The 71,837-nt window shown below is 44.2% G+C and overlaps 1 protein-coding gene and 1 long non-coding RNA gene across 6 annotated transcripts; one reads left to right on the forward strand and one right to left on the reverse strand.

The window, feature by feature from the left end:
- Nucleotides 1–8,051: 8,051 nt before the first annotated feature.
- On the reverse strand, nucleotides 8,052–39,643 carry ATP1A1 (ATPase Na+/K+ transporting subunit alpha 1). 5 transcript variants are annotated; one of them, XR_014053630.1, is made up of 23 exons: nucleotides 39,360–39,643; nucleotides 28,701–28,805; nucleotides 28,054–28,113; nucleotides 25,813–26,016; nucleotides 25,061–25,174; nucleotides 24,555–24,689; nucleotides 24,326–24,443; nucleotides 23,600–23,868; nucleotides 22,869–23,067; nucleotides 22,500–22,609; nucleotides 20,462–20,596; nucleotides 19,607–19,799; nucleotides 17,228–17,403; nucleotides 16,099–16,235; nucleotides 14,726–14,876; nucleotides 13,954–14,122; nucleotides 13,685–13,839; nucleotides 13,157–13,305; nucleotides 11,891–12,069; nucleotides 11,643–11,773; nucleotides 11,052–11,153; nucleotides 8,834–8,925; nucleotides 8,052–8,416 (listed from the first exon to the last, which is right to left on the reverse strand). XR_014053630.1 is itself a non-coding variant. In XM_081490275.1 (23 exons), the coding sequence occupies exons 1-23, from the start codon at nucleotides 39,369–39,371 to the stop codon at nucleotides 8,388–8,390; spliced, it is 3,066 nt and encodes a 1,021-aa protein (XP_081346401.1). In that variant the 5' UTR covers nucleotides 39,372–39,643; the 3' UTR covers nucleotides 8,052–8,387. The 5 variants fall into 5 exon arrangements, 4 of the variants coding, with proteins under 4 accessions (XP_081346401.1, XP_081346402.1, XP_081346405.1 ...); XM_081490275.1 differs by having other exon boundaries at nucleotides 11,891–12,036; nucleotides 13,182–13,305; XM_081490276.1 differs by having other exon boundaries at nucleotides 11,891–12,036; nucleotides 13,182–13,305; nucleotides 23,600–23,913.
- Nucleotides 39,644–39,887: 244 nt separating this feature from the next.
- LOC145506214 (uncharacterized) lies at nucleotides 39,888–49,921 on the forward strand. The gene is made up of 3 exons (XR_014053632.1): nucleotides 39,888–39,992; nucleotides 47,477–47,646; nucleotides 49,247–49,921. It is a non-coding gene; the product is annotated as an uncharacterized LOC145506214 (long non-coding RNA).
- Nucleotides 49,922–71,837: the final 21,916 nt, after the last annotated feature.

The raw sequence follows: 71,837 nt of genomic DNA on the forward strand, positions 1-71,837 counted from the left end.
TCTTCTAGTGCTTTGATGTTTTTCTTAGTTCAGTTACCGTATTCTTCAGCTCTGTGACTTCTATTTGGTCCTTTCATATATCTCTTATATACTCTTATTGAAGTTCTCTGTGTGCTCATCCATTTTTCTCCCAATTTGGGTGTTATGATCATCATTTTTAATACCTAAGATCAATAATTTATCTTTATTTCCTTAAGGACCTTTTCAGGGATTTTGTCTTGTTCTTTCATTTGGAGCATATTCCCCTATTTCATTTCCCTTGATTCTCTTTTGATTTGTATGCATTAGATAAAACAGCCACCTCTCCTGGTCATGAAACAGTGACATTATGTAAGAGATGAACTTTATTGTTCAACCTTTCCCTAGCTCTTGGTTGTGTCTCAAACCTTTGTGATTGTCTTAGCAGTCTATTTTTAGTAGTTAGGGCAATGCCAATGACCGTTCAAATTGCTGTACAATTGTGCTCATTTCACATGCTAGCAAAGTAATGCTCGAAATCCTTCAAGCTAGGTTTCAGCAGTACATGAACCATGAACTTCCAGATGTACAAACTGGATTTAGAAATGGCAGGGGAGCCAGAGATCGGATACCAACATCTGTTGGATCATAGAGAAAGCAAGGGAATTCCAGAAAAACATCTACTTCTGCTTCATTGACTACTCTAAAGCCTTTGAGTGTGTGGATCACAACAAACTGCGGAAAATTCTTAGAGATGGGAATACCAGACCACCTTACCTGTCTCCTGAGAAAACCTGTATGCAGGTCAAGAAGTAACTGTTAGAACTAGACATGGAACAACAGACTGGTTCCAAATCGGGAAAGGAGTACATTGAAGCTGTATATTGTCACCCTGCTTATTTAACTTATATGCAGAGTACATCATGCAAAATGCTGGGCTGGATGAATCACATGCTGGAATAAAGGTTGCCAGGAACAATATCAATAACCTCAGATATGCAGATGATACCATTCTAATGGCAGAAAGTGAAGAGGAATTAAAGAGACACTTGATAAGGGTGAAAGAAGAGAGTGAAATATCTGGCTAAAACTCAGCATTCAACAAAGATCATGGCATCTGGTCCCATCACTTCATGGCAAATAGATGGGAAAAAAGTGGAAATAGTAACAGGCTTTATTTTCTTGGGCTCCAAGATCACTAAGGATGGTGACTGTAGCCATGAAATTAAAAGACACTGCCTTCTTGGAAGAAAAGCTATGACAAACCTAGACAGTGTATTAAAAAGCAGAGACATCACTTTGTCGACATAAGTCCATATAGTTAAAGCAATGGTTTTTCCAGTAGTCATGTACAGATGTGAGAGTTGGACCATAAAGATGGTTGAGCACTGAAGAAATGATGTTTTTGAACTGTGGTGCTGGAGAAGACCCTTGAGTCCCTTGGACACAAGGAGATCAAACCAGTCAATCTTAGAGGAAATTAACCCTGAATATTCATTGAAAGGACTGATGCTGAAGCTGAAGCTCCAATCCTTTGGCCACTTGATGCAAAGAGCCGACTCATTGGAAAAAAATCCTGATACTGGGTAAGACCAAAGGTAGAAGAAGAAGGGGACGACAGAGGATAAGATGGTTGGGTGGCATCACCGACTCAATGGATGTGGATTTGAGCATACTCTGGGAGATGGTGAAGGATAGGGAAGCCTGGCATGCTGCAGTCCAGGGGATGGCAAAGAATCAGACACAACTGAGCACCTGAACAATAATCACCACCACCCCATAGTTAAGGATGTGCCAAGACCTGTCAGTGTCTCAGAGGAAAAGATCTCAGCACCTAGATTCAGACTGACTAAGACCCAGACCCTCAGGCAAGATTTTAAAGTATGCAAATAATATACAGTCCAATGGGACTGCAAACATAAGTCCTACAGGCTGTTAGAGCCAGGTAATGTGAATATGTCCTCTGGGTAGCTGTTGCAAAAAAAATGGGGTTGCTAGATGATGAAAGTTCCTTTTTGGAAACTTCAAGTTCCAGTTGCAGTTACCTGGAATGAGGCAGAAGGAGCACACAGAGATGGCTTCCGTAATCCCTTGAGTGCACCTTAGTAGGTGCCTAGATGTGCACCAGACCAGAAGGCTACCCCTCAGCCTAGAGCTTCAGGACAAGAAAGTAGGCCTTTTGCTTAGGAAGACTAGGGATGTATTTCAATCTGCGGTTTGTGCTTTGCCCTGGGGTGGGATGGTCTATCCGTCACAGGCCTGTGGGACTCAGGGATGCAAGCCCTCCCGGCCACGAGAGCCAGGCAATCAGTGTCTCCTGGATGCCAGACCGAAAACCTGGGGCATGTGCAAAAACTCTCCTCCAGGAGATGCTGATGCTCTAGAGTGCAGAGGGAGAGTACAAAGATAGCACCCGCATTCCGAGGTCTCTGGAAAGGTTTCCGTAGAACCTTAGATGTGTGTCTGATTGGAATCCTCAGGTCTCACCTATGAGGATAGCCTATAGGCCTCTTTCATAGAAAGACCGGGCTCCTTGGAAACCATTGCTACATGCTGTATGCCTTGCGGGGGGCGGGGGGGGGGGCGGTTGGCTGTTTAAAAATTCTTTCTCCTTTGGTTACAGTTTTGTGGGATCCTTGAGCATAAGCCTCACTGGGCACCAGAGCCGGGTGATCTCAAGGTGTCCCTTGAGTGGCAGCCACACAAATCAGGGTGTCAGAAGGGGGTACAAACTCCTTCCTGGGAGGTCCTGACAAGCTGGGGGCAATGCAGAGGGGGAGTGCTTGATGGTGTCTGACAGTAGACTTCATCCCTGGAAAGAACCCTGCAGGCCCTAGATGTGTGTTGAATTGGTGTCTGCCCCTAGACTGATGCTATAAGATAAGCGAGTAAGCCTGTTTCATGTAAGGTCTGGGCGCCTTTCAATTGGCTCCCTTTGCATTGGTGTCTGGGATGAGGCCAAACACGGGAGCCCTTTAAGAGCTGTTCCTCCATTCACTACAGCCTATAAGTCTTGTGGCCATGAGGCCCATTGGTTTTCAAACCTAAAAGTCTGCAGGGGGTCATGTCTCTCAGGTGCAGGTCTTAAAGTAGGGGTGGGGGGGGAGTGCCTTTGCTCCCCTGGAAGAAACTCTGGTTTTAAATTCCCCCCTGATTGTGGGTCATTGCACAGTGGGTAAAGTCTTCCAAGTGCTTTGCCTGATGTGGAGGAGTTGCTCAGCTAGTTTTTCAGAGGTTTTCGTTTTCAGAGGAAAATGTTCCATGTGTAGCTGTAGGTTCGGCACGTCCGTGGGAGGAGGTGAATTCAGGATCTTCCTACATTGTCATCTTGTGCCGGAACCCTCCCTTCTCTTTAAATAGAGAGTGTTGGCCACTGTGCTAAGTGCCAACTTCTCTTTTTAAGGCGCTGAACTGAGCACCAGGGATAAAACAGAAAAGAACAGACCAGCTCCCAGACCTCATGGGGCTTATAGGTTCGCAGGCAAAAATAGATGTTGGATTCATTATTACATAATTGAGTAATACATAGTGAGAACAGTGAGTTCTATGAAGAAGCAGAGTACTAATCAACTACCTAAAAGGAGATCCTAACCTAATCGGGCGGAGAAGGCAATGGCACCCCACTCCAGTACTCTTGCCTGGAAAATCCCACGGACGGAGGAGCCATCCATGGGGCTGCAGTCCATGGGGTCGTGAAGAGTCGGACACGACTGAGCGGCTTCCCTTTCGCTTTTCACTCTCATGCATTGGAGAAGGCAATGCACCCCACTCCAGTACTCTTGCCTGGAAAATCCCACGGACGGAGGAGCCTGGTAGCTGCAGTCCATGGGGTCGCCAAGAGTCAGACACGACTGAGCGGCTTCCCTTTCGCTTTTCACTCTCATGCATTGGAGAAGGAAATGGCAACCCACTCCAGTGTTCTTGCCTAGAGAATCCCAGGGACGGGGGTGCCTGGTGGGCTGCCGTCTATGGGGTCGCACAGAGGCGGACATGACTGAAGCGACTTAGCAGCAGCAGTAGCAGCAGCAACCTAATCGGGGAGTGGGAAGGGTTTCTCGTGAGATTATTTGAGGCCCAGGGATTTGAAAGCTCTGGAACTGAGGCAGGCCTCTCTTGGCGTCTCCGTGTACATCTCCTCTTCTCTATCTTCTTGTGTCACTTGCCATAGTCTCCCAGTCCATTTCTTGCCATCCTAATTCCATCCATGACTCATTTTTAATAACCCCTAATTTCCAGCCTCAGAGTCTTGAGAGATGGGGAGAGGCCCTAACTCATAGATTTCTGGCAAGCCTGGGCATGGATTTCCTTTGGGAACTGTCAGTTCTGATCCGAAAACAGACCCAAGATGAGGGTGAAATGTTAAAAATATGGCTGTTTGGGGCAGCAGGAAAAACATCTGGTAACAAGCACGTGTTCAAAAAGCACTGATTGTGTCAGATGTTAAGGAGGGTGTGGCCTGGTTCACTGCTCTAGGGAACTCTAGCTCCCTGGTGAGGGAATAAACCAATAAACAGACGTCTGGGGGCTACAGCAAGATGTGCACGAGGGAGGGGCCGCTGAACCTTTCCTTTCCGAGGGAGCAAAGGCCTGAAAGGCACCTGGAAAGGTGAGTTGATTAGCCAGGAGGACGCAGGTTGATCCAAGGTTACATTGGAAGGAGGATGCCAAGGGGAACTGCAGACTGACAGAAGCGGTGTAGAGCCCATTCGGACTGCCCAGGAATTTGGATGGCTGAGCAGAGATGGGTTTATGTGCTGAGGTCAAGGGTGAAGACAGGCCTGGTGAGAGGCAGCCAAGTGGAGCTTGGAAGATGGTGTAGAGCAATAGTTCTCAGATTTTGACATGCATCAGAATCACCTGTAAGGCTTATAAAACAGACTGCTGTTCTCTTCCCTCTCTCTCCCCACCAGTTTCTGATTCAATAGTTTGAATTAGAATGCACTTTTCTAATAAGCTCCCAGGTGATGCTGGTCTATAGATGCCCCTTTTTGAGAGCCACTGAATTAGAGGAAGGCAGAAAGTGGAGACCAGCTAGGACATCCAGATGTGACAGCAGAGAAGAGGATTTACAGCACCAGCCACTGTGCTAATCTCTTTATGTGTAATCTCACATAATCCTTTTAACAACTCTGAAACACCACCCTTATTCTAGACTAAATGAAGCGCAAAGAGACTAAATTCCATGCCTGTGGTGAGTGAGTGACAGGACCAGTGTCCAGGCTGTAGAGACACAAAGCCCCTGCTCTCAGGCACAGCACGGGAACCAGCAGTGGGTGGTGACTGGTGGGGTGGCAGGGCCACAGCAAGATCAAGGAGAGAAGCCTCAGGTGACTTCCAGGGTTCTGCAGTGGCCACAGGGTGACATGTCTTTGCCCAGAGCACGTTCATTGTGAGGGACCGCACTCAGATTCAGGTTTGTCACTGGGGTTTAGACTCCACAGTGTGCTGTGCTCTTTCTGAACAGACGTCCAGGAGACAAATGGATTTATGGGTCTGGGGCTCAGGCTTCCCTGGTGGCTCAGATGGTAAAGAATCGGCCTATGATGTGGAATACCTGAGTATGACCCCTGGGTCGGGAAGATCCCCCGGAGAAGGAAATGGCAACCTCCAGTATTCTTGCCTGGAGGATTCCACAGACAGAGGAGCCTGGCAGGCTACAGTCCATGGGATCGCAAAGAGTCAGACACGACTGAGCGACTAACACACACAGGAATATAGGTGGAAAAGGGGATGGGGACCTCCCCGAGGAAACTAGCAACAGAGGGGCAGGTGGAGATGAGGGCAGAAAGGTAAGGAGAGGGCAGAGGTGATGTCAGAAAGACAAGGCGGTTGGTTTCAGGAGGCGTGTGGTGGCGTCATAGATGCTGCAGAGGCCAAGGAAGTACCCAGTGGATTTGACACTCAAGAGGTCAGTGGCAGCCTCAACCACAATTCTGGTGGACCAGAGTTAATGGGAGGCAGTGGAAGGAAGCAGGGGGGGATGACGGCAGATGAGCCAGTATAGGGAAGAAGTGATGGGTACTCTCCTTAGAAGCCTGTCCATGAAAGGAAGATGAGAGCTAAAGAGATAAGGAACCAGTGAATGACACCAAAAAATGACTGGCAAGAGCTCAGATATTGATGTGGCCAAAAGGGCATGTGGTCAGAAGTGTCAAGAGGGCATCACAGAGGGTGGTCAAGAGGGCATTACCCCAGGGATGTTTGGGAGGCATTGCAGGGGAGCGTGGCTGGGGGTCAGGAGGGCTCAGCTGCAGATTTGTAGGGGTAGACAGTAGCTGACGTCAGTGTTCAGGAGCTGTTTCTGTTGTTCTGGAGCAAATCGTAGCTTTTACTGACAGGGCTAGAGTTAGTGGGAGAGTGTGGGGTAGGATGAGGCCTGGGCTGCCTATAGGAGGCTTGGAAAGATCTGGCCCTTTAGGAGGCCTGGCTTTGATGCCAGCTTTGCCCACCCCAGTATCTGAGGTCTCTAGATCAATGTTTGGCTATAAAACTTTTTATGCAAGGGACTGTCAAACAGAGCAAGGGCAGAGATATTCTGGTGGAAAGAGGGCAGGAGGTTCTGGCCAGCCCTTGTGTTGCTCTGCCCCTGCCTCCCCATGTTCCTGGAAGTCCAGGCCTGCATAGAGCACAAGGAGCCCTGGCCAGAAAGCTCTCCGCGGTCACCTCCAAGTCTACAGTCTCAGGCTGCTTCAGATGCCTGTAAGTCAGAGAATACCCATGACCTTCGTCAGGGTATACTCATGACCTTCATCAGGGTTATGTTCACTGGTCAGCTGTCCAAGGGTGCCAGGAAACAGATGTATGGGGATTAGAGACAGCAAGCCTCTGGAAGTCTCTGCCGGTCTAAGCATGTGGGCAGCCTCATTCCTGCCCTCAGAGCTGTAGATTCTCAGGGAGGACACGGTGATCACTCGTCTGCCAGCCCTGAGCCTGAGATCTGTTAGTTCTTAGCTTTATCCTAAGTTTCCTTATGTTGGGCTTAACAAGTGCCTCTTAACAATGATTGCTCACAGGTATAGAGATGATCCTAGAGAAAGAAGGGAAGAACTGATGTGTTGGACTAGGAAGGCACAGATCACCCTGCCCTCCCAGTTCCCCAGTGGGAGAGGTTGGGGATGATGCCCGGTTGGTACATGCGAGTCACTTATTCCCCTCCCATCTGCATAGCTTGGAAGTGAGTAGCACAAGAGGCAGGAGCAATGAATCAAGCTTTTCAGAGAAAAACCACAAACTTGAACCCAAACTATCATCACCTAGCAGATAATGATCACTGGTGCCAGAGGTAAGGGCTCTGCCGTTATTGTGTCTGCTTGAAGCAAGGAGGGCCTTGAAGTACAACTAGTAAACAGCACTCAGGATGGATTATTGAGTGATGGGACTTGAAGGGGACTTTTACACTAACTTTATGAAAGCAGAAGGTATACTTGAACTTAACCCTGCAGTAAACAAATCTTTCCACCTTTTTTAAGTATCTTCTGGCACAGAACCACTCTCTGAAATGGAGCTATTCGATGCTAAATTAGGAACGAGTTATGTGGCAGGGAAGCACTTGGTGATGTGCACATGTATTTCGATCAGCTGTGCAGAGGTAGCTTCCTACTTCTTAGATCTTGGTACAGAGACACTTGAGGCTGGAGTGGTCCTGTTGATTGGAGACCACAGCTGCGGCTGCGCCCAGGATGGGAGGGAGGGGGGCCTTCTCTGAGGGTCTGAAAATCTTTCTCCTGACAGGTATGTTCATCAAGAAACAGATGTGGAGGCAGCAGTAGGGGGTTTCAGCCATACCCCCTGCAGTAGCCCATGGGGAAACCCAATTCGGGTGAGCTTGTCTCCTCAGACTACAAAAGCATGGGCAGGAAGTTTCCCTCAACCTGTGGTTCTTAAACTTGAATGTGAATCAGCATCACCTGGAGACTTATTAAACAGATTGCTGGTTAGCTTCTTGTTCCATGGCCGTGGCTTCGCTGTGCTAACAAGTCTCCAGGTGATGTTGATGAGGCTGCCAGCCAGGGACGCATTCACTGGGAAGCACCGCTCCAGGCCAATCTTGCATGGACATCTGGACCACAAAACTGATGAGGGCGTGAGGTGGATTCCATTATAATAGCCATCTTTATTTGTAAAAATCCAGATATAAAATGTATTCTTTCAGTCTTTCCGAGTTTTCCATTTTACAAAAACAAAAAGGCACATAAAAACCTTCCCCACGGTCGTTTCCACAGACGGATGTTTCTCGGGCAGCCCTCCCCCCACCCCCACCCCCCCCATAGAGCTACATGCTTCATTCCGGGACGTCTCGCTTCCCCACATGCTTCGGTGCTTTCCTACCAGGGTGGAATTCCAAATTCCAAGACTGAAGTACACAAAGAGGGGGTGGGTGGTGGGTGCAGAGTTTGTGGCATGATGCTCCACGGCGTGCAGGAGGGGGTCTAGTAGTAGGTCTCCTTCTCCACCCAACCTGCGAGCAGCAGAGAGAGAGACAGCGAGTGACTGTGAGCCTCAGGGGAACAAAGTCTACAGGGAGTGGAGGGAGTGAGGGGTGTTTACCCAAATTCAGTGTGGGACCCTCCCAATTTAATACGGGGCCCTCAACTGTATGTGTTTTTAAGAGTAATGTTTTAATTGGAAAGATAGTTTAGACTTCTGACCAAGTTTCTACCACATCCTATGCAGGCTGTATTTGGTCAATTCTGAAACCTCAGTTGAGATCTCCATTCTGAGGATGGGCTGTGACTGGAGTTAGTTAGCGTCCTGTGGACTTAGCCAATCAGGCTGATTGTGGAGGAGCCCAGACACTTCGAAAGAAAACAGAGCAAAAGCCAGAACTCGGCACCCCTCCCCAGCCCCAATCCTAACTAAAAATGTCTGTACTTACCGCCAGGGCGTCGCCTGATGATGAGCTTTCGGACTTCGTCATACACGAAGATGAGAAGAGAGTAGGGGAAGGCACAGAACCACCACGTAGGTCTGGAAGTAGAATCGGGTGACAATTTACATGTGGACACCACTCAAAGGAAGGAAGAAACTGCACATCTACAAAGGGACAGTGAGACAAATCAGCCCCAAAGGAAAAGCCAAGCACAGTCCTGGGTAACTGCTGAGCATTCACACAGAACTCATGATAAAAACACCGCGCTTCTGCGTGCTCAGAGCCTAGAGGTACAGAAGAAAGCAGACTGCCATCTTCAGCTGGGTTTCCATGAGACCGGTTGGTACTGTAGGTTAGCTTAGATTTTTTTTGTTGACAATTCCAGAGCCAACAGGATATTTCCTTTCTTCCTTTTCTAAAGTATTTAAGAAACTCAAGTACATTTGTCCCATTGACCTGGCATTTGAAGATAAAAGAACTGCCAGTGTGGGTCATGACTGGTTTAATCATCCCCTGAATCTGGTCTCTTGACAGTCGAGTTTAGGAGTCAGGAGTGTGTTGAGTCCCAGACCTGGGGAGTAAGCAGCTGAGTCCAGCAGAGATCTGAGGCCTTTGGGGACCCAGGGGCTGCTGCCACAGTCCCCAGCCTGGAGACAGGCACCCTGGGCAGCCTCTAGGGGCGGTTGACACTTTGACTCCCAACTTCCCAGGGCAACCACAGAAGGAAGGCTGTCCCAGGGCAGAGCTCTGGCATCTCCCCCTCTTCCTGTCTGGTGTGTCCTCCACAGCTGCTAAACGATGACTTCGCTTGGCTTGGGGACCTTTGTTAACTAAGCCACCTTCCACATTGGGTAGAACCCACTGGGAACAAGTTCTCTCTTAAGTCACAGCAAAGATGCTCAGAGGCATCCGTTTGTTGTGAGATTTTTCATTTTGGCCTTTTTAGAGAGCTCTGATCCTTTTAGCTTCCTCTTAAACAATAGCCCAAGATGATAGAATTCAGCTTGGGCAAGGCTTGCCCCTGTCGTGTGCAAACTCTGTGCAGGGGGCTGGGAATACAAAGCTAAAAAAAGACACTGTGGTCCTTGCTTTGAAGATTATAATCTATGGGGTGCACAAGTGACAACAATGGCAAAGGAGAGGTGCAGCTGCATGGGCCCAGGGAGCCGAGAGCACAAGGGGACAAGCCCCAAGGGAAGCAACCTGAAAGAATGATCAGGGCTGATGGAGTGGGAAGGGAACAGCCTCCCAAATATGAAGGCAGAGGAGGAATGCTCAATTCACCCAAAGTAAGCCTGGATGGGTACAAGGCTAGGAAGACTGTCTGGCACAGTAATGAGACCCTGGATGCCAGTCTACCCTTACACCACCGACAGGAAGACAGGGAAACCAACAAGGTCTGGTTACTTCTGGGATGAGAACAGGGAGAAGTGGTGAGGGCAACAGGCTACTTGAGACAGAGTCCAGATGGGTTTGAACAAGGATGGGGAGACTGATGTTTAGATCAAAAGTCCCACTTGCTGTGGCTTAGCATATTCTAATGAGGCTGCAGCTGCCTAACCTGAACCAGTTGGCAGATACCACAAACACACTCAGTCCTTCAAAACACTCTTGGGAGTTTGTGGCAAATTCTGTATGTGAAAATTCCATCTATCAAAGGTGTTGTCATTCACCATGTTCAAGGCCAGTCAGGTTCTGACCAAAGAGAAGTGGTTGGCTTCCTCTGAATCTCTACCTATGCACGATCTCCTGACACTCCCAGTACTCGACTATGCACGATCTCCTGACACTCCCAGTACTCGACTATAAAGACCTCAGATTTGTGGCTCCACCATCCTCCTTTGAGAGCAGAGGAATCCGAGTCCCCAGAGATGAGGGGCTTGCAATGTGATGCACATCACTCACTGGGAGAACAAATCAAGATTTGGATTTGTGACCCCAAACTTCACAGCTGAGGATGCCCCTAGCTGGCCTCAACACCAACTGGGCTGTGGCGCTCAGCTCAGTTGGCTGGTGAGCAAGCCCAAGGCCCAGAGCCTGGGTGGCCCTAGTAATGCCAATTCTGGTTTGCATCACTGAGTCAGCCTTTGTTTCCCAGTCCAGAGGAATTCTTGTACCTATCACCTAACAGCTCTGAAAAGAACAGCTACTAACATGTGCCATGGGAGGAACAAGCCATGCTGGTTATTTCCAACTTTTTGGACCTAAGAGAGGAGGGACTTACTTGAGGGGATACATCCTCAGGGCAACACCCATTCCAGGGCAGTAGGAAAGGAAAGCAGCAAGGGCTGTCTCTTCGAAGAGGCCAAATATTAAGATCTTGTTCCTAAAAACAAGGAGGGGAGAGAGGTAAAAAAATTGCAAATAAAAGTCTATCTTCTAACACTGTTTTTTAATTTTTTTTTCAATGTGGACCATTTTTAAAGCCTTTATTGAATTTGTTACAATATGGCTTCTGCTTCATGTTTTGGTCTTTTTTGCCCATAAGGCATGTAGCTCCCTGACCAGGGTTTGAACCCACATCCCCTGAACTGGAAGGCGAAATCTTAATCACTGGAGTGCCAGGGGAATCCCTACTATGTTTTACATGGCAGGTTGATGTCTTCATAGGTCTTTATGTATTTGTACTCAGGAACCTGAGGTCAGATGAAAAAACCTAGAAAATGACATTTTGCTTCATGAATTAGCTCCCCAAACAAGATTCTAGAACTTCTGTCCAATGTGTCAGGTGCTGGGCTTTTTACTTAGCACAGGGTTTAAACATCCATCACCAGACCTGTCTTTGAGTTGAGACCCCTGACTGTGGCCTACTCACTTCATCCCCTGCTGGAAGACGGAATTCCTCCTGGTCTTGCAGATGACCAAGTCAGCCCACTGCACCACCACGATACTGACAAAGAAGGCTGTGTGGCAGGTGAACTCCACGATCTTCCTCTGTTCATAGGTCTGGAATGTACAAGGGAGACAATGATCTCGGCCCACGTGTCCAGAGGCCGTGAGGCCCTGTCGTCTGGTGCTAGTGGAGCTCTGTCTGGCACTGGTAGGCAGGGAGCCCTCACTCACCCACTGCTGCCCATAGCTGTCCTCCACGTCATTGATCCAACGGTCATCCCAGGTCACTCGGATGCCCAGCAGGTGATTTGGGAGGAAGCCGTTCTCAGCCATGATCACAAAATAAGTGAAGAAGCCTCCCAGGGCCTGGATCATACCTGAGAAGTTGAAAAGAACTTGAATGCCAGGGCCTGGTACAAGGCATCTGAGGACACACTCCTCGCCCACACCTGTTCCGCTTTGAGTCACTTTTTAGAGCTTAAAAGGGACCTGGCCCTTGCTCTTAAAACACCCACCTCTATTCCTTGGTCATCTGCTTCTATCAGGACATGACCCTTAGGGGTAAAAATCCACATCCCCATTTTTTAATTCCTGAAAAAAAATTACAACTCCTGTCCCATCTCTCAAAATTTTTACACGTGGCCTTTTTGCCATCCACTGTGGCAACCATGAATGTGGCACTTTCTAACCTGATCCTCCACTTCCCCCACTTCCAGGATCCTTCTCTCTGGGATCCAATCCAACTATACTGCCCTCAACTCTTTGGGGTGGGATTTCATCCTATACTCTGGACCATTTTCCTACTTCAAAATTAGGCCTTTCTAGCCATCAGCCAATTACTTTGTTGTCAGAAATGGTTAAATCAATCTTTGCCATATTTCCATAACGTACTTGATTTGTCTCATTTTTATCCAAGTGTTCACAGTGATGTAATTAGTCTAGAAGAATAAGTTGCTGCTGGTGGCTTTACCAAGTTCTGCTAAAAGCAGAGTGTTTAGGATAAAAGGGCATTTGCACTGTCCACCATCTAGACCACCTGTTAGCTGGTCCTGCTCCACGAGTGGAACAGAAATCAAGCACTGAGGGTGGGGAGAGTGGGGGTGCAGAGTTGCCATGTGATGGTGACCAGTCAGCCAAACCTCCAAACTCCACTGGGTGCAGAGTTAAGAGTTTGCTGAGTCCAATCAGTGGTAGTACTTTATTTCCCCAGAAAAGCTGCCTTTGAGTTAATACTGCAACTCTTAGGAGCAGTGCCTGGCATTCAAAAGGCTCCATGAGCCGGGGAGTTTCTCTGTTCTAATGCAGATGAACTCAGTTGCAACTGCCCGGTCTAAAGAACTAAGGTTTCTGGGAAGATGGCAAAAGATGTCTTCTCACATGGAAGGGAATCTAAAAAAAATCCCCAGCCTTACCCTAGATCCTGGCTCATCTTAGATTTGGAAGTGACCCAACGTCTAAAGCCTCAGAAACCCTGTCTGAGGCAGACACCACCCCTACAGATACTTGAAATCTGCCAGCTCACCAATCTGTCCGTAGGCCATGCTGATCAGCCGCTCATTCACAAGTTTGTCTGTCTGGGGGTTTCTGGGCTGTCTCTTCATGATGTCGCTCTCAGCCTGCTCATAAGCCAGGGAGATGGCAGGGACCTGGGAGGAGGGGCGAGAGGGGATTTTAAGTCATCAGAAACCAGCAAGTTCATGTTGTGACCCTTTTGTTTGTTCTCAAATTCTTGCTCTCCTTAAAAAAAAATGTTTTTCATAACGAGATATTACAAGTCCCCCTTCTTTTTTAAAAAAGGGCAAAATGATACAAAAGGGAAGATTTCTATCTGATAAATAGGTATTGACAGCTGTCCTGAAGTATGATTAACACTGAATCTTTGGTGCTGAGGCTGCCACACACAGGCCCAGAAATTCTCGGTAGTGACATTTCCAAATGCTGGCCACGGGGACCCAGAGAGCACAGCGGTGAGTGCTAATGCTCCACCTTAGCACTGTGATGTGTGGAGGTGTGCCAGTCACTCACCATGTCCGTTCCCAAGTCGATGCAGAGGATGGTGACGGTCCCCAGAGGGAGTGGAATGTTTGCAATAATAAATATCAGGAAGGGGGTAATCTCAGGAATGTTACTGGTGAGGGTATAAGCAATGGATTTCTTCAAGTTATCAAATATCAGACGACCTGTGAAAGCAAGATTGTTTTTAATGCAGAGCTTAATGAAAAGGACCGGAAATCACACGCAGAAATGGATATTGCTCAGCAGCATCTGGACCAGGTTTCATGCAGCACTCTCACCTTCCTCTACTCCAGTCACAATTGAGGCAAAGTTGTCATCTAGGAGAATCATGTCAGCAGCTTGCTTAGACACGTCTGAGCCCGCAATCCCCATGGCAACCCCAATGTCTGCCTTCTTCAAAGCTGGGGAGTCATTGACACCGTCTCCAGTTACAGCCACGATGGCACCCTGCCAGGAAAAGGAGGGATGTGGGTTAGGAATTGCGTGGTTGGGCATAAGTGAGGTGCAGCCTCTATTCGCCTCTCGTTACAGACACTGCTCCTTTCCCATTGAGACTATCTACACTTGGAACCATCTCAGCCAGGAATGTACACAGCTATTACCAAGCAACAGAATCCAGGAGACACCCCCACCTTGTTCACAAGGTCTACTTGAAGTCGTGACTCGGGTGTGTGTCACTAAGGAAAGCTCCGTTCCTTTATGCACCATCACCCCCAGGTCTCTCCCAGGTATGGGATGAACCTCCTGGGCATTCACATCTCCAGGGTGGACATCAGGACCCTGCACTGTGCTTCTGGTGCTGAGTGCTGAAGCTCTGACTCTGGGCCACAGCGAAGACCAATACAGTACAGTATGTGTCCTGGCTAAACCACGATCCAGTCACCATCCTCTCTACGCCTGGAGCTTCTTACTGGCCCATGTATACTGAGACAGAGAGGAGCTAGCTGGCTCAGGTTTCCAGCACTGTTGCCTTGTTTTTTGTTTTTACTGGAACTGCAATCACTGAGGTCAGCAGCGCCTGAGAGAGCCCGGCCCCAGCTGTGTGCCGACCTGTCTCTGGCAGCCTTCCACAATGATGAGCTTCTGCTGCGGAGAGGTCCTGGCGAACACAATCTCCGTGTGGTATTTCAAAATGTCATCCAGCTGCTCGGAAGTCATGTCCTTCAGATCACTTCCATGCACCACACAGGCCCTGGCATCCCTATGATCAGGACCAAAAAAAAAAAAACCAAGGTCACCTGTCTGTCCCTTCTTCACCAAGAACAAAAGTTCTCTCACTATCCAGTGTTGTGTTGGTCGCTCAGTCATATCCGACTCTCTGCAACCCCATGGGCTGTAGCCCACCAGGCTCCTCTGTCCATGGGATTTTCCAGGCAAGAATATTGGAGTGGGTTGCCATTTCCTCCTCCAGGGGATCTTCCTGACCTGGGGATCGAACCCAGGTCTCTGGCACTGCAGGTGGATTCTTTACCGTCTGAGCCACCAGGGAAGCGTAACACCATGAAGCCAGGGGGAACTGTCCCATTAAGTAAAAGGTATTACCTGTGCAGTGTTTTACAGGTTACAAAGCATACTCATGTATATTATCTCATGCAAGATTCACGACCACCACGAGGCAGACCTGTCTCTCACCTTCCTTACCCCATGTTTACAGGATGCATTGAAACAACGTAACTAAGTTTTAGACAGTGGCAGAGCTGATGAAAGAGCAAACCCAAAGTAGGGTTCGGTGGGGGTAGCCCTAAGCCTTAACAAAACATTAAAAGCAAAACTAATTTGTCTCAAGTTATCTGTTTCACTTTATTGCCAAAATTCTCCTTTCTGGCCTGAGTCAAAGTGCCTTGCCCATTTTGTTAGTGTAGACCTGAAAATGACAAGGTGCTAGGTGCTGGACAGTAGAGAAGGGGTTAATAGCAGGAACTCAGAAGCCTGACTGCTGAGTGTACTGTGTGACTCGGCCTCAGCTTCCCTGCTCTGCAAGGTGGGAGCACTACCTACCTCTGTGGGTTTCTGTAGCAAATGCTTAGAACAGTAAGCACCATCTAAGTGTTGCTTACAATGATTGCTCTTATTGAAAACCCTCCCTGGGGTGTTCAGGGCTGGTGCACTGGGATGACCCTGAGGGATGGGATGGGGAGGGAGGTGGGAGGGAGAGTCAGGGGAACACATGTACACCCATGGCTGATTCATGTGAATGTATGGCAAAAATCACTACACTATTGTAAATTAATTAGCCTCCAATTAAAAAAAAAAAAAAAGAAAGAAAGAAAACCCTCCCTGGGAACAAGGCTGCTTTCTGCCACTGAAGGGGTCTCCCTACCCAGAGTAACCCTAGAAGGAAACCATGTAGAACCAAGCTGAAGATGCCCAACTACCAGCATCTGCACATTCAAGGCAACCGTGCTCTGACCTTCCCGCCTTACCTGGGGTTCACCTGGCTCACTGGGATGTTGAGGCGGGCAGCAATGTCTTCTACAGTCTCATTACCTTCTGAGATGATGCCCACACCTTTGGCAATGGCTTTGGCAGTGATGGGATGGTCTCCAGTGACCATGATAACCTTTGGCAAAAAAGAGGACAATCTGCTGAATGCAGCTGCCAAGCAAATGACCTTGAGAAGTCTTACAAGTGGGCAAGAATAAATATCAAGGATGACTCAGCTTGCAATATCAAAGGGAAAGAAACGCAAATAGAAAACTGATAAACACGAGCTAGCCCAAAACACAAACATGAGTTCACAGAAGACAGCAAGCAAAACCCAGATTTTATCTTGGCACACAATCACACAGGATAAACAGTTATATTTTTCTTTTTACACTATCAAACAAAGATACTCAAATTTACTAAACCCAACAACAACAAAAAAGGATGAAAATCTCATGCTGGTGCGTTATAGGGACCACACATTGCTGGTCAGCATCCTGAAACTGGCCCAGTTTGGAGGGAAAGCAGTAAGTAACAAGAATTCAAATCAATTACAGTTCTTTTTGACCCTAGGATTACATTAAGAATACAATCAAAGTTGTAGGAGAAGAGCTTTTACAAAGCTTTCAGAGCAGTATTACTCATGAGAACGAGAAATTGGAAATAAGCCAAACAGCCGGTAACGAGGCAGACTGTACAAACCACACTGTATCAGCGCACCTGAACGCTTTGCAACTTCAGACAGACAGAGGAGTACAGCAAACATTCCCTTCAAAACCAACTAACTGAAAACACAGGGCAGGCCATTCACTGCATGATGAGTATTCATTTAGAATAAGGCAAATATCTCAAAAGTTAAAACCTAACCAAGTCTTCAGCGCTTTTTAATTTGCTTAGTTACATTTCTCTTAAAGGTTTTTTTTTTTTTAACTTTTCGATCCCTCATCTGCAGCTTACACCAACATTTTAATACCATTTGGCTTTCTCTGGTGCTAACTAAAAAGCTTTGGAGGTGAGAAATCGTTACTCCAGGTGAGAGACACCAGCGATCACGTGGACCCTGAGAGGCACTAAGTAGGGTGCCCAGAGCTGCTAAGAGGTGATGCCAAGGTGGGGTGGGGGCAGTACCTTGATTCCAGCACTTCGGCATTTGCCCACAGCATCTGGGACAGCAGCCCGTGGCGGGTCAATCATGGAGATGAGCCCCACGAAGCAGAGATTATCAACAGGGAAGTTCACATCGTCGGTGTCAAACTGGAAGCCTTCAGGAAACTGCTCATCTGGCAGCAGCAAGTGGCAGAAACCTGCAGGAGGGCAGGGAGTCTGTGAGGACTTCCAGTGACAGAGGCAGCTGCAGGACACCAGCTTGCTGTGCAGCAGTTTGTTAGTTTGGAAAGCTTTTTTAAAAATTCTACTTTTATAACCAAATGAGTTTCACTGAACATTTATGAATAATACAGAGTCCTTGGAAACCACCCAACAGACAGAATCCATCACCAAGCCTCAGAGGACGAGGCTCTGCTTAATGTGGAGAAATGGGGGTCTGAGCACCACGGTTTCAGTTCCAAATAGGGAAAGGTGTACGTCAAGGCTATATATTGTCACCCTGCTTATTTAACTTATATGCCGAGTACATCATGAGAAATGCTGGGCTGGATGAAGCACAAGCTGGAATCAAGATTGCCGGGAGAAATATTAATAACCTCAGATACAAAGATGGCACCACCCTTATGGCAGAAAGCAAAGAGGAATTAAAGAGCCTCTTGATGAGTGTGAAAAAGGAAAGTGAAAAAGCTGGCTTAAAACTCAACATTCAAAAACTAAGATCATGGCATCCGGTCCCATCACTTCATGACAAATAGATGGGGAAACAATGGAAACAGTGACAGACTTTATTTTCTTGGGCGCCAAAATCACTCCAGATGGTGACTGAAGCCATGAAATTAAAAGACCCTTGCTCCTTAGAAGAAAAGCTATGACAAACCTAGACAGCATATTAAAAAGCAGAGACATTACTTTACTGACAAAGGTCCGTATAGTCAAAGCTATGATTTTTCCATCATGCATGGATTTGAGAGTTGGACTATAAAAAAGGCTGAGTGCCAAAGAATTGATGCTTTTGAACTGTGGTGTTGGAGAAGACTCTTGCGAGTCCCCTGGACAGCAAGGAGATCAAACCAGTCAATCCTAAAAAAAAATCAGTCCTGAATATTCATTGGACGAACTGATGCTGAAGCTGAAGCTCCAATCCATGGCACCTGATGCAAAGAACTGACTCACTGGAAAAGACTCTGATGCTGGGAAAGACTGAAGGCAGGAGGAGAAGGGGTAGACAGAGGATGAGATGGTTGGATGGTATGACCGACTCAATGGACAGGAGTTTGAGCAAGCTCCAGGAGTTGGTGATGGGCAGGGAAGCCTGGAGTCCTGCAGTCCATGGGGTCACAGAGTCAGACATGACTGAGCAACTGAACAGAAATGAACTGAGACCTGCCCCCTCAGTTACTTGGACCTGGCACATCATGTGATTACTTGTCTCTCCTCTCCTCTCTGGAGAAAAAACCAAGGCCATGGCTCTGCTCACTGTTCATCTAACCAAAATATATACTGCTGAGCAGCTGTGTGGGCCTTGGAGCCAAGCTTCTTTGAGGATAAATGCAGATTAGACACACTCTGCCCAAGGGGTTCATCATCTAGTATTATTGTTGTTAATACAAGAATCGTGATACTTAAGACATTTTTTTCGATGTTGTGTGGAGGTTACAATGTCCTTTAAAGTGGTATCAGGTGCTTTGTGGATTCATAGGAGAGACTGCTTCTACTATGGGGTGGTGGAGGTGCAGAAACAGAAAAAAAAAAACCAAAACACTTAAGAATGACCTTTCAGTTGAATAGAGACCTGAGACACCTCAAGTTAGACTAAAGAGCAGGTAAGAACAAGAGCATGGGACCAGGTAATCAGTTCTAAGTTACCCAACTAAGGAGAACAGAGGAATTACACCATAATAATGTAATTCATTTTTTATCTGTACAAAAGATGACAAATGCCACTTTCCCTATGACACAGTGGGTGAAGGTGCTTCTTGTCCACAGTGGCTGACACAGTACAGGTGGCATCCAAGGTTCCAAGTTCACCATTCACCTCATCTGTGAGCTGGTGACACAAGTGCCCAGGTAAATTCACAGCCATTCTGTGGCAGCCGGGAAGCAGCTTTATACTAGATGCCCCAGGAATGAATGAATTTTCATCTCATGAAGTTTACAGATCATGGACATACCAACAAAAGCCAGACAACAACTCTTTTCCCCTTCTTTTCTGAGCAAATAGAACTGACCAGCCTGAGACCAAAGGTCTAAGAGTCAGAGGCAAACCGGCAGGATTTTGTTGCCCAGTGTCTTCAGCGCTTATTGTTTTCAAAACAAAGGGAGGCAAATAAAGGGAAGTTAACCAGAAGCAGAGGTTAACGCGGTAATAACTTGCAATTGTTTCCCGGACTATCAGCGTACCCAGCACACGCTCTCCGAGGCCACCCAGCTCCAGGTAGGCATTCTGAAAGGCGTCCTTCAGCTCCTCGTCCAGGGGCTGCTCCTTGCCATGGATGAGGATGGAGCTGCAGCGGTCCAGGATCCTTTCCGGGGCACCTTTCATCACCAGTAGGTGCTGGGGCTCACCTGCATTGGCGTTCTTGTGGATGGATAACTGTGAAGAATGGTAAGGATGCAAACATTAGACAGCTGGGCCTGACAGTCCAGGGAGGGAGATTTTTTTTTTGGCTGCAACATGTGGCTTGTGGGATCTCAGTTCCCTGACTAGGGACTGAACCCAGGCCCTTGGCAGTGAAAGCACATCCGAACCAGTGGAGCACTAGGCAAGTCCCTAGTAATTGTTTTGAAAGATAGAAGATCCCCTATTTCTGAATTTAGTGTCTCACACCCTATAGCACACTTTGAATGCTACAGAGGAAACGAGCGTGGCAAGGTGCTCATGAATCCCTGACACATGTTCATGTACACAATTTTCCCAAAGAAAATTCAGCACAGGGACTGGCAGACTCATGTGTACCTGCAGCCCTGCCCGGCCCTCTCCCCCATCCCCACACCCACTCCAACCCACAAAGGAGAACTCAAAAGGGCCTGGACAACACGTTAGAAACAAGAGGCTCCATTTAACCTAATAAATAAATTAGAATTTTCTACACGGACACAGAGTAAGATGTCAAATTCAAGCACTCATAATAGAGTGTGACTAATTCGTTTTTAGAAGCATTTAAACCTGAAAAATTCCAAAAGGGTGAATGGATCTTTCCAACCTATGTCCTTCCTTCCTGTGCCCCCAGACAATGACACCCCAGATCCTCAGACCTGGTACTTGTTGGTGGAATTGAACGGGATCTCGACGATCTTGGCGTATCTCTCTCTCATCTCCTTCACGGAACCGCAGCACAGCTCAATGCACTTCAGGAGCGCAGACTCTGATGCATCACCTGCCACAGCCCGCTGTGAACAGATGTCGCCATTAGTCACCCTGAAAGTGCTTCACCAAGACACCAGTGAAACCCAGGAGAAAGCTTGGACTGTCTTCCCATCTGTCAGGAGGAGAGGGGAGGTGGGCGAGGAAGGGCACCATTCTGGGGTATGACCACCCATCACAGTCCTTTACTCTCAAATTCCAAACTCCTCCTGGCCGCCTGCCCTCCTCACCTTACCCAAACTGGTGCAAGGTGAAACTGACCCTTGGGAGAGGCAAGACACACTCTTCCAACCCACTCCAGCCTTTTTTTTTTTTTTTACCTTCCCTGGGCCTGCTGGGAAGTCTCAAAGACAGTATTATTCCCAACCACCTATTTCTAGTTATGAATCAGAAAATATGGAGTGAGAATGTAAATAGTTACTGTCCCCTTCACTGCCCTGCAATTTAAGAAGAAAATGCCCTGGGTTCTCAGGATGGAGGGCAAATGGTCTGTGTCAAGGACTAAGCAGGACTTTACATTCTGAACATAATTCAATTGTGCAGGATTATCTGGGCCTGAATGATGCAAACTGAAAGTTATTATTAGTTCCAACACTAATGTCATCAGCTACCATTTTAGTTAAAGCCCACACTTCAGTTAACACACATTTTGTGTGCTATATACTGTGACACATTTTGACATACTTTAAAAAACATTTTCGGCTGTACCCAACTTTCACACAGAAGAATATTTTACAACTTTGGCACACCAGACCACAAGTGCAGATGGGCAAATTAATGCTCCCTTATAAACATAGGAGTTCTGTTTAATAAGGATGTGGCCAGGTTTCATAAGCAGCAGGAAGTAAGTGGGAATTAAGTACGATCACTTTAATAAAGGACAATTATCAAAGCAGAATAGGGCTGTAGGCCTCTCTTTTTTTGGATAATGTCATTAACATAACATGGCCCCAGACCCCTGAAATAACTTAGAAATAACATCTCATGCTACCTTTCTGGAGCTTTAAAATGAGAAAAGGTTGGATACTTGTGAGTCCCTGTGCTCAAAGCCTAGAAAATTTCCACTTTGACGTAAGGAAAATGATGAAGCAGACATCTCAAGCTTTATCCCAAGATGAACAATATCCCCAAATCAACATCAATTCAACGCCAAGAATCTCCTTTAGAGAATAAAGGAGCCCCATCCTCACAATAGAAGTCATCTCAGTTCCATCTGAGCCATATTCTCTTCGACAACAGTTTCTACCCAGATCCACCAGAGGCAGCTTCAGGGGGAGTGAGCCACCCCAAGGGCTCCACGCAGCTCCTCTCGGCCTCAAGGACCTTGTATAGCTCATGACCATTCTGGGACCAAGTCTTTACTGGGTCACACAGTAATATCTTAGTCATTGCAAATTTCATGTGAATTCCAGGAGGCTGAGCTTAGCTTATTTTTGTATCATTAGTAAGTGAGCTAAGAACAAATAAGATAAGAGAAATAGCTGAGCTATTTTAAGAAAATAAATGGCTTAAGGGATTGACTGGAATCTGCTGTATCCTAATATGCAAATACGATTATAAAGTCACAAAAGTAGTCCTCACTGTCCACTAGGTGAGGTGATTAGGATATAAACTCAAGAGGAGTCAAGCTAGATTTTACTAGTTAGGTGGATTGCCTGCCCCCCTCCCACTTTAGTCAGTTTTTCCCATATATTCCCCCTTTACTGATCTTTATTGACCACAGGGTACTGTAAGTACTTGGGGATCTACAAGCAATACAACTCAGGTTACACACAGCAAAGAGTTACACACCATTCCAAGTGTCTTACAATAAACAACGACTTACAACCCCCAGAGGTCACGTGTTTTTTAAAGAGACCACTCAGGCGGTGGTTCCTGTGTGGCATGTGCACAACCTGAAGGCAATCTTAACAGAGCTGCTGAGCATACCTTCAGGATAGGCAGGTTATCCTGGTTAGCCTGAAACACGGCCCTGTTACAAAGACCTGCAATTCTGGACAGAGCGAGCCAGGTGGCTGAAGTCTTGTCAAATGAAACACCTGGTGGAGGCAAAAAGAGACAAGAAAAATGTGCTTAGCTTTGTACTGAAGTCCCATTAAGACGTGAAATGACACATCTCCTTTCTCCATAAACCAGTCAGGTTTCAGGCATTTTTCCAACCATGCTTGAACTGACATGCAAAAAAACAAAACAAAACAAAACCCCCAAACCAGAAACATCGAAAACCCATGATGCTCTACCAAACAATAAACTGCAAGCGGGGGAGGAGGCTGAGCTGTGGGGGCAGGCTGGCCTTACCGCTCTGATTCTCTGTCGTGTCCGCCTCATGGATTTGGTTGTCGAACCACATGTGCGCCACTGTCATCCGGTTCTGGGTCAGAGTTCCAGTTTTGTCTGAGCAGATGGTGGACGTGGATCCCAAGGTCTCCACAGCCTCCAGGTTCTTCACTAAGCAGTTCTTCCTGGCCATGCGCTTGGCAGTCAGGGTCAGGCACACCTAAAGCATTGGGAACATATTATTAATACTTCAAATGGCCAGGCAGCCGTTCTACAGGAACTCTGGCTACCCCCTTCCCCATAGAAGTCTTTCTTAAAACTAAATCTCTCTAACCTTCCTCTGAAGTTGGAAGAAATAATAACAGCCATGTGTACATGGGGCTCCCTCCACCCCCTCCAAAAAGGCTATTAAGCAAAGTGAAAATAGTCAGGATTTACCATATTCTGTTTTTCCCACTCAGCCCTAAGTTCTTCTCCTTTCTGGGCTACACTGTTCTGGATCATGTGATAATTCAAGGGGGAAAAAAAAATGTATGCTTCTGGGTTACTATCTTCCACATAAAAATGTGCTGAGCTCTTCTCACTGTCTAACCCTATCCAGGTGGCTCTGAAGAAAACCCACATATAAACTCATGCAAGAAAAAAAAAAAAAAACACCACGTCATCAGCCCCCGAGAAGAGGATAGTGGATGAGCCTCACGCTGAGGCAGGCCTTCAGAGTGGGCAAGCATCACCTTCCCCAAGCCTCTTACCGTGACGGTGGCCAGCAAACCCTCTGGGACATTGGCTACAATGATGCCGATGAGGAAGATGACGGCCTCCAACCAGGTATACTCAAGGATCAGAGAAAGGATGAAGAAAGACACGCCCAGGAACACAGCCACACCCGTGATGATGTGGATAAAATGTTCAATTTCCGCAGCGATGGGAGTCTGGCCCCCTTCCAGCCCAGAAGCCAGAGTCGCAATTCTGCCCATCACGGTTCGATCCCCAGTGTACACGACAATGCCACGTGCAGTGCCTTAAAAAAGAGTACGGGAAATTGTACTCGATTTTATCAGTGAAGCTGCAGAATTTGCACAACTACACAGCAGGGTTGAAAAAAAGAGAAGAAACACCCATAATTTTAAGGGCCACATCCTTGGTGGTATATGCTGTTTGTTTTAAACTGTATGGACTCTGGCAAAGGGATTTCATTCTGTTAGCAGGACCACAGCTCCAAACCTTACTTGAGCTTAGCGTTGCAAACACAAGAGCTACATGTGGGGCAGAGGGAACAGGGAAAACAGCCATGAGGTTTACTGGGTCTTCCTGCCAGCACGTCAACTGCTTTTGCCGTGTTTGACTGAGGTGGTCAGAAATGGGACCCATAAAACAAAGAGAAATTGTGGCCGTGGGGTTATTTCTTTTTGGTGGCTGTCATTAAAGCCCAAGATACATGCCAGGCCATGCTGAAGAGTGCTTCAAAATGGTCCTACCTTCAACACAGTTGGTTGAAAAAAAGGCAATGTTCCGTGTCTCCAGGGGATTTTCATTGGTGAAATCCGGAGATCTGGTCTGCGGTTCTGATTCTCCCGTGAGTGAGGAGTTATCCACCTGCCCGTGAGAAAAATCAAACGTGTCACATGAGCAACATGAGCCTCATCTGGGGCTGCGGGACCACTCCACTACCTCTGCCCCAAGCACGGAGGCTCTGTTTAAACCTACCTTGCAGCCATTCGCAGAAATGATTCTCAGATCAGCAGGAATTCGATCTCCTCCTTTCACTTCCACCAGATCTCCGACGACAACCTCTTCCGCATTTATGCTCATTTTTTCACCATTTCGAATCACGAGTGCTTGCTTTTGGAAGGGGAGAAGTTTACACCATTGCATCAGGTAAAAATGGATACCACCAGGAAGGTAGTGTCAAAATTACAAAACCATCTGTAATCGTAACTATCTGCATTACAACCAAGATTTAGCTTTTTATTTATACAAGTTAATGAACGCTTGCTCAGGTTACCTAGGAGGCAGTCTTCATGCTGCCACTGTGTGGTACGCTCAGAGGGTTTCTGGGGTATAAGAAAAACAGATCTGGTCTTGGGTGGGGGGAGGTGTCCCTCTCTCTCTGGTGGAGCCACGGAATACTCGGAAGGCCTTAACCTCACATCGGTTCACACTCTTGGCGCTGTAGAGTTACCAGATGGGGAAGGACAAAAAGCAGCAGATACCTGAGGAACCATGTTTTTGAAGGACTCCATGATCTTTGAGCTTTTAGCTTCTTGATAGTAGGAGAAACACCCGGTTATGATGACGACAGCGGACAGCACCACACCAAGATACAGCTGGGACAGAACAAGCAAGTTAGCACGGCACAGCTCTTAGTCAAGAAGTGGGGACAGTCAGTTAATTTTTGACTGAATAAAAAACACTTGAAAAAAAAGAGAGAGAGATCAAGGTTTCAGAAATACAAAACTCATGCCTTCATGCTTCTTCCTAGAGACAGTGTCCAAGAAAGTCAGAAATGGAGTCACACTGATAATTGGTCACTAGCTTGGGGAAGTGTTCTAGACAAATCAGTTTCTCCTGCTTTGTTAAAGATATTTTCGAAACAACTTGTGGCTTGAAGAATGGCAACCAAACATTTCTGGATGTGTGTAATGTTCCAATGTTAAAAACTATGCCCTGCCACTAAGTGGCAACAGGACCTGCCTAGGTCCTGAGCAGAGCTATCCATTCATGGCAGCAAGCAGTGCACAGGGCAGATGCCCAGCTCGGAAGAACATCTAAACACAGAGCAGCCGACAGAGAGAGAACCTGAAGTGAAGAGGGAAGACCTATGGGCCCTGAAGGCAATCGATGCTGATGTTACTTTTCCCAGAGTTTAAAACCATCAAGTAACCAGTAGCGACTGAAAAGAAATAGATGGCAGAGGGTACTTTACGCATACCTAACAATCCACACTAGGAACTATGGTACTCACATTATCATTTTGAGGTTCCTCTTCTGTAGCAGCTTGGATGCCATAGGCCAAGAAGCAAAGAACTGCTCCAATCCACAGTAACATTGAGAACCCCCCAAACAGCTGTCGACAGAACTTGACCCATTCGGGGGTTGTGGGAGGGGGCGTGAGGGCGTTGGGTCCATCTCTGGCTAGGATCTCGGCAGCTCGAGCAGTTGTTAAGCCCTGAGAAACAGAGGAATATAAGTAAGACCAACTGCTCCAGGGCTCACAAGCTAATACAGCTACCTGACAGTTGAGAAGGAAGCAGGGAGAAACTAAATGTCCCAGGCCAACGCAGAAGCTAGAAAATCCTGATGATTGCCCTATGGTTCAGGCAAACAAGAGCCCAAGGGTCCTGAGGAACCTACACCACTCAGACTGAAATTCTTTTAAAACTGATCCATGGACAGTTTGGAATCTGGTATGCTCTCTTCTGAGTTTTACAGAAGAAATTCATGCCAAACTGCATTTACCAAAAAGATATCCACCTTAACTAACTGATTCAGTTTTGCAAATTAAAGAGCTTAAGAGTTTCCTGTGCATTAAATCTGTCAAGGAAGTGGAAAAAGAAAAAAACACTATTAATATCAAAGGAGGAAAAAAATCTGTCAGAATCCATCCTGTTACTGGGTTAACTGCCAAGTTTCAGTATAGAACTTTATTCCTTGGATGGCAATTAAAACACCTGTCTGGTGGGGAAGGGGTCACACTTGTGCAATATCTGAGCTAATAACCCCATATGACACCCATCAGTTGAGAAGTATTCACTGGGGAAGTTCTCTAGCAGTCCAGTGATTAAGACGTGGGCTTTCACTGCCAAGGGCCCGGGTTTGATCCCTGGTTAGGGAACTAAGGTCCTATGAGCCACATGGGGTGGCCAAAAAATTAATAAATAAAATCTTATAAAAAAAGAAAGTATTCGCTGGAAAAAAAGCCCACTGTACTGAGGCCCTGTTGTTTCCTATGGGTCTTAAAACCAAGATGCACTGGCAGCAGACAAGAGGCACACGGCTCCCACCATGAGGGGAAAATGTGGTTACTTTCATAAAAGACATAAAACATGTTTGCCTGAAGTGTGTGTGTGTGTGTGTGTGTGTGTGTGTGTGTGTGTGTGTGTGTATGTGTGTACACATATATATATATTTTGTTCTCAAGTTATCTTTAATAACAGAATTAACGAGGGAATATGGGGAAAGGGACAAGAACACCTAAGGGGTACTCGTGGACTTATTTCAGGACCTTTCTCTGCCTCAAGTTGACGACACGATCCCTGGACAGAATGACCACCACCGACACCAGCCATCGGAGCTGTCTCTGCATATCGGGCACTGAATCCAGTTACTTCCAGTTAACTTTAATTCTCACCACAACCTTTACCTAGCCCTTTTATTAACCCCATTTTACAAAACAACAGCCCCACAGCATTTGAGTAAGTGACCCAGGTTGCAGAGAGCACACGTCGCAGGAACCTAGTGTAGACTTCAGTGAGATAACCCACGTGAGGCGCTCGGAGAACTGCCTGCTGGGCCTCAGCGCCAGGCCTCCTCTCAGAGGCTTGTTGGTAATGTACTGAAACAACAGCTCCATCGTAGCTGGCACTCAAGTCAGTCCTCGGACTTATTAGTGACTGTCAGAAAATAACAAACTCCCCCCGGCCCGATTGTTTACTTTTACATTGTTTGCAGCAAAGTTAATATCAAAATCCACTAGATAACAAGGATATACAGTACATATTTTATTGAAGTTTCTTTGAACTGTGTTAAAAAAGTTCCTAATAAAATGATAGAATAAACCAAGGTTCTGACCTACTACCATGAGCTAGCTGATACAAATACAAAAATGTGAATTGTTCAAGAGTCAGCTAGTTGAAATCTTCAACTCAATTTAACACTGTCGAAGAAAAAAACTGAACATCTGTGACCACAGGTCAGGTGATGAGCAAGACCTTGGATCTATTCGGTTTCAAATCCAGGAGCTCCTACTTGTTGGTTGTCACTTGCTACAAGATGGGGAAAATAATGACTGTTTTCAAAAAGTTTCAGGGGAAACAAAATAGTAAAACAGCATATAAGAGCCCAAGCTCTGTGCATGTCACATAGCAGACATGATATGGATGGTGGCTATCAATTCTGGAGTCTCCAAGGTTAGGGCTGTGCTACCAGGGGAAAATGTGATGGGGAAGATCAGAATTCTATGCAACAAACAAAAATCAGAACATACTCGGTTCAAGTCTGTTCCATATTTGCGATGAAGTTCATCAAGGCTAAGTTTGTGATCATCCTAAGGGAAAACAAAAGGAAAAGAATTACACATTTTATCACTAAAAAAAGAATTAAAAAACCATCAGCGTCATCCCTCACTATCATTAGGCTCAGAACACAAGTTAGTATATATACTCTCACCATTGCTAATGGCTTGGTGACCACACAGCTCCTACTGAGTGGTCTTCACTAGAGAATGGCTCAAGCTGTATGATGGGGGCCTTCACAGCCTGACCAGGCAGATTCTAGACAGGTTGCATCCGTGGGGGCTTCCACCGCCTGAAGAGGTTGGAAGTTCCCTACATTCAGTATGATTCAGAAATACAGAAGCAAAGGCCCAGGATATCAACTGCTCCTCTGTGGACCTTTGGTTAAGGCAGAGTGTTGAATAACTTGTCCAACCCACTGACAGCTTGTACAATGAAAATTTTCCATACCAACCTCTACGACTCAGTAACATCTGTAGGACTGCTATAATCTCTTTACTTTGAAAATGAAGCAAATCTGATTGAAGAATGGCTGGGGGGAGGGGCACTACACACTCAAAGGATGTAAGATACAATTCATATTTAAGAACAGAAAGCACCCTTCCTGCTGGTAACTTACCATAGAAACTTCTTTCTTCAGCTCGTCCATATCCCTCTCTTTCTTGGCCTTCTTTTTGTCGCCATGCTCTGAAACGGCTGCCGGTTCATATTTATCACGTCCAACCTATAGAGGAACGAGGGAAAGGTGTATTGTGAATTAGGAACAGCATCTCAAAATTCAAGGTTGTGGAGAAAGGATTTTCAGCAGTTTTAGAAGCGAGCATCTTGAAAAGTCATAGGGCTAATATCCATGGAAATATATGTGCTGATGATGCATACTCAACAGTCCAGTATTATCCAGAATACTGCCATCTCTAGCTCAAGACAGGCCATCCGCTCAAGACAGGGCACTAAGACCAGTGGGAAGGTCTTGTCAGGACTCAGAATGGCCCTACCAGTTGCTTCCATCTGGGGTGGGGGGCAGGGGAGAGGGTTGTGTTGTCAACATTTCCATACCGTGGCCCTTCATCTTCCCACTGAAAGACAAAACTATCTTCACATCACTAACTTAGAGTATAATACACTATACTTATGCACTTGTACTCTGAATCAGACATCAAATCTTGGGCTCCACCACTTAACGGCCGTTGTGTCCTTGGGCAAATCACTGATTCTGAAATTGCACTATTCTCTTCCTTAGCATGGAGATAATGGTGCCCATTCCCTTAGATGTTTGAGAGGACTAAATGATATACACCTAAATGCTAATGACTTTATTATCATGTTTAATTCTCATCTTTGCAAAGAAGTCATTACATACCAACTTTAAATATAATACCTCTAGGGCTTGCCTAAGAGTACTAACTTTTTTACCTTATTTAAAACAAGAAGTCAGCCCAAGAGTCCTTCAAATTCTTTAAGTGAAAAACAAAAAAGGGAGTCGCCACCCCAATCTGCAGCCTGAGAATAAAGCCCCCAAATGAAAAGTCCCTGGAAATGTTTTGACAGAGGCAGGATATAGGAGAAGCATGTGCATTATCACACAATTCACAGGATCCACCTACGCCTCTTGAAAACTGGGACAATTTTTAGAGAAATCGTTGATTCCATAGTTTAAATTTAGATTGTTCCACTCCCCCACCTCCTGTTGAAAATGCTTGCGCTCAGCTACACAAAGCCAGAACCTAGTGCTCCTAAGGGCGGTCCCCAGAGCAGAAGAGACCCCTCACTCCAGAGGCCCCAAGCCCACACACTGCTTGCAACCACCGCCATCTCCTAAGAAAGGCAAAGAAAGGAGATCTTAGCAATTTTCTTACAATGGGTGCTCTGTGGTGCAATTTCTATTCATTCATGGCTCTCCCTCATTCATTTCTAATTTTCAGGAGTATACCAGCTACTAAAGCAGTAAGTAGAAGCACTGTCTAGATTAAAATTATACTGTGTTGAAAATAAGAAAATCAAAACATATAGATATAGTGGATATGGTTGTAAATAAATACAATAATCACTTGCATTTGAAAATACCTTAAGACTCTAAAGAGATCGTAACTTCAAATTTGTGCTGCCAAGACATAAGAACATGTACAGTATTCATATTGTTCAACTTGTGTGGTTACATTTACAGTGTTCCCTGCAGATTAATTTTTTCAGAGTGTCCTTTAGCTTCTGTATCTTATCTGTTAAGAATGAAGCAGAGCTAAAGATAGTCAACATTCTCGACATTCTCTCCACTATGGAGCAACCACACTGGTGAGAGCCTCTCTGGTAGAGCCCTGGTGCCCGAGTTAAAATGGAAAATCATCACACACACTGGAAGCAAACAGACAACACAAACCGCAAAAAAAAGGGCCGCCCCCTCCACCCTCCTCACCACGGACCACTGGATTTCCTTCATATATTTCATGAAGAAGCACAACACTGAAACTTTATATTAAACACATTGACTAGGGAGCTCTCAAAGACTCACGTGGCCAGTTTGTATTGATTTTTAAAATCCAGTCCACAAATTCTCTAAGCAAAGTTGAGTATCATTAAAAGATATTTAATTTAGATATATGAAAATCACAGTTAAAATCCCTCTGCCTCACCATCTGTAGGCTTTATTTTCTGGCTTTCAACATTTTGCACTCTGAAAGAGGGGGGGAGAGTTATTAGAGCAGCTAAGACACAGACCCCTTGCCTGAAGCTTCACAGCTCTCAATGCTTAAGGTAGCTGGAAATAGAGGTTCCCTAATAACCATCCCCTTTCTCCATCAATTCATGGCATACTAAGGGGGGGTAAGTTTAAAACAGGAGACTTGTGAAAGAGACAGGGGAAGTACTAACAAGAGGTATTTCTTTTCCTTCAAGATTTTAATTGCTTCGCTAGGCACTATTTGTCCAGAAGACCAGGCTGCTTATGCAATTCAGTTCTTCCCTACAAGTAAAACAATAATACTAGCTCATCTTGATGGGAACCAAACATTATTCCAGTCCCTAACAATCTCAATTACTAGTTTCAAAGCAGGAAAAAAAAAATCTGTGTGTGTGGAAGGGTAGAATGCAGGGTGGAACAGGGAACAACTTAAAATTGGGTAGATAACATTTTATTACTGTTACACCCTCCCCAAAAGGGCCACTTGTGAACTCCGCCCGCCCATTCTAATTTAGGAAGTGGGAGGTCACAAGGGCAGGGGCTTGCCCAGGGTGACACAGCCTAAAATCAAAAGTGTCACTGCTTCACCCTGTGCTTCCAGGGGATTTCATTTTCTCAAAGGTTCACTATGAGTTCTACCACCATTTGATCTTGGTAGAGGAAAAGGGTGCTCAGGATGTGCGGAGAGAAAATTCCTAACAGGAGGAGCCAAGGCTGAAACCTGGAGCAAGGTTCACTTGTTTAGTATTTATTTTAAATTGTTTCAAATTAGTTTATTTAGACATTTCACTCTCACTTCTCAATAGATCACATATTTCTCAGATGCTTCTTCATCTGAATTAGCTCATCTAGTTCTGAATGGTTACTGAGTGTCATCTGGATTAGCCAACCACCTTCACAACAAAGTGCGATGACAAGCCCTTGATTTTTGGCAAGGGCCTCTTTCGTTTCAGTGACTTCTCCTGAGAGAAGAGAACAGAGTTCACTTGCAGCTTTCACCAGAGTCCAAACCACCAAACCCCTTTTGTTTGTTCAATTCTGTCCCAACTGCAGGCAGACAACAACATCTTCCAAAGCTTCCTGTGCAAAGTTGCTGATTCCTACTGCTCTAACACCATTTTCTGTTGTCATCTATTCACGTTTGTGAATTTATGCACAGAGCAGAACGGGGCTGGTATGCAGCACAGGGGAGGTGCCCATGCACAGCACTCCAGCCCCCAGGGCTGAGGCCCAACCTTCACTTCTTTAAAAGCACAGACTGAATCCTTACAATGAGCATGACCTGTTGGGGCTGGCGAGGCGCCTTCCTCCTCTTCAGTAACTGACAATGTAAAGGGGGAGGAGTGGGAAGCAGATGTGACAGGTACAGAGAACTATCCCTGTGAAAGTGAAAGTTACTCAGTCGTGTCCGACTCTGTGACCCCATGGATTATACAGTCCGTGGAATTCTCCAGGCCAGAATACTGGAGTGGGTTGCCATTTCCTTCTCCAGGGGCTCTCTTCCTGACCCAGGGATTGAACCGGGGTCTCCTTCATTGCAGGCAGATTCTTTATCAGCTGAGCCACAAGGGAAGCCAAGGATTATCCCTAAAATTTTTTAAAAGGCACACAAAGAAGGTACAATGAGTTTAGGAGAGAAGCTTCTATCCCAGAGGTTGAGTCACTGGAGGTCTGCATAAGCTAAAGTTGTCCCAAGGCCCTGAGATCCATCTCTACCAGCCCCCAGGAGGGCAGGCCTTGGAGACTTTCTCAATTGAGCAGAGTGGACATCTGACCACAGTTCCCACCCTATCAACACAATCCCCTGTGGCCAATAGGGAGGTCAGAGGCCTTAGACTTCAGAAGTTGCTGTTGATGAAGTCTGGAGGGTACTTGGGAGCGGAGACATCTATGCCCTTGGGATAGGACTACGGATGGTGTTTTTAAGCCAGCCCCAGGTCATTCTAGCTCTGTCATATGCCAGCAAGACAATCCTGAACAGTCAGCCTCAGTGTCCTCCTTGCCTAAAATGGAAATAACACTTGGGGGTAACTACTAAAGACTCTAGATGGCATTCCAATAGTCTGATGAATCAAGGGGCCACCGCCAAATCCAAAAACAAAAGACCTAAAACCAGCACTGTTTCTAAAACTGACAAAGCAAGCTTTGGACTATCAAGAGGGGCCAGAAGAAGGATAAAAGTAACTGCCCCAAATGCAGCCCATTTAAAAGCTGGCCAAGAAGGCTGTAGAAGGGTACTTCTGATTCCAGTTAGGCAGGAAAGTCGAAGGGATGATCTCTCTCTGATCCTGCTGGTTGCCTAGGAGTACTGCCTAGAGTGGGCCAAGTCTTTCTTTTATATATAAAGGGGTGGGGGGGAGTCTTCCTGATGTATTATTACATCATTATCAAACATAATAGTGTATGTGAAGGTACTCTGCAAAGCACTACGTAAAAGTTTTACGTAACTGGTTTTAATTAACATAGATCATTGCCATTTCTCATTGACTATGAAAAGTCATAACCTTAAAAAAAAAAAAAACCTCATTTTGGGCATTTTTAAATTTTATCATCAACTGAAACAAAGAAAACAGAAAATATTATCACACCAAGTTCATTACAGCTCTGATCACTCCCAAATGACTAACTAGTTTATGTACAAAGAATTTTCTCTTGCCAGGGGTCTGAGGCTGGAGATGGGAGAGGACAGGCACTGCTATGATTCTACAGCCACTCTGCAGCCCAGAGCAGCATTTAAGGCAGTGAGGAACAGGAGGTGACCCAAGGGACCACCCTACCTTCACATTCCTTCTCTCCCTCACCTATACCAGCAGTGAAGCTGGGGAACACCAAGCAGCCAGGCCATAGCAGTGGGTCTCTCTGTGAACTCAGCTCAGTCCCTCCAAACTTAGGCTGCAGTCCATCAGCCAGCAGAGTGCAAAGAAAACAGCTCCAGCTCTAGCTGGCGGTTTTCCCTCAGCTCAAAACGAACAAGGCTTAACCTTCTTTCCCAATCTGCCTGCATGTGAAATTTAAGGAGCCTGACAACCCACCCTCCCTGCAATAGTTAGTATACATTCATGATCATTCAAAAAAAAAAACAAAACAAAAACCTAAAGCATCTAAATAATCAATATACTTTAGATTTACTACCTCTTTAAAAATGTGCTTTTTCAGTTGTTAAAAAACAAACAAATCTGGTTTTAAAAATGGGATGTTACTTTCTACCACCACACTAGGTACCTGGGTTATGAAGAGTTAAAATATTCAGCCTATTCCCCGCCCTTGCTGCCCTCCTCATCCCTTTTCTCATTTTGTCAAACCACTCTGGATAGTGCTACTCAAACAAAGTTGTTGGTTTGAGAGACCATGGATTAACAACTGGCATAAGCATTAAAAGCAGACTGAATTAAGTTCCAAGGTCCTGATCACTCCCCCTCAATTGGTACCCCGAAGCCTAAGGTGGGAAGTAATATAGCTGTAGGGCTGAAAAGAACAAAAGCAGAGATAATCTAGAGAAATGCCCCGAGTTGAAACAAAACCAATATGGCACCACAGAAGCATCACATGGAGGATAAAAAAAAAACACAAGAGGATAACACCCCAAACAAAGTGCATGAGGCTCTGCCCTCACCATGCTGACAAACAGGAAAGATAAACTAAGTACCAAGTCCTCCTGACCCATGAAACCTGAACACTGAAAGCAATGCAGGTCCCAAAAGCCAAAGCACAAGTATCTAGGATCCGCTTTTCAGACCACCAACAGAAAAAAATCTAATAGCTGTTACTAAATAGGGTTTGAATAAAACCAGATACAGAACTAATTAACGTTCAGATATAAGTTACTGTAAAGTCACAACAGAACTAAGGAATGGGGTCTACTGGCCAAAATTCCCTTGGCTCAGGATCCATATGAAACCAGAGGAAAATACTGCAGGATGGGTTGGGGGGTAGAGTGGGGTGCTTCTATTCTCACCGACAGAATCTGCTATCTCAAACATCAGTCAAATAAATGAAGAACTTCTTGTGGATTCCTGATGACAGACTTAAGCACAACTAAGGAGGTGACTCATATGCAGAGGAACAGTCTCTCTCTGACTCCAGCCAAAGAATACACTTCCTCTCACACACACACTCGATTCATAGCAACGTGAGAAAGTTCAAGCCTGATTTGGTTACGTCTCCTTTTCCAAAAATACAGAAACGAAGATGAGTTTAAGAAAAGAGTGGATTTTAAAAGTCTCTGTCCTTCACATGATCACTTACTGGACATGTAGTTTCAGCGGAATTCAGAATTGGACAGCTCTGGCAGAGACGGGGAAACATTCTGCCCAGTGTTGTGCTGGCCAAAAGCAGCCACTCTGATTACTGTGAGGCCATCTGATCTGACATCCGTGTTTCTTCTTCTGGCCTGCTGGCTGGCAGAGGGCCCTGGGCAGCGAGGAGGAGGCACCACAGCACAAATGTTCGTCCTCCCACACCTCACAGAGGGCTGAAAAGCCCATTTTATTTCATACGACCTTGACCAAGACTCTTAAAAGGTAAAACCTTTTACTTGAAAAGTGAAAGTAGATGAGAACTTAAAAAGCCATCATCCCAGCAGAGTCCCCTGACATTTCCACTTGGCTTCCCTGGGGAGGGTTAATTCATAATACTTTCCATTCTTTCCAACCCTCAGAATTTTTTTTTTTCAGGTGAAAGAAAAACTGTTTTCTAGTTTTGAAAAGGCTGAAGATTAACTGATGAACAGCACAAACCCATACTTGATACATGTTTTGATCTCTCAATGCCAAAAGCCCAACCGTAACAGGTGCCACTCTCACTGCCCTGCACTCTACACAGAACAGAGGGGATATGTCACTTGAGTGAGTACTCTAGCTAAGGGTCAGATGAGAAACTCACGCTTCGGGGCTTTAGAAACCTTTTTTGTTTTAAATAAAGAAACTAGTTTTACTTTTCCACACAAACTCCTTTCAAGAAAATTATCTTCTTTAAAGCCACTGTCATTTTTAAGTTTGGGTATACTATGGAAAAGAACACAGCCTGACTGAACAGAAAGTCACTAATCTATTCATTTGTTGCTAAAATAACCACGAAACAATGCTCTAAAAGGGTTCTGGGGTGGAAAATGGATGGTGTTTGTAATGTTGAATCCACTTTTTTCTTTTTAAAATGCGATTTAATACTTGGGCAGGGTGTGGGGGCTTGATATTTTAAGTTTTACTCTTCACCTGCCTAAACATTTTACTAGGTTTTTAAAAATTCCTCCCCCTCCTTTTGGGGGAGAGGAGGTGTCAGGCTGAGCCTACTCTCAATCTTCTCAGATTTATGATGCAGACCTCCCCCTCTCCTACCCTCCCACCCAAAGGTGAGTGACCAGAGTGTTACAAACTTACTGGCAGAGAAAACTACAAATTAACCAACAGTAAGTTACCCAAAGAGAATACACCCTCAGAGCAGCAGGGTACAGAAGTGGGAGGCGGAGGTGGCAGGGAAAAAAAAATCACACTCATATACACTGAACACTTGACAGGCAAAGGGTGTGATGCAACCCCAACCTTCTTCTCTGTCCCTAGGGCTAGTCACCAGTTCCTCCCATAACCACTCCACTTGCTCCGGCTGGGCCCAGGCAACTTTCCATTCTGAGAACTCTGCTGTATGATGTTTTCAGTCTAAAGTACTGGCTTTACAGCAGCCATAGGAGATTCAGTCACTTTCAAGTTGAGCTCCCAAAAGGGCAGCTGATAGTGTTACCCTGCAACCAGGATTTCTGCTGACATGTGTATACCTTGTGTAACCTCCACCTGCACCTTTTCCCCAGCTCCTCTTTACACCACTACCCATAAGCTAGGGTTTCTTTTCTAGGTAACTAAGCTAGTCTTCTAACAATGGAGAACTGTGGCGAAAGGCCCGGTGACATCCCTCCTCCCCACCCTGGTCTTCTGTAAACTTGAGAAAAAGAAAGTTTCTTGCGTATCTTTGGTTTGCTAAAGAATTGTGGGTGGTAGGCCGAGCTGCGGATTTAAGCCAAGTCACTGGCAAAAGCAGCCAGTATGAAAAAAAAAAAAAAGGACAAAATCCTATTTCATCCAGGAATGATTCAGCAGGAGCTGGTTCTTTCATTTCATTACCCAAAGCTTAGGAGATCGATTTTTTAAGGAGAACTAAAATCACCTGAAATACAGTCAAAACCTGGGCCCCCAACAGTAGTGGGAAGAGGAGGGGAAGAAATGAACAATGACCTTAAAAATTAGCTGCCAGCACAGGCTTCCTGGTTAACCAATTATCAGCAGGGCTTTAGTCACCACTCCACCCACATTTTAATCCCCATGTGGAAAAATCCCAACATTTCAGCATAAAATATCTTTCTGAACATTTGGACTATCAGAGTAAGTCACTAGGGACAAAAGCGGTTATTTTATCCCAGGAGAATTACCACCACCACAACACACACACACACACACATACCCTCCCTAATGTTCAATTCATCAGAGTACTCAAAATACTAATGACAATCCAGCAGATAAACAGCATATCAGCCTGTGTTAACCAGTTACAATTCCAACTTTGAGTTTGCCAGCCACTAGACATGTCATTAGAATCCATAAGACATCGAGGTTGAACCTCCACAGCCCAGGTATGCTGTTATCTTTACCACTACTGTGCAAGTGTGTTGTTACCCAAGGGACATACAGGTCTATGGACATAAATTTATTCCTATGGACATAAATTTACTCAAACACCTTTCACTAATCCAACATAACAAACACCCCAGTTTCATCTGAAAAATAACTTTAGAGTTCTGCGTGTAAGTCAATGTTAAGGAGTAAGTGAGTGAGTGAGTATTTAGGCTTGGACACTACAGGCTGTTCACGAATCAGGGACATCTGGTGTGTCACGAACCGACCATTTGACCTTGAGCAAATCCCTTCACCTTCCTAGGCCAAGCTCGGGTACATATCTACGGGGCTCTACAGTCCTGCAATCAGTAATGTGTGGCTCAAGAAATCCACTATTTTTCTGAGGAGGAAGAGACAAAGAAATGAGCTTTTAAGAGCCTGTTTACTGGAATGACCTAGGGTTTGATGATATGTACAAGCACAGGCCACTAACCCAGTTTGCACCCCCAAGTACAGAGGCTGTGCTCATTTTCTTCAGCTGCTTGACCTGAGCCAGCAGACCTCCACATTTTGTGTTTTTAAGAGATTCAAGTTGTGCTTTCCCACTTCTCCTTCCTTTCTCCACCAGGTCCAAGCCTTTCAATGACCTCCTTCAAAATCCATTTAGAGTCCCCGAAGAGTGACCCCTCCCCACTTCCCCCATCACTCACTCCACACGCAGGAGCCCTCAGACCCTTCAAAGTCCTACTAAGCGCCGGACAGCCTGCAAGCCCTGGACACAATGGAGCGGATTCTCTCCTACCAGTATTCTCACGGCCTGGTCATTTTATCCCATCAATTGATACTTCTAATCGTCATTTCGTATAAACTTTTCTCGACTGGACTTTGGCCTCAGGCCTATAGGTTAACTGTGTCTGAGTTACAAAAATGCAGGAACCAGCCGTCGTTCTGGTATTCTCACAGTGCTCGCCTCTCCTGCCTGGGGGACGCCTCGTTCCCTCTGGAATCTCTTTTTCGTGCGTAGACACTCCTAACCTGTACTGTCCTCGCTTCCCTTCCTTTTTTCGTGTTTATAGTATCCGGAGACACTGTGCTCCTTCCAGGTTCACTCTTCCAAAAAAATCTACACTCACCCTCCCCACCATCAAGATGACCACTCCTGTTGCTCAGGCTGCCCCGAGTGCATCCCGTGTTTATGGAAAGTGGCCCATCAAAGCTCTCAAAAATATACCTTCAAGGCCATCCTAGAGCGAAGGCACACCCTTTCTGGCACCAGCCCGCCCGACCGGCTCCACACTAAGGGGAAGCCAGTTTTTTTTCCCCTTTGGGGGAGGGCGGCCGCCTCTGCAGACAACTGGCTAAACCCTGAGCGCCTCCAGCAGGAGCCTAGGACCCTAAGGCCGGGGCCGCATCGCAAGCCCCCCAGGGCCCCGGCCGGAGCCGCGGCGGGAACCGCAGCCCGGGAAGGGGCTGGGCAGAACGCCCACAGGGGAAGGGGAGGAGCACGCCTTTCCTCCCGGCGAGAAGGGCGGAGGGAGAAAGGAAGGCAAGAGACGGGAGGTGAGGGCGGGCGGAAGAAGGGAGGGAAGGAGCGGGTTGGGGATGCCGCCGGCGGCCCGCTCCCGGCCAGGGCCGCCCGGCCGCTTTGCTCCCTCCTCCTCCCGGGCCGGCAGCTCCCAAGCGCCGCCTCCAGGAGCCCCGGGCCCCAGGCGCGCTCGGCCTCCGGGTCCCGCAGACCCTTTCCAGGGTCTGCGTACCGCCCGGCGCTGCCGCGCTCCGGCCCCTCGGCGCTCCCTTCCCCCGTCCGCCCCTCATTACCGCACTCCCTCCATTTCCAAAGTGCGTCGCCTTTTAAGCCTCGCCGCTCTGCCAACCCATTCCGCGCCGCGCCGCTTCCTCCTCCTCCGCCTCCCGCTGGCTACGGTCGCCCTCCAGACTTCCTCCCCTTCCTCCGCCTGCCGTCCAGGGCTCCCCGCGCCCCTCCCCGGGCTTGCCCGACACTCACCCCCTTCCCCATAGCGGCGGTGGTCTGCGCCCCGCGCCGGGTCCTTCTGTTCAGAAAGTCAGAGAGAAAAGAAGAGAGCGGCTCCCGGCCGAGCAAGCGCGGCCGGGGGAGCGAAGAGGAAGGAGCTAGGGCTGCCGCGAAGCGGGAAGGAGGGAAGACGGCAGGCGGCTCGGGCCGATGCCTTCTGCCGCCGCCGCCGCCACCGGGGCTGCTACTGCTGCTGCTGCTGCCACGTGTCCACCTCCTCCCGCCGCTGCTCTGAGCCCCAGACCCCGCCGCAGCTCAAGCCCGCGCCTCCTCCTCACTTCCTAAAATATGCAACCTGCGTGCTAGCCCCGCCCACGCCAGACACGTCACCGTTACCGGAGCAACCTGACACCGACCACGGGCCTGGCTCCGCCCCCCGCTCCAACCCCACCCCCAGGCCGGGGCCGTGCCGGCTGCGACCGGCCGGGGCTCTAGGCAGGAGGGCGCCGGGCCCTGGGGCGCGCGTGCCCTCGTCCCGGGAGGCGGAGACCGCGCCTCTGCGGGGCGCCCCCGCTGGCTGGGCAGCGGGGATTCGGCGGCCATGCAGCTCCCGCGTCCCTTCTCCCTCCGCCCTGCGTGACCGGCCCGCTTTGGAGCGCACGCAAGGTCCGCAGTGGGTGCGGGGATGTCCGTGGAACTGGGCCCCCGGATCTCCGCGGACCCGGGACAGAATCGTCGAGCGGAGGGGCCTTTTTCTGGGCATCAGGGAGCTCCTCTGGGACTAAAGAAAACACCAGGTTGAGGTGGGGAGTCCGGAGAGACTGTAGCCACCATTTACAGGAGAGACTGCGCGTCCCTGCAGAGCCCAGGCCCCGCGCCTACCTGCTGATGGCCTCCCAGGCCAGGCTCTAGGGCCAGTCTCTTGGTGCTCTCACGAATGCCTCCTATGGTCTTGGGATCCCCGTTATCTATATCCCACAGGGCCTGGGTTGGCGTTGCCAGAGGTCCCAAGCGCCCTCCACCTCCTTTGCTTCAACACCCCCAAATGATAACCCAGAGGGCCTGCGATTAATTCAGTCTTGTTGCCGTGTGAATATAAACTGTTTGTCCTGTTTGGGGATTCACTTTAGCGGGGGAGGAACACCTGAAACTTAAGGGAATGCATATCTTTAGCAAAAGGGACTCCGCGGAGGGGAAGATGTTTGAGGGCCTGTCTCCTGGCCTCCCACCTGGCACAGCAGGGCCTCTCTCACCTCAGCCTTTGGTTCTCTTAGGGGCCTCGGCCCGGCGCGGCTCAGAGCTGCCCGGAGTGTGGTGAGGAGCCCATAAACCCCCCAGAGGGCCCTGGCCTGGCTGCGCTGTGTGGCATTCCTCCCATTACAGCTTCTGCAGAGGCTGCAATGGCTGAAGGTTTCCTGCAGTTAAAAAAGCAAGGTATTATTAACAGTGTTTTCAGGAAGTCAGGCATGCTCTGGGAGAGCACAAGGTTTGCAGGAGAGAGTCACCCCCTGTCTCTGGGAATTCTGACAACAAACAGGGAAAACATTAACTTCCTAAGCAAGGTAAAACTGACCCTGTTAATTTCAACTATTAATTGAACATGGAAAAATAAAGAGGTGAAGCCTTGAAAGAAACTGGGAAGAAGGGAAGGAAGAAAGAAAATCGAAGGGGAAAAAAACTAGCAACTGTGTTAGCAGTTAGGCCATTAGAGTAAGTCTTGTTCCTTCTTAGAAGAAACTGTTTCTTTCCTCTTGTCCGAGAATGCATTGTTCAGGACTGGTGCCTCCTCCAGCAACCTTCAGGCTTGGTCAAATCAACGCAGGCCCAGAAGAGCAGAGGAATTGTAAATTCAAATTCATGCCTGCTGGACAAAGAACCCCGAAATCCAGAACAGAATTCCCAATGCTGCTAATTCAACAGAAGGAATTTATGAAGTGTTATCAGGGCTCTGTCTCCAAAGGTCTAGAAAATGCTTTATTTTCATGCACTATATCCCCCATTACTGCTAACCTGTAGGAGGATTTTGCTTACTAAAGATCTCTCAGCTTGTATGAGATTAATTATCCCTTGGGCCCTCCTCTGAGCGGAAAAAGCACAGCAAGAACAACAAAATGTAGAAAGCAAAAGTCTAAACAATGTAGGTTTCTCCTGCTGGTGGATCACCTTTTCCACCCTAACTAACTAAAATTATCACTTTTTAAATTTTCATTCAACAACATAACCCTGAAAGATCAGGCATTTATTTCCCTTGGCCTTTTCAACTGTTTATTTGGCAGCTGAAGATTGCTGAAGGTCCTTTCAAGAGGACCTCAAAGTTCTAGCTATATTCCAGACTGGGGAAAAGGCATAAAAGAAAGAAGTATTAAAATCTGAAATTTACTTTTGCCTGCACATAGCACTTTTACATATAAAATCCTTCCTGGAATTCTCATATGGCTGGAAGGCAAAGGGCTTTAGCTGCATTTTACAGAGTGGGAAACGGGAGGTTTGAGGATTGTCTCAAAACAAGGCCACTCAGCTAGTGATGGCGGAGCCTGGTCTCAAAATTGCAAGATGGGAACCGTCTTCCGACTTGTAAAATTTGGTCTCTGAGCATGGCACCAGGGAATTTTTGGTGGAAGGATACTAATTGCTTTTAACAGGGCTATCCTCACAAATACAGAGGGTTTCCATGTGCCTCTCCTCTTTTATAACCGAGAAGACCCCAGCGAGAGCCTCTTTTGCCTATTTCTGCTCTTCATCAGTCTACCATGTGCATCATCGTGAGGCTGAGAACATTTTATAAAAATGTTTGCTATAGATCAACAAACACTCCCTCACCCCTGCTTTCACCCACCTAATCCCACTTCTCGAGGTGTATCCCATTCCATTTTCAAGTCATTTGATAATCCATTTTTTAATTTCAGTCCTGTTGAAAGACACATAATTTGACAAACATTTCAGAATATCAGACAAGTTATGTTGTTGCTACTGTTCCTCTAATGTTGATGTTTCTATAAGTGCTCAGCCAAGTGTTATGGTCCAGGCACTTCTGGGCAATTCTCAGGAGTGTTTTTAGGGATAAAGTTTACTGTCAGGTGTTGAGGACAAATCTTAAGAGATGAAAGGAAAAAAATATGGTAAGGAAGCTGGAACTTTTTATGGGAAAGAGTGATGAAAAGAATCTCTGCTCAATTGTACAGTGCAGCCCTGAGTGTGCCTATAAAATTAAGACAAAGAGACATTGTGGACGGAACTGAGGTGCAGAAGTCACAGATGCCTTGGGACGTGGGTGACCAAAGGGGGAAATACCATTTTGGGGGGACAGGCCTCTTTCCCCTCTTGGGAGAGCTTTCTGAATGGAACCTTGAAGAGCAAACATTCCCCTCATTTTATGTGAAGAAACTGAGGCTTAGGGAGTGATTGGAACTGGACAGTCCCTGAACATTGGCAGAACTATTGGGCATCTTTTCAAACTCCCAGAGCAGTGCTGAGGATAAAGAAACTTCCATAAGAGAGTGTGGGGACAAATTCCGTCTCTCTATTCTATCTACCTCTTATACTATCAGTTCTTATTAAGCTCCTAGCTTGGGAAACAATTAAACTGATGGAACCAGAGACTCAGCATTTACAGCCCCCAAGGCTGCCAAGTGTGGATGGCTTCGAGGAGGATTTGACACAACCACAGAGTGTTGGCCCAGTCATTGTGAATAGTCAGCAGACGTCTGAAAAACATGATGCAAGTCAGTATTTTGAGCCAAGAGTGCTAGCACTTTGAGTAAGTACTTGCTGAAATGAATAAACATGCCATTGCAATTAAGGGCTTTAGAAAAAGAGTTGGAACCTACAACGAAGTTAGCATTTTTCCATTGGAAGCAAACACTTAGGAGATCAATGAGCTCGGAAACTGGAAAGATAGAAGTCTCTTTGGTCCAGCTTGCACTAGAGGTATCATGGAAACAATCTTAGGCATGCATCTTTATTTTTTACCATTTCCTTGGTACTCCAGGAAGCCACTTAACTGCCACTGTTACCATATTTACTGCATTAAAGCCAGTTCTTCTCACAATTTCAAAGTTTCTCCTAGCCAGTATCTATCCCACCATTGCAAATCTGCTTGTCCCTATCTAGCAGCAGACGTATTACCCATTGCTTTAAAAGCACAGTTCTCGGGACTTCCCTGGTGGTCCAGTGGCTAAGTCTCCATGCTCCTAATGCAGGGGGCCTGAGTTTGATCCCTGGTTAGGGAACTAGATTCCACATACCTCAACTAAAGATCCCACATGCCACAACTAAGACTTGGCACAGCCAAATAAATAAATAATTTTTGTTGTTGTTAAAGCACAGTTCTAGGCAGATCCCTGACCATCAGAAATCTGTCAGCCAAAGAATTCTGACCCCTGAAACTTTCCCTCCCTGACTCCATTTTCCACTCACCTCTTTTCCCTATAAAAGCTCTTTAGTATGCTTGTAAACATATTTTCTTCTGTTAATGATTTTTGAAGCCCTCAGGTTTTGCCTCTGGAAATTTAGAAAAGTCAACATTTACTTGGTACCTGTCCTGGAGGCTGTTATCAGTCATACAGAATCAATTTCTCAGGTTTTTCCTCAGCATTCCTTTATTACAAAGTGTTTGTTGCTCAGTCATATCCAACTCTTTGGAATCCCATGGACTGTAGCCCGCCAGGCTCCTCTGTCCATGGAATCCTCCAGGCAAGAGTACTGGAGTGGGTTGCCATTCCCTTCTCCAGCGGATCTCCCCAACCTAGGAATCAAACCCAGGTCTCCTGCGTTGCAGGCAGATTCTTAACCATCTGAGCCACCTGCGAAGCCCTCCTTTACTACAACTGCCACTTAAACAATTTGCTCTTACTAATAGCAGTCTTTGTAAAGAAAACAATTATAAAGGACTCTTTAGTTGTCCCCCCAAGTGTTTTACACTGTGTCCACAAATTCAGAGTTAAGCTTGGTCTTCTTTTCTAGCACTTTCCAACACACTGCTACTCCCCTCACCCCAGGGATTATTATTGTGATAATAGTATCAAAACATTATTAAATGTTACAATATCCTGGCATGTAAAAATGCATATTTTGTTCTCTACAAATCAACCACCATGGGGCATTGCAAACAAAAATTAAATGGCAACAAACAAAGGGTCTGGAACGAAAAGTATTCTACTGCCAGAGTCCTATCTGCACCCAGGCAGCAGAGTCGTGGCTTCAAGCAGGCTTACAAGCCAGCATAGGCAAGCTGGAGGCAGAGAAGAGGCAGCAGGAGAAAACTGTCATGGAACCCTCCTTGTTCTCAGGGGAATACAGACATGAGCATTGAGGAAATGAGTGCTGCCATTGGGGGTGGATAGATCTGCTATTCTTGGCCTTTAAATCTTCCATGGAAAAACAATTGAGAAAGTTCTGTGAAGGCTGGTTCCACTGAGAACAGCACTCTTCCTTAGATCTGTTTGCACTAAAATGGGGTTTCAGGGACTTTGCAGATTTTCCCTTCACTGAAGTGAGAAATCACCATAATAGAGAATACAGAATCATCAAAAAGTGGTTTGGTCCATTTACAAAAGTCTGGGAGTTTTTGAAGAAAGTAACCCCAAAGTAGGTCAGGTACAAAAATAGTAACCAGCTCAATTCATTTTTAACAGCTTAGGTTTTACTCTGGAGGCTGCCATTTGGTTGATGTGTAACCTCTACATGTGGACTCTTACTGATAAGCCCCCTAGAGAAGTTCCCTCTCTTTCATCCCTTCTCCCACCCCTACCTCTGGCACTCTCCATTGTTTAACTGAAGTAAGAGCTAGCTCATGCCAAAACAAACAAACAAACAAAAATTAAATTAAAAAAAACCCCAAAACAAACAAACCCCAAAACCCAAAATAGCCATTGCTGGGGATCTACTCTGAGCCTAACATCATGCTTGATGCTGGCACATGACGACAACTTAGACACACTTTCTACCCTCAAATAGTTCACCATCTGGCATAAAGTAAGACATGCAAAGAGGTATTAGTAACACAGTGAGAGGTGCTATATCTATGTAGCATATCATGGGGACATGAAGGAAGAAGTGGTCAGTTCTGCCTGTGGAGCTGAAAGGGCTTCCTTGGCTGGATCTTGAAAGGTAGATGGGAGTTCATGAAGTGGAGCCTCTGTGTGTGTGTGTGTGTGTGTGTGTGTGTGTGTGTGCGCGCACGCACGCACGTGCATGTGTGTGCTTGTGTACTGTGGGGTGGTTGTAAGCAAAAGCAGCCACATGAGTAAGACCCTTGGCACCCAAATAAGCTTAATCTGTTGGGGAGGACTGACCAGGAGTTTAAAATCACTAGAGCATAGGTTGTATGTGTGTGAGAAAGAGAAAGAACGAAGTAGGAGATAAGCCTGGAGAGGTGAGCACAGTCGATTGTGGAGGACTTGGATACCATTCTAAGGGCTTGGACTTTGTCCTGTAGGCCATAGGGAGACACTGCAGGTTTTAAGCAGGGAGGTGTCATGATCAGATTTGTACTTTGGAAAGATTTCTGTGGTAGTATTTGCTTGCTACTTGGAAGAAAAGCTATGACAAAGCTAGACAGCATATTAAAAAACATAGACATCATTTTGCTGACAAAGGTCCATAAAAAAACCATAGTCAAAGCTATAGTTTTTCCGGTAGTCATGTACGGATGCGAGAGTTGGACCACAAAGAAGGCTGAGTGCTGAAGAACAGATGCTTTTAAATCGTGGTCCTAGAGAAGACTCTTGAGAGTCCCTGGGATAGCAAGGAGATCAAACCAGTCAATCCTAAAGGAAATCATACCTGAATATTCATTGGAAGGACTGATGTTGAAGCTGAAGCTCCAATACCTTGGCTACCTCATGTGAAGAGCTGACTCATTGGAAAAGACCCTGATGCTGGGAAAGATTGAAGGCAGGAGGAGAAGGGGACGACAGAGGATGAGATGGTTGGATAGCATCACCAACTCAATGGACATGAGTTTGAGCAAACTCTGGGAGATGGTGAAGGACAAGAAAGCCTGGCATGCTGCAGTCCATGGGGTCATAAAGATTAGACACAACTTAGCAACTGAACAACAACAACAGCAACCAGAGCCGTAGGATAAGCTTTCATAATCAGTGCATTTACCAAAGCTATTCTGATCATATTATTGGATTCAGAATCTCAAGACATCCATGTTTAGCTCTGAGATGGCATGCTAATTTTTTTTCTTCCTTTTTTGTGCATTTACATGCATGTCTTGATCCCCATCATGATCCTGATTATCTACTCCTTCCCCCAAACAGAGGCTTTCAAGTTGCTAGATATGGTGGAAAATTGGGATTTGGACATAATTTAAGCAATGTGCTGCTGCTGCTGCTGCTGCTAAGTCGCTTCGTGTCAGACTCTGTGCTGACCCCACAGAGGGCAGCCCACCAGGCTCCGCCGTCCCTGGGATTTAAGCAATGTGTTAGGCTACAAATTCCTGACCTTAAAAGGTGGCTCAATTTGAGTCTTACTTACTCAAATGTAACTTTTGAGCCTATTTTATCTGTAACCATATCACCAGGGCTGCTGCTGTGAGAATCAATTGACATGATACTCTTAAGGAAACCTCACCTGTCACATTGTAACTGTTCAAACAGTGTAAGGAATGTTGATTTCAAATTCCTACTCAGCCTGCAAGAAACAAGGTTCAAAGAAGGATGAAGACAACCACAAAAATTTGTCTAGAGAAGGGAGTAAGAACAGAACCTGCTTTGTGCTGGTTTTCCTCTTGCCCCAGCAAACTCCCATATCCAACAGCGGGCCTGTCTAGGGATATGCAGCCAGCTTGTAGCAGAAACCAGAGTACAGAATGCAGGAGCTAGGTGAGAAAGGGTTGGGTAACACTCCACCTGTCTGAACTGGTCTAGTTATCACCAAACCGCAGGTGAGGACTAGGGAAATAAACCCTGCATTGAAACACTGCAGCACTGGCCTCACTGAGAAATCGTCACCTTTGGAATAAGAAGCTTGACTATCCATGTTCTGGACTGCAGGGGCTGATACAGGGTAACCTCCCTGGTTAGGGGTGGGCGACTTGTGGGGGCAGGAGGCTGGGGAGGGGGAGAGAGAGAAATCATTGTGTCCAAGTGTAACTTAAAACCATTACAGGTTTCTCTTTTTTCGTTTTTTCCTTTTTACAGCCTCCCTCCCCCTTCACACACAGAAAGAGAGAAAGAGAGAGAGGAAGAGAAAGAGAGGAAGGAAGCTACCACCTGCTAATGCAGTCTCTAATTGGCAAGCCCGAGTTCTTTCTCTTCCTAAGAATGACCCAAGAGAATGCTGGGTTTCAGGACCATCACTCCCATTCCTGGTAAAAGTCTGCCAGGCAGGGTGATGCAGGCTAGAGCTGCAGGGAGCTTGGGGCGGGGGAGTGAGGGGGTGGGGAAAGGGGTGTCGGGGGTGGTGGGGGCCGGAGTCCACTTACCTGTCATGCCTTTAAACTCATCAACCAGAAGTGCTCAAACTCAACGTATTCTCTTCCCCCTTTGGTTTTTTCATAATGGGGGAAAAAAAAAGGCGATGTTAAAGTTTTGAATTAAGAAACAGCTGCCATCTGGGTAATTGAATTCTGCTTAAAGCAGGCCACCTGGTTTTCATCAGCAGCTCCTGGCAGGTATGGAAGTGTCAGCCGAGGTCTTGCATTGACTTCTAAATGCAGGCTCGCAGTCCACACACAGTGCAGAAACCTTAATTTCTGAGTAGCGAAAGTGGTGTTCTATCAGGTTACCTCAAGGCATGGTAGATTTCTCAGACTGCAGACATTTAGAATTAAAGCAGTTGTGTTGGTCTCATTCATTCCTGGTCACATGCTGCCTTAAAAAAAACCCAAAAACTGAAAAGCTGGTTTTCTTTGGCTTCCTGTTTGGACATCCATGTCATAGAAATATGTGTGAATGAAATCACCTTGCTTTCTTAGAGGTTTTGGGAGGCTGAGTGTTTCCAGTTCCTTGGATGGTAGAAAGAGGGGTGGGCAGCCTGGGAGGAATATCAGGTGTCTGTGGGCTGGATGCCATGCTGTGCCTTTCTTAGCAGCCTTCTCAGTTGCCACCCCTGTGCCTCAAAGGGAGGCACCATCAAGCAGCATGAATGGGGTTGCAGTCCTATTTCCTGACCTGAGACGCCCACACACAAGGAAAAGAGTCAGTACCTTTTATGCAACTTGTAACCCTACCTCCTGTTTACATGCACAGCAGAGCTGGTGTCAAGCAGGAGGGTTGGCGAGGACCAAGATATAAAAAGAAACAGAATGCTGGGAACTTGGGTGGTCTTGAGCAAGTCCTTACACTTTTCTTCAAGTTTGTTTCCCTGTGTCTGAAATGTCTATAACAGAACTGAGTACAATTAGGAGCCGTGTTCAGGCAACATGGGATACTAGAGTTGGGAGTAGAGCTCTGCACTGGACAGAAATCTTGCTCACAGGCAGTTTATGTTTTACGAGGGACACTGAGCTTATGGAATGAGACTTCTAACCACAGATAACCTGGTCTGCTCTCCTCCTTTACAGAGGAATCAAGTCTTCATATGCTTTTCCTAGTATGACCGACCACCTGCTTAATGTCAAAATGAGACCCCAGTCACTTATCTTTCCAGCATGCTATGCTGTTTCCTTTGCTTTAGGACCACTTGAAAACATCTACTCAAGGACAGAGCTGTTTTGCTTCCAAACCAAAAACTGAGGGTTATCCAAAACAGGCAATTTAAAGAGCCAGCTTTTTGAAAATAGAATTTTCCATGATGCACTGGGTACTCATATAGGTTCATCTTAAAAATCTTGACCTCTTTTCACATCAAGGGAGCTATATCTGAATGCACACACACATAGACAAAACATATACTATTATTTTGAATTTGAGAGAATTCAAGGAAGCCTTGGATGGTGTCAGTGTAAAATTCAATTAAATCTCTTGCAGGGGTCCCAGGCTTTGGACAAGGCTCCTCCACTTCTTTCCTGGGAAGCCTGCTCTCTGTTCAGTGACAGTCTCCTGGACCTGGCATCACACCTGTATGGGGTTTCCTCAAGCTGCTAGGTGACAATGCCCAGCTCCACTCCATGGCCATCTTGGCTCCAACATCCTCAAATTTCTCTTCTGCCAGCTGATGGAGGAGCATTCGAAAAAGAACACAGAGGGCAGTAGCGTGGGGGCCGGGGCTGGAAGCAGAGCTGGGGTAAGGCTTAGGCAGATAACAGGGGCCAGGGGAGGGGGGAGCCTGAGGCAGTTGGAGTAGCCTCCAGTTGGCTGGTCCAACTCCCAGCAGGCTCTCTTCTGCTCCCTCAGCCTGGCTCAGATCTCGTTTCTTAATCCAATAAAGGGGCACTTGCCTAAATTTGAAAAGGTGCCATAAAATTATTTTATCCACCATATCCTGTCCTGAAGCAGTTAAGTTCCGATTTCCTCTTCAAAACTAGTTTCTGTCTGATAGGGCTCTTTCAATATTGATCTACAATCAGTAATATATTATAGCCTCTGAAGCATTACTGTCTCATTACTCTCCTCTTTCTTGCCAAATGGACAGTGTCTCAAATCTCCTTGTTCCTTTGCCCACTCTTGTTTCTCTCTCTGCTGCCACAACATCCATCTATCCACAGCCATGCCATAACACAGAGCAGCCTCTCCTGGTTCCTCTGAAAATTCTAATCAGAAAAACTCCATCTGCCTAAATCTGGATTATGTTTAATGTACAGAAAATCAGATCCCCACACTTTGGAATAGTGGTGGTGGGCAGTGTAGTACTGATTCTAGATCCTTTTGCTGGGGGGCTGGGGGGACCGATAAGCCCCAGTGCCCTGGAGGTAAGAGCTTCTGGGTTAGTGGCAAAATTCCTACCTTTTTCAAAACAGGGATCAGAGATTTCTTTGGCAACCTCATTTTCCTTTTTAAGGCTGCCCCTCTTCCCATAAATCATACCCCACTGGTAATAAAATGTTGCCTTTTGGGGGGAGAACTACATTGTGATTTTCCCTGGGTGTTGCCTACAGCTTCTAAAAACGTTAAGAAAACAAATCTGGTGAAATATTGAACATTTTCATCCTAAGGTTGGGAATGAGTGATTGTTACCCATTACCACCACTTCTACCACCATAACAGAAGTCCTGAGACCAGCTGTTCAGCCCATGCCTCTAGCAACTTCCTCCTCCTTCCTACAACTCAACTGTAGTCCACACGCTCCTGTTTCTCCATCACTAGTGGACGGCATGTTTCTATGGCAGCCACACCTCCAAAGAAGTCTGAATCTCCATTCCCTTTCAGTGGGTTCTTTTTAAGTTTCCATGCATCTGGGCTTCCCCTGTGGTCCAGTGGTTAAGAATCAGCCTGCCAATGCAGGGGACACAAGTTCAATCTCTGGTCCAGGATGACACGGGGCAACTAAACCTGTGCACAACTGCTGAGCCCATGTGCCACAACTACTGAAGCCTATGCACCCTAGAGCATACGCTCTGCAACAAGAGAAGCCACTGCAATGAGAAGCCCATGCACCACAGCTAGAGAGTGAGCCACCACTCTCCGCGACTAGAGAAAGGTTGAACGTAGCAACAAAGACTCAGCCCAGCCAAAAATAAACAAATAAGTAAAAAATAAAAAGTTTCCAAGTATCTTCACATTTACTATTCCTCTGCTCCAGAGGTCATAGGTCCTCTCTACAGTGGCTCCTTCTGTACCCCTTAGAGGCATATCCAAGATTCTGAATATTCACCTTTTTACTAGTTGTAAAAAAAAATTTTATATTAGAATTTTTCCATTCAAAGTCTGGTCTGGTTTTTATCTCTCCATTGAACCCTGACTGATACCAGACCTAAATAAATGCAAGAATAAATAATGTTCATGGACTGGGAAGACTCACTATTGCAAAGAAGTCATTCTCTCTAAACTGAGCTACAGATTTAAGAAAACAGGCCTCTTCTAAGTGCCATTAGACAACTATAAAATATCCAAATATAGTTGATTGTTGCTGCAGTATGTTTCTGGAAACCATGTGGAAAATCCTAAATCTAATTTTACCCATGGGATCTGTGTTTTAATTGGATGTTGCCTTTTTAAAAGTATTTTTATTTAATCTTATTTTTTTATTGGCCACACAGTGTGCCTGAGGGATCTTAGTTCTCCAACCAGGGATCAAACCCATGCCCCCTGCAATGGGAACAGAGTCTCAACAACTGGACCACCAAAGAAGTCCTGGATGTTGCGTTCTTGACCAAAGACTTGGCCTCAGATAAATCAGAGATGCTAAATATGTCATAGAAGCAAAGATTCAGAGGTTAGATTAGTAGCTCTCAACCCTGGCTGAGCATTAGAATTAGCAAACAAGATTTTAAAAAATAAGCAAATCAGTGCCTGGGTGTCACTGGTAACCAGTTAAAGCCAAATCTTTTTTTTTTAATAAATGTATTTATGGCTGTACTGGGTCATCATTGTTGGGCTTTCTCTAGTTGCGGATGCAGGCTTCTCATTGCGGTGGCTTCGCTTGTTGCTGAGCATGGGCTCTAGGGCTTGGGCTTCAGTAGTTGCAGCACTCCGGCTCTAGAGTATGTGGGGCTTCATTGGTTATGGTGAGTGGGCCCAGTAGTTGTGGCCCAAGGACTTTAGAGCACAGGCTCAGTAGTTGTGGCTCATAGGCTTTGTTGCCCCTTGGCATGTGGAATCTTCGCTGACCAGGGATAGAACCTGTTCCCCCTGCATTGGCAGGTGGATTCTTAACCACTGGACCACCAGGTAAGTCCAAAGCCAAGTTTTCATAGGTGAGCTCAGGTAACCAATTTTTTTTTTTTAATCAAGAGCTATGACATAAAGAAAGAAATAGCTGTCATTTGGGACTTAAAAAAAAATTAAAAGAACCAAGAACCGCTTGAAAAGCAAATCATAAGATTTATTGCTTCTCCAAGTGGAAATTTAGAGATCCCACAGGGATGAATGAGTCATCTCACATGGTAATAAGACAACGCATATTGCATCTACTGTCCACCAAGTCTGAATGTGAACTAGTGCCCTCAAGGTACAATGTCCTAAGGCAGATGGTTGATGAGTTAATGAGTATTATATCTCTGTATGAGGAATTTGCCTTGGAGCCTCTGGAAAAGAATTTACACAGTACCTGTTCTTAAGAGGTGTTCAAGGTAAAAAGAGCACAATGATTCTAAAGTTAGACATCCAGTAATTTAAAACATGGAATATTGATTGGCCTTTGCTGGTGATAGCATTTGTATCTAAGGTGATCTCAACCAGAAGATCCAGTTATTTGGAAATTGTGGCAATCCAGAGATACATTTAAGGATACATTTAATCCAGAGATACATTTAAGGATTTTTCCCTTCCCTTGGCAAAAGGGCTGTGGAGGTGGAGTCTTGCCTTGGCCTCAGGGTCTCCTCCAGGAGCAGTGAGGAAGCTGGTCCCTGAGAGTACAGCCACCAAGAGGCTCCGAGGAGAGACCAGCCCTGGAGCTTTATACAACTCCAAGAGGTTGGCTTCTCTTTTCGATTCCAATTCTCTGTCATGAGTTATGAGATTAGAAGCAGGAACTTCATGACACCTCGCAGTTTATCCATTTTAAAATAGAAAAATTATATCTATTCCCTATCTACCTCTAAAGATACTTTAGAGACAAATTAAGTTCTGTTGAAAAGATATCTGAGCATTTTAATACTTTTTCTGATTATAAGAGTGACATTTACTGAGTTGAATATGGAAATTACAGAGAGATAGTTATATGATAAAGAAAATAAAACTCAACCATAATATCACTTATAACCTCACAATCATTTTAAACAAAACACAAATGAAGAACATTCTTTGTATGCAGTTTTCTATCCTTTTTTTTATAGATTTCATAATGAACATTACCATATTATCTTAAAGTTTCTTTAAAAAATACTATTTAATGGCTATATAATATTTCATTTTATGGCAATTGCATGATTTGTTTATTCATGGTGAGATATACAATATGAATATTTTTAGAATATAAGGAAAAGTTAATAATCCAAGAAATTTTGGTTACTACTATTTATAACAGTATATTTCAAGATTTAAAAAATATACATGGAGAAGGAAATGGCAACTCACTCGTATATTCTTGCCTGGGAAATCCCATGGACTGAGGAGCCTGGCAGGCTACAGTCCATGGAGTCGCAAAGAGTAGGACACGACCAAGCGACTAATACTTACACTTTAAAAAATAAAAAATATACAGATAACAATTGGAAACAATCTCAGAATCATGGAAAACAAGATTTAAAAAATACAATTGAGAACAATTTTGTTTTTAAAGGTCACCTCGCTCACAGAGGACACGGAGAACATGCAGTAGTTGCCTCTAACCACATTTCCATTGACTTCTGAGTGGTAATTTTATCTTTAATACCCCCTACTCGTTTGTCTTAAGGTTTCAGTGTTATCATTTCCTTTTAGAAAAAAAAAAAAATTGCGATTTAATTAGAAATCTGCCACCTTTCCAGTCCTATCCTCTTCATTCTTTCTCTTGAAAAATAAGGTGAGAGGGGTAGGAGCAAAGGAAAAACAGAACAACTGATTATTACTTTATATAAACCCTCCTCCCTCCCCAATGTTACCCACCATGTGCAATGAATAGAAGCTGCAAAACCCCAAGAGAATAAGGAAATATCCTCAAACTTTCTTTTAAGAACTTTGTAACTTGTTGCATTGCTCATTTATTCAAGACCATTGCCATGAGCTCTATATCTCAGATTACTTAGTTTATCTGAAAGATAACCTCAGGAATGTGTGGATTCACTGGAACTAAGGGGTTAAGTCAGGTCAGGCCCAACCGTTGTGTTTATCCTCCTTAACACTGGAATTCCAGGCAGATCAACTCAAAGTGCTCCTTGAGATAGCAGTTGAGTAGATGCTTATTATAGCAAGTTCCATCTAGCAACTCCACTTCCGCCACAAAGGTCAGCTGATGCCCAAGTGTGATGCGAGGAAACAAGAAGGATCTGTCACTCCTTTTCTGATAGATCTGGGCTCCGTTCATTCACTCAAAAACTGTTCATTGAGAATCCACTCTGCATATAGCACTGGTCTAAGCACACAAAAGAGATAGACCAAGTCCTGGCTGTTGTACAGTTTCTAGCCTAATGGAAAAGATGAACAATAGCAAAACAAAAGAGGGATCCCTATTCGTTTCAGCTATGCTTTAAACACATGTAACATCTTCCTGGTAGCTCAGGCAGTAAAGAATCTGCCTACAATGCAAGAGACCCCAGTTCAATTCCTGGGTTGGGAAGATCCCCTGGAGAAGGGATAGGCAACCCATCCCAGTATTCAGGGGCTTCTCTGGTGGCTCAGATGGTAAAGAATCTGCCTGAAATGTGGGAGACCTGGGTTCGTCCCTGGTTTGGGAAGATTCTCTGAAGGAGGGCACGGCAATCTACTCCAATATTCTTACTTGGAGAGTCCCCATGGACAGAGGAGCCTGGAGGGCTACAGCCCATGGGGTTGCAAAGAATTGGACATGACTGAATAAGCACAGTACACACAGCACAACTACAGGTATTTGGGATTCTGCTCAAACTATCTCTTTGCAGAAGAGTATCTTATCACCCACAGCAGCTTCCTTCTAGACTCCAAAGACCAGATGTTCAGAGTTAATGTTTCCTAGACTGCTTTTGCGGAGAAGACAATGGCACCCCACTCCAGTACTCTTGCCTGGAAAAGCCCATGGACGGAGGAGCCTGGTAGGCTGCAGTCCATGGGGTCGCTAAGAGTCAGACATGACTGAATGACTTCACTTTCACTTTTCCCTTTCATGCACTGGAGAAGGAAATGGCAACCCACTCCAGTATTCTTGCCTGGAGAATCCCAGGGGCGGCGGAGCCTGGTGGGCTGCCGTCTATGGGGTTGCACAGAGTCGGACACAACTGAAGCGACTTAGCAGCAGCAGCAGCAGCAGCAGCAGCAGCAGCAGACTGCTTTTGAAAACCCAGGGCCAGTGGTGGTCTTCGTGGGGTGGGAGCTTCTCTGTTTAGCCACAGATTTTAAAACCTTTGATGAAAGCATTTGGTTTCTGGAGACATGATTGTAAATCATGTCTTTGATGTCCTTGTCCGGCATAAATGTGGTAGGAATTTTTAATCATTGGTAAAGTTTTTAGAGTTTGTAGTTCTTTCCTGTCATGGCTCTTCTTTCAGCTACAGCTGATTTAGGTATTTTTGCCTTTAGATTCGAAGAGTAGCTATTGTCTCTACATATTCTATACAAGATACATCTATTTCCTCTTTGAATTTTTGTAATAACTTCATTAGTCATGTGCTAGAAATGAGAAGGAAGAGACTCAGAAGGATTAGGGACTAGTTCAAAGTCAGAGAGAGAGGAAAGACTACAGTGAAGCCTTTGGATTCCAACCCCACTGTGTGCCCCTGAGACTGAAAATATGTCCTTCTGTCTATATGCATATACATAGCACTGAGCTAAATCTTGAGGAAAGCAATGTGAAATGTAATGAGCAAGTAGCCATCTTAATGAAGATTATGATCTCACTGGGGCCAGGAGTTACCAATGAAGCAGTAGGTTGAAAGTGGAAGTGCTTGTTGCTCAGTCGTGTCTGACTCTTTGCGACCCCATGGACTGTAGACTTCCAGGCTCTTCTGTCCATGGGATTTCCCAGGCAAGAATACTGGAGTGAATTGCCATTCCCTTCTCCAGGGGATCTTCCCAAACCAGGGATTGAACCCAGGACTCTGGCATTGCATGCAGATTTTTTAACATCTGAGCCACCCCTCAGCTGTTGGCTGCATCTCCTCAAATACAACCTTGAAGAGACCACAGGAGTATAAATGGAAAATACGGCATTAATTTATAAAATTATGTCTATGATATAATCTATAAAAACAAAAAAAGTATTCAGTATTACCCTAATAAAGAATTTAAAGGACCTTATTGAAAAAAATTGAGCTGTATTAAAGGTCCAAGTGTTTTGGAGGCAACCTGAGGATCTATCATGAAGAATACAGGTAAGTACACTTTGTATGTGCATTTGATGGAATAGTGTGCAGGAGTGTTATACTGGATTTCCATGTGACACATGGATATATCTCAAAAATATGTTGGAGGATTAAAGTAAGAACTAAAATAAGATTTATAGCACAATATGGGGACTTCCCCGGTAGTCCAGTGGCTAAGGCTTCACCTTCCAATGCAGGGGGTATGGGTTCGATCCCTGGTCCAGGAGGTAAGATCCCACATGCCTCACAGCCAAAAAGCCAAAACATAAAACAGAAGCAATATTGTAACAATTTCAATAAAGGCTTTAAGAATAGTCCATATTCTAAAAAATCTTTAAAAAAGGATTTATAGTATGCTATTATTTATGTAATTAAAAGATACAGACATATAAACAGCATTTTATGGATACACATTGATCTAAACATACATATGCAGGTTGGACTGGAAGGGCGGACACTAAATGCACCAGAGTGGATGCTGGAGAACGGAAGGAGGTGAGAATTGAAGAAGAGCATGAAACAGAGAAAATAAAGCAAAAATAATCCGTGGAGGATGAACTTTGGACTGAGGAGAGAGAGGAATTCAGTTCTGCATAGGAAGTGCAGAGAATTCAAAGATCATAGTGGTTTGGAAAGACCCAAAAGACTTTTCAAAAAAAAGGTGGGATGTGAACGAGTCACGGATAAAGTAATTAGTGGATAAGTGACAATGAATTACTTACTGTGTCTCCAAAAAAAAAACCATTCCCACTAGAAGTGAAATCAGAAAGACTCAAAATATACTAGAATACCCTATATACGAAATGCCTGCATGTCAGTGACATTGTATATCTTTCTTTTCTCATCAATCTTATTTTTAAAAACATAAATTCATTAAAAGTGGCTGTTACTGTGAAGCAAAGGTGAACATCAGTGCTTCCTTTTAACAACTTTTCATATATTAGAGATATTTCCCTGTATTGATTATAAAAAACAAAAATGTAGACTTTTATTAATCTCCTATATTAGTTTTATTTTGGGGGTACTTATTTTTTTAAACAAATTTCATGCACTGTAACTGAGTCTTTGTATTGCTTATGGAAGGTTCTGAAAAGACAAAAATGTAATGATTTTTGAAGTCCCCCTTTTAGATATTTTGACATAAAAAATGAAGTTGCCAGGTAGGTAAGGTAAGATGACAAACTTAAGATAAATTATTTTTACAGATGGCAACATTGGATCTACAGTGACAAGATAAAATTCAATAGCAATAAATGTTAGCTCTAACGTTTTAACTCAATAAAATCAATTACTCAAACAGAGACTGGGAAAGATCTAGCTCTATAATAATCAATGAGAACAGGATCTGGGGTATTTCATTAACCGCAGGCTTTCTCTAAGGCTATAATATAATGTGTCTGCTACACAAGTTACCCAACATTTTGCCTATGTTAGTCAAAGTGCAGCTGGTAAGCCATAGGCATCCACACTTACTGTATTCTATGCTGGTCAGATATTATCTGGATGATTATGTCCAATGCTAGATACCAAAATCTTTTTAAAGATCTGTTTTGCTGTAAAGATAATACACACTGAAAAAAAGATTTACAAATGTCCAATAAGCACATGAGAAGACTCCATATCATCAGTCATTAAGAAATGAAAATCAAAGTAATGATGAAATACTACTTCAAACCATTAGAATGGCTATAATAAAAATGATGGACAATTACAAGTGTTGCTAAGAATGCAGAGAAAATTAAATATTTACAAATTGCTGGTGGAAGTGTAAAAAGGTATACTTACTTTGAGAAAACATTTTGACAGTTTCTTAAAACAGACTTGGATAACCCAGCAATTTGACTCTTAAGTGTTTATCCAAGATAAATAAAAATATCTGTTCACACAAAAAATTGTTTACAAAGATACATATAGCAACAATACTCAAAAAATGGAAACAACTTAATGTCCATCAACTGATGAATGGATTTTTTTTTTAAAAAGGCAATTATGTGAGATGATGAATGTATTAATTAACTTGACTGTGATCATCATTTTGTAAACTATATATATATTAAATCATCATATTGTATACCTTAAATATATTTTATTTGCCAAGTATACCTCATTAAATCTGAAATATTAATTTAAAAAACTTGTGAACAGATAAATAGTGCAGTATCTATCCATACAATGAAGTACTATTTGGAAATAAAAAAGATCAAAGTACAAGTACATGCTACATACATAAATGAACCTCAAAAACATGTTCAGTGAAAGAAGATACATACAAAATACTACATATTGTATGATTTCACTTACATGAGAAGTCCAAAAATGAAAATATGTAAAGACAGAAAGTAGATTGGTGTTTGCACAGAGTGGGAGGGAGAAATTGGGAGTTACTATAAATGGGCTCGAGATTTCTTTTTAGGATGATGGAAATGTTCTAAAGTTAGATTGTGATAGTTTACAGTTCTGTCAATAGGCTAAAATGCATTGAAGTATATACTTGAAATGAGTGAACTTTATGGTATGTAATTATATCTCAGTACGTTCACTGAAAAAGACAAAAAACATAAACTCTAGGAACATAAAACATTAACAGAATAAAATAAAAAAAAAACAAATAAAACATAAACAACAATCTCCCAAATTCCATCATCTAGAATAACCATGATCAACACTTGGGGAATATCATTCTAAATATCTATGCACATTGACAACTAGAGGAAGAGAGTGTTAGGCAATGGGAGAAAAATAATTTTGCACGTGGCACCTTAAAATTTTTTGGTTAAATTTAACTAGGATATTGTTTGAATTTAATGGAATTAGTGCAAGTCAGAAATAAAAAGATAGAAAAAAAGGGCAATGGATAAGCATATGTCCCATAAGAGGAATCCTGAGTCACTAATAACAATATGAGGAGCTAAATGTTCAACCTGACCAGCAATCAGAGAAGAGTCAGATATATAGAGCATCTGTGAGATGTTCCTTCACATCATCAGACTGGCAAAAACTCTAAAGTCTGACAGTACCAAGTGTTGATAAGCATGGCTTGAAACAAATTTAACAGATTTCTAAAGAGCACATCATCCAACAAAACACAGAATACATATTCTTCCCAAGTGCACATGGAATATTTTCCATGATAACCATATGCTAAGCCATGAGACAAGGCACAATAAATTTAGAAGGACTGACGTTATACAAAGTATGTGCTCTATCCACAACAGAATGAAATTAGAAAGCAGTAAACAGCAATTTGGGAAATTCTTAAATATGTGGAAATTAAACAACAAAATCCTAAATAAACACTAGGTCAAAGGTGGGGAGGGAGGTGGGACGGGGGTTCAGGATGATGGGGGACGCATGTATACACATGGCCGATTCATGCTGATGCATGGCAAAAACAATCACAATATTGTAATTTTCCTCCACTTAAAATAAATCAGCTAATTAAAAAAAAAAGAAGTTACCAAGGAATTTAAAAATACTTTGAGGTGAATGAAAATAAAAACACAACATACGAAAACTTAAGGATGCAACTTATGGTAGTATTTGGAGGGAAATTAATAAATGTAAAAAAGAAGATCTCAAATCAATACCCTATGTTGCTGCCGCTGTTGTTCAGTTGCTAAGTTGTGTCTGACTCTTTGCAACCTCATAGACTGTAGCCCTCCAGGCTCCTCTGTCCATGGGATTCCCCAGACAAGAATACTGGAGTGGGTTGCTATTTCCCTCTCCAGGGGATCTTCTGGATCCAGGAATCAAACCCATGTTTCCTGCATTGGCAGGCAAATTTCTTACCACTGAGCCACAAGGGAAGCTCTATCTTTTCGCCTTGGAAACTAGAAAAAGAAGAGAAAACTAAACCCAAAGGAAACAGGAGAAAAAAAAAAAAAGGAAACAGAGAAAAGAGATAAAAAGATAGAGTGGAAAATAATAAAATAGAAAAGTATTACAGAAAATAAAACCAAAAAAAATTTTTTTTAAAGAGCAAGAAAATTAGGAGACTTTAGTTAGACTGTTCAAGGCAGGGAAAAGAGAGAAGACTTAAATTACTAAAATGAAAATGAAATGAAAGAGAGAAAATCATTACCAATCTTACAGAAATGTAAAGGATTAGAAAGAAATACAGTTAACAATTGTATGTCAAATAGTTAGATAATCTAAATGAGATGCACAAATTTCCAGAAAGACACAAATTACCAAAACTAACTCATAAAGAATTAGAAAAGCTGAATAGACCTATAGCAAGAGATTGAATTAGTTCAAAAATAAAACAAAGCACAACAAAAATACCCTACAACACAACACAACTAAAAAACCCCAACAACTACTTACAGAGGAAAACCTTGGCCTAAATTAGCTTCAATGGCAAATTACACCAAGGGTTTAAAGAATACTTAACATGAATCATTTATACAGTCTTTCCAAAAGTAGAGGAGAAAGAAACACTTTCAACTCATTCTATGAGGGTCAGTATTTCATTGATATGGAAACCACAGACAATAAGAGAAAGAAAGAAAAAAAAAGGAAAGAAGAGAGGAAGTAACAGATCAGTGTATCTTATAAGTATAAAAGTAGAAGTCATCAATAAAATATTAGCAAACCAAATCCAACAACTTAAAAGGGATCATTCCCAAGTGGGATCTATCCCAGGAATGTAAGCTTGATTTAACACATGAAAACAAATTAATTCATAGACTACATGAATAGAATAAAGGACATAAGCTATATGATCATCTCAATAGATGCTGAAAAAGCATTTGACATAATCCAACACATTTCATGGCAAAAATGGAATAGAAGTAGTATTTAGTATTTCAACCTGAAAAAGATATCTATGCAACACTCATAGCTAACATTGTACTTAATGGCAAAAAATGAAAACTTTCTCTAAGATCAAGAGCAAGACAAGGATGTTTATTCTTATCACTTCTCTTCAACATGAAGTTTTAAGCAAGGGTAGTTAAGGAAGAAAAGGAAATAAAAAGTATTGAGATTGGAAGGAAGAAATAATACTCTATTTACCAATGTTGTAATATTGTATATAGAAAACCCAAGGAACCCACAAAAATACTATAGAACTAATAAATGATAGTGCAGGTATAACTCTGATATATATACAAATGCAAATTGTATGTCTATATTGAATTGTATTTCTATACAGTAACAATGATCAATGTAAAAATAAAATTAAGAAAATAATTCCACTTATTATAGCATCAAGAAGGATAAAATACCTAGGAATAAATTTAACAAAAGGGATATAGATTTAAATAGATAGAAAGACATCCTGGGTTCATTGATTGGAAGACTTTTTACTTTTAAGATGGCAATACTCCCAAAATTGATCTACAGATTCATCACAGTCCTAAAATCTCAGATGCCGTTGTGGTTTTTTTGTTTTGTTTTGATTTTCTTGTTTGAAGATATGAACAGGGCTTCCCTGGTGGTTCAGTGGTAAAGAATCCACCTGCCAATACAAGAGACACAGATTCTATCTCTGGTCTAGAAGATCCCACATGCGGTGGAGCAAATAAGCCTGTGTGCTACAGCTACTGAAACTGTGCTTTAGAGCTCGGGAGCCACAACTCCTGAGCCCACATGCCACAACTACTGCAGCCCCAAGCCCTAGAGCCCATGCTCTGCAGCAAGAGAAGCCACTGCAACGAGGAGCCTGCCAACTAGGAGAGTAGCCCTCACTTACTGCAACTAGAGAAAAGCCTGCACAGCAACAAAGACCTAGCACAGCCAAAAATAAATAAATAAATAAAACTTTTTAAAAGATATGAACAAATGAATTCTAAACTTCATACAAGGGCCAGTCAATGAGAATGGCCTAAGTGATCTTGAAAAAGAACAGAGTTGTAGCACTTACACTTCTCCATTTCAAAACTTCTCACAGAGCTACAGTAATTAACACAACGTGATAGTGACAGAAGAACAGATGGATAGACCAGTGGAATAGAACTGAAAGTCTAGTCTCCACATTTCCGGTCCATTGATTTTCATCATGAGTGCCAGGACAATTCAGTGGGGGAAACGTTAGTCTTTTTAAGAAATAGTACTAGGACAACTGATTATCAATATGCTATATATATAAAGTTAGACCATTATCTTACACCATACACAAAAAGTAACTCAAAATGGGTTATAGATCTAAATGGGAGAAGTATATGTAAATTTTTATAGCCTACCAGTTTCCTCCGTCCATGGGATTTTCCAGGTAAGAGTACTGGAATGGGGTGCCATTGCGTTCTCCGTTGAATTAGACAATCATCTCTCTTTACAATTCCAAAAGAATAAACAACAAATGAAAAAAATGAATTTCACCAAAATTAAACACTTTGGTGCTTCAAAGGGTGCAATCAACAAAGTAAATAGATAACTCATAGAATGGGAAAAAAATACTTGCAAATCACTTACTTGATAAGGGCTCCGTATCTAGAATATATAAAGAAGTCTTAAAATTCAATAATATAAAGACAAATGTTCCAATTAAACATGTGCAAAGGATTTGAACAGACAATTCTTTAAAAAGATATACAAATGGTCAATAAGTATACGGAAAGATTCTCAATATCACTAGTCATTAGGGAAATGCAAATCAAAGCCACAAGACATCACTTCATACACACTATTGATTCCTGTAATAAAAAGGTCATTAAAAAATTGCTGGTGAGAATGGGGAGAAAGTAGAATCCTCACACACTGATGATTGGAATATAACTTTGGAAAACAGTTGGTCCGTTCCTCAAAAAGATAAACATAGAGTTACCATGTGACTCCCCCAGCAATTTCATTCCTAGATATATTCTCTCCCCAAATTAAAACATAACCACACAAAAACTTGTACACAGATGTTCATAACTTCTTTATTCAGAATATCCAAAAGTAGAAACAGCCCAAATGTTCATAAATTGATGAATGAATAAATTAAATATGTGATTGATCTATCACAGAATATTATTTGGCAGTAAAAAGAAATGCAGCACTAATACATGCTAACAACGTGGATAAACCTTGAAAACATTATGCTAAATGAAAGAAGCCATTCAAAAAAGAACACATTTTATATGAGCTAATTTATATGAAAAGTCCAGAATAGGCAAATCTATAGTTTTTCCAGTAGTCATGTACAGATGTGAGAGTTGGACTATAAAGAATGCTGAGCGCAGAAGAACTGAACTGTGGTGCTAGAGAAGACTCTTGAGAGTCCCTTGGACAGCAAGGAGATCAAAACAGTCAATCCTAAAGGAAATCAACCCTGAATATTCACTGGAAGGACTGATGCTGAAGCTGAAGTTTCAATATTTTGGCTACCCAATGCGAAGAGCTGACTCGTTGGAAAAGACTCTGATGCTGGACAAGGTTGAGGGCAGGAGGAGAAGGGGGCGACAGAAGATGAGATGGTTGGATGGCATCACTGACTCAATGGACATGAGTTTGAGTAAACACCAGGAGATAGTGAAGGACAGGGAAGCCTGGCATGCTTCAGTCCCTGGGGTTGCAAAGAGTCAGACACACTTAGCCACTAAACAACAATAAAATAGAGACCGAAAATAGATTAGTGGTTGTTTAGGACTAGGGGTGGGCTGGAAGGATTAGGGAGTACTGATGAGAGATTGTTAAGGATACAGTGTTTCCTTTCAGGTTGATGAAAATATTTTAAAATTGATGATGGTGATGGTTGCAAAACTCTGTGAATATACTAAAAACTATTGAATTGCTCACTTTTTCCCCACTAACATAAAAATTTTACTTAAAAAAAAAGTAGAACCAAAAGGTAGAAGTCAAAAACTTATGTTATTTCACTATGAGAAAGAACTTTCCAGTAACTAGATGTACATGAAAATGAAATGGGCTGTCTTTGAGTTGCCAAGCTCTCTGTGGGTAAGTAATAAGTATTCAAATGGTAGCTCTTAATTATCAGTTTAAAGTCTCAACCCTTCATTTCCAGATGTACGTGCTCCTGGAGGCGGCTATACTACCCTTCACTCAAAGAAGACCCTTACCCAAAAATGGTGTTACCAGGGTGTCTTCAGCTTTACCCGAAGATCTAGAAACTCAGCCTACTGGAGAATTCTGAGAAACTGTATAGACCATACTGCAGATTCATCCCAACTGAAGGCTGAAGAAGTTGGGTTATTGATCTACCAAGTTCCTTTCCATCATTTGTTGAGGGCTGCTCTGGGGCATTAACTCTTTGGCAATTTCAGCTTGTCCTGTGTATGGGCCAAATATATTTCTGAAGCCAGAACAGGCAGGGAGTTGCAGATGTTCATATAAATAGCCTTTGGGTAGAGAGTGAATGTCACGGGCCAGCATCTGCTGCAACACCCAGTGTCTAACTATAGCCCAGATCTGTTCTGGGGCACCAGACCTATACAGGCAACTAGTCATTAGATTTCTCCACCTATATCCGTGAGCAGGGAGATAGGACTCCAGTGGGGAGTAAATTAGCCCTGGTCTCTGCTTATTACTCTCCAAAGGCATCTCAAATTCAACCTGCCCAACGTGAGATTCATTGCTGCCTCTTCCAATCCATTCCTCTTTTCGTATTTCCTGTCTACGTAGATGGCCACTCAAGTCCTCAACCCAGAGATCTTCCTTGACTTTTATATATCCCCAACATCCAATCATACCATGCTTGCCAGAGCCACCTTCTACCTTTCTGGACTTTTCTCAATCAGCTATGTTTTAAAATACATTATTTATTTAAATGGGAATGCAACTAAGCTAGAAAGGGACCTTGATGATTTTCTTGGTGGCTTTCAAGATGAACATCTATGGTACAGTGGTTGTACTTGTTGCCTTCGTCTTTCTGCCCAGCGAGGCTGGAAGCCCTTTGAGTGCAGGCACCACACCTCACATTTTTCTAACTTTCAGACTGAGACAGGGTTACGATTCCAGAAACCCATGCGTGTGCTGGTCTGCTCTCAACATTAGGCATTGCAGGCACAGGGGCCCAGACTCACAAACCTTTTGGAAGCCCTTTAATTTTTTAAAATCAGAAGGAAGATGAACAGAACATTAATAAAAATAATATATAGTAATGAATCCAGCCTGGATTATATTTGTCTTTAGACCCGCACAGTTGTGAAATACAATTGTTAATATTTTTTTGTTCATTTTGTGGTCAAAGGGGCCCAGGATGACAAGAATGCCTGGGGCCCATGAGGGGGATATTTCAGTCCTGGCCCTCAGGTCAACATTACCTTCTCACCATGAAGCTGAAGTTTCTGGGCCTGTTGGGGGCTGCACTACTGTTGTCCCTTTTTATTTATGCTTGAAAGAATAGCTCAGTGAACTGTGTATTCTGCCTTATCCTACCTCCCTTTAAGACTCTAGGACAAAAATAGCCCCAAAGCCTTTTGGACTGGTTGAACTGAAGATAAGTTTAAATTTAAGAGGCTCTTAGCTTCAAACATGGGAGATAAGATGAAAAAAATCCAGACAGTCTACTTGAGTTCTATCCCAATCAAACTTTTATTTCAAAGAACTATTTAAAGGACCTGACATATGTGAAACACAAAACTCTTTTTTTAAACCTTCAGGGATATGACAAAGAGCCTGAAATGAGACCTCCTTCCCACAGCCTCAGATACCCTGTGAGTGCCAAGGTATGAGCTACAAACCCAGGGAGGGCAGCTCTGTTTTGCCTGCCCTCAGGCCATCTGGTATACAAATTGTGTGTTTCCTGGACTCCCTGCAAGTTGCAAGCTGCAAGCATTTGCCTGCAAATCAGGTTGAAATGAACAAAGGCAGCCTTGAAGAGGGATGTCTCAGAGGGCATTGCAGGCCAAGGGATGTGTTTAATGTAGGATGGGTAAGGAGGGGTGGAGCAGGTTGGGAAGGCAGAAAGTTGTTGCTAGGCAACCAGCCTGGGTGCCTTTGTAAATGTGGATATATTTTGTTTGAAGCAGCAGCTGGCCGCCACCACCTTCTTTTCTCTCCCTCTTCCTATTTATACCCAGAATGTAGACCTGATCTAGAACTCTCAGAGAGGTCCTGGGAAGATGGAGAAGGGAGCTGATTGAGGCTTTAGAAGACAGGTGCACATGAAAAGGCAAATGATTTTACAGCTCAGGATAGACCTGGATGTTGATACACACTAACCAAGATCTTAGGCAAGTGTATTTAATCTCTCTGACACTCAGATTCCTCTGTTGGAAACCTGGAGACACAACTGTCTGGCAGGAATGTTGTGAAGATTAGAAAAAGTGCATGCAGAGGACCCAGCCCAGTACTTGGCATATAGTAAATGCTCAGTAATCGACAGTGAGTGTGAAGAGTATGGGCTCAGGCACCAGACTGCCACGTCCCAGCTCTGCCAGTTATTAGCTATGTGACCTCGGCATGTTTCTTAACCTTTTAGTGCCTTCACTTTTTTTTTTTTCATCTGTAAAATAGGGGATAATGATAGTACTTACATGGTTGTTTTGAAATGCATTAATAATTCTAAGTGTTTAGAATAGTGCCTGATCCACAGTAAGCACTCAGTATATGTCAACAATGAATTGTAACACCAGATATACCATGTCTGAGTGCACCTGCAGACCAGGTTCTAGCAAAGCAAACTTGCAGGAGCTCATTTTTAAGAGGATTTTGATTGTGGCCAGTGGTGACTGAAGAGAAGGTTGTTACTCTGGTACCCTGAGAGCAGCCAAAAGTAAAAGTCACTCAGTCATGTCTGACTCTTTGTGAGCCCATGGGCTGTAGCCTGCCAGGCTCCTCTGTCCATGGGATTCTCCAGGCAAGAATACTGGAATGGGTTGCCATTTCCTTCTCCAGGGTATCATCCCGACACAGGGATCGAACTCAGCTCTTCTGCACTTCAGGAGGATTCTTTACCATCTGAGTCACCAGGGAAGCCCCTTGAGAGAGGTATATGTGTTAAGCAAGGATTTTAGCAGAGTCCAGACTCTGATAAACTGCATAACTTTGGGCAAATTACTTAAGCTATTTTAGCTATAAGATACTATTTTGTAAAATGGGTATAATCAGAATCCCTGTCCCATCTGGTGGTTATGAGGATTAAACGAGGTGACTTGTCAGGTGCTCAGCATAAATGCCTGGCCCAGAGTAAGCAGTCAAAACCTGGCAGCTGATATCATTTCTAGAAAGAGAGAGAGAAGAAAGAGAGCAGTGTGGGGCCTGTGTCCATTCCAACAGAGTCACGATAGGAAAGAGCTGCAGAACAAAGCTGAAGATGCTGTTTTTGCAGGGCTCTGTCTTTGATAAGGTGAGATGGATGAGCTAAGGCACCAACAAAGCCACTTTGGCCTCCAGGCAACCAACAGTGACTCCGAGTAGCAGAGGTGTCCTTTTATCTTCACTGTGGGCCATCACAACTGACTACTTGGGGACTGTGAGGGGTGGTGGTTGTGGTTTAGTCTCTAAGTCATGTTGGACTCTTGTGACCCCATGGACTGTAGCTTGCCAGGCTCTTCTATTCATGGGACTTCTCAGACAAGAATACTGGAGTGGTTGCCATTTCCTTCTCCAGGGGATCTTCCTGACCCAGGGACCAAACCTGCATCTCATGCATTTCGGGGGGATTTTTCTACTGCTGAGACACCAGCATTGAGACCTTGGGTATTAAGAGGCAACATTCTTAGTACAGATATTGGAGTTCTCACAGTGAGAGGGGTTTCAGGAATGGAGGTGAAGCTCCCAAGAAGGAAGACCTCAGTGAGAAGGGCTGAGAAGAAATTGTATGGTAATGGGGGCCATGTAAGCAGATGGGATCAGACTGGTGAACTTTCTTATAATGACAACTACTATTAGCACCCCACCTGGTAGATACGAACATTTTTCCAAAGAATGCATACAGATGGCCAACAGGTACATGAAAAATGCTCAACATCACTAATCACCAGGGAAATACACATCAAAATCACAATGAGATATTACTTCACACCTTTCAGTATTTACTGTTAGTCGTTCAGTTGTGTCTGACTCTTTGCAAGCCCATGGACTGTAGCCCACCAGGCTCCTCTGTCCGTGGGATTCTCCAGGCAAGAATACTGGAGTGGGTAGCCATGCCCTCTTCCAGGGGATCTTCTCAACCCAGGGATTGAACTCAGGTCTCCTGCACTGCAGGCAGATTCTTTACTGCCTGAGCTACCAGGGTTAATATGGCTGCTATAAAAAAGATGATATATAACAAGTGTTGGAGAGGATGTGGAGAGAAAAGGGAATCCTTGTACACTGTTGCTGGGAATGTAAATTGGTGTGACCATTCTGGAAAATGGTATGGAAGTTCCTCAAAAAATTAAAAATAAAGCTACTATATCGTTCAGTAATTCCATTTTTGAGTATTTAATCTGAAGAAAATGAAAACACTATCTTGAAAAGATACATGTGCCCTCATGTTCACTGTAGCATTGTTTAAAACAGCCAAGATATGGAAACAACTTTAGTGTTCATAGATGGATGAATGGATGAAGGAAATGTGAATATATATATATATATATAATATATATTGAATATACATATCACACACATACACACACAATGAAATATTATTCAGCTGTAAAAGGAATGAAGTCTTGCCATTTGTGACAATACGGATGAACTTTGAGGACAAATACTAAGTGAAATGAGTCAGGCAGAGAAAGACAAGTACTGTATGATTTCACTTACATACAGAATCTAATAAATAAATAAACACACCAAGCTTATAGATGCAGAGAACAGCACACCAAGCTTATAGATGCAGAGAACAGATGGTGGATGAAGGGATCAAAGGGTACAAACTACCGGTTACATGATAAGTAAGTTGTAGAGGTGTTTTGTACAATATGGTGATGATATTTAATAATAATACATTGCATATTTGAAAGTTTCTAAGAAAGTAGGTCTCTAAGAAAATGTGGTGTGAAAGCACTCAGTGATTATTCTCCTGGGTCTAGCTCCTTTTTATTTCTTTTTCTTTTTTTTAATAGGAGAATTACTTCTTTACAAATCTGTGTAGATTTCCGCCACACAACAACATGAATCAGCTGTAAGTAGACATCCTTTTTATTTCTTAACTCAGCTTTGTGACATGAGCCTGCCTCTGGGCTTCAATAGCACCTTGTACGTTGGCACCAGCCAGACAACTCTTGACTGCAAAACCCAGATATCCCTTGAACTCTCCTGAACAATCTCAAACTATCTTGAGCAATAAGGAAACTGGCTAATGTAATTTAGAAGTCTAAAGATAAGGTAGGTTTCAGGATTGGCTGCAGCATCCTCAGGTCTCAATCTGTGCATGATACTGTCTACCGGAAGAGAAATGGGGCTACTTCCAATGGCATTCCCTGAAGAGTGAGATTTTCCCAGAATGCCCCGCCCAAACCTCTCGTTACAGCTCATTTTCCCAAAGTGATCATATACCTATCCTAAAATCAATTGTTTGCCAGGTGAGTGAGCTTACCTTTAGATCAATGATTCTCAGCTAGGCGTGATTTTGCTCTCCACTCACCCATGGCCAGGACATTTAGTAATATCTGGAGATATATTTGTTTGTCATTGCTGGAGGGTCAAAGGAGTGTGTGTCACTGGCATATACTGGGCAGAGGCCAGGGATGCTGCTAAACACCCTATAAAGCACAGGGCATTCTCTGACAATAAGAATGATCCAGGCTAAAATGTTAATAGTATCAAAATCAAGAAACTCTGTTTTAGACTAATCAGCCTGCACTTGGAGCTTGGAGGGCAGGTAGCAACCTTAATGTAGGGATGGATGAGCAGTGGCCACCTAAAAAACTGAGACTCACTTGGGGAAAAGAAGGGGAAAATGGGTCCTGAATCAACCAACCAGCTATACTGCAGCTTTGCTCCTAGGAGCACTTATCTCATTGTGTGGCTGCTCTTTATTTATCCTGTGTTAGTTTTCTATTGCTAGATAACAAATTGGAGAACATTTAACTTTGTAAAGCAACACAGGTTTATTACCTCACAGTTTCTGCAGGTCAGAAGTCTGGACATAGTGACCTAGATGCTCTGCTCAAGGTCTCACTGGGCTGAAATCTAAGTGTTGATTAGGGCCGCAGGTCTCCTCTGGGGTCCTCTTCCAAACTCATCCTTGTGGTTGAATTCATCTCCTAGAGGTTATAATATTCTGTTTCCTTGCTGGCTTGTTAGCTGGGGGCCACTCTTAGCATCTAGCGGCCACACACACTCCTTACCATGTGGCCAGCAAAGGTGCATCAGATCCTTCCCGTGCTTTGAACCTCTGACTTAAACTCTCCCACCAGCCATCAAAAACTCTGCTTTTAAAGTGCTCATGTGATTAGGTCAGGTCCATTCAGATAATTTCTCTTTCTCAAGTTCAACTGATCTGGAACCTTGACTACATTAACCAAATCGCATCACATCATCACCTATATTAGTGTTTGGACGAATAACTGGGAAAATGTTACGTGTATCCTAAGAAGCATCTTTATGTTCTTGGCTTTTAGCAGGGTACCCGGCAAACAATTTTTCTTTTTTCCAATAAACATTGCTTGAATGACTAAAGAAAAGAATAAGACAAACTCATTTCTTCTGGTGGGGGATAGAATTACTAGATTGGTCACTCAGGGGCATGTTATAAAGAGAACTGTACAATCTTGGAATCAGAAGATACATGTGGTCATACAGGAATCTGTTAATCATTCCAGGAATCCATGTATTCACAGTGTGGGGTTCATCAGATCAGTTCTCCCTGGTTCTGAGCTCTGTATTTCTTTTACAATGCAGACTAATTTTCTGCATTGCCTCTTGGGCAGAACCGGCAAGGTGCTGACTCATATTGAACTGCAGCTCACTTGAAGCTTTCCTGCATTAACTGGTATTGTGCCAGGTCTCATTTTTGTACTTGGGCAGATTTTATGCCACTTCCTTCCCACTCATTCTTCTGCCGTGGGTTCTGGCCTATCATTTCAATCTTTTGGAGACCTTTGGGAATTCTGATTTTATTATTTGCCTCCTTGACTCTAACATGATAATACTTGAAAATACAATGAGTCCATTTTCTTTGCCTTTGTCCAAATAGTTTATAAGAATGTTGAATGAGACATTCAAAACCCTGAAACATGTTATTGCTTTCAAGTTGACAACAATGATTTAATCAACATTTTGCATAAGGGTTGCTCAACCTATGATGAATCAACTTTTTTTTTTTTTTCTGGCTGAGCAGCATGCGGGATCTTAGTTCCCTACACAGGGGACAGGACCAGGGATTGAACTGGTGCTCCCTACAATGGGAGCATGGACTCTTAACCATTGGACCATCAGAGAAGACCCCTGAATCAACTCTTTTTATTTCTCTATCATATCTAAAAGGCTATTATGAAAGACTTAAATGTTTGGCTAAACCTAAGCTATGCTAGTAAAGTAATGCTCAAAATTCTCCAAGCCAGGCTTCAGCAATATGTGAACCGTGAACTTCCAGATGTTCAAGCTGGTTTTAGAAAAGGCAGAGGAACCAGAGATCAAATTGCCAATATCCGCTGGATCATCGAAAAAGCAAGAGAGTTCCAGAAAAACATCTATTTCTGCTTTATTGACTATGCCAAAGCCTTTGACTG

This window comes from Giraffa tippelskirchi, chromosome 5, assembly GCF_054371585.1.
Source record: "Giraffa tippelskirchi isolate mGirTip1 chromosome 5, T2T-mGirTip1v1.2.pri, whole genome shotgun sequence".
NCBI classification, from domain to species: domain Eukaryota; kingdom Metazoa; phylum Chordata; class Mammalia; order Artiodactyla; family Giraffidae; genus Giraffa; species Giraffa tippelskirchi.

Excerpts from the sequence above, each read along its gene's own strand:
- ATP1A1 (XM_081490275.1), bottom strand. Across the intron at positions 13,306-13,684 it reads TCGACTTGGGAACGGACATG|GTCCCTGCCATCTCCCTGGC; the intron begins GTGAGTGACTGG and ends CCCTCCTCCCAG. Across the intron at positions 11,154-11,642 it reads GTCTTCCAGCAGGGGATGAA|GAACAAGATCTTAATATTTG; the intron begins GTGAGTAGGCCA and ends CCTTGTTTTTAG.